The following is a 72089-nucleotide window of genomic DNA, read 5'->3' on the forward strand; positions in this document are numbered from 1 at the left end:
AAGCCAAAGAGGTCAAAGGCTAGCTTTAAACAGAGTAAAGTACAGTAACGTTAAATCATACACTGACAGAGAGGTCACAGATATCCCGACCTCAGCATATGACAACCATTGAAGATATTCACGTACCGTAGATAATCATTCCATGCCTCTTCCTTCCATAAAAACATTCCTAAAAAAAAGTGTCTCTTCTATCCGTCCCTCTCCCCTCCCCTCCCATCCACTGTCCATCTCGCTCTTTCTCCATCTCTCTCTCGTTCCAGGGTGAAGGAATGCGTGTGGGGAGTGTTATGTGTTCCAGAGATGACTGCTGCTGCTTCTCCTCACGTAGTATCAGTGTTTAGACCGTCACATACCTCTGGCTTTGACTTGGCACAGCTGGACCAGACCCCAATCTACCCTGCATGTTATAGTGCCTACATTGCATCCCTCTCACACAACGGAAGCTGACAAGACAACAAGTGGGGTATAAAATCACAGACCTTGTGTCCCTTAGAATTTAGTGTCATAGCCAAAGCTAGCTAAGTATACTTAAAAAGGGAGTGATAATGTACTGTGGCCATACTGGTTAGTTAGAGCTAATGGACCAACACCATAGAATGTGAAAGTGTGCCCTCTGCAGGAACCGAGACAAATTGTCCTAAAGAACTTCACATGGGATTCACTGGATTGTTTTTATACCAATGACATGGATATGCCACCAACTGCCAACTTTCGTTCAATAAGTCCTTTTCATACCCAGAAACGAAATGTTGACGGTAGTGTGGGGACATGTCACATCAATGGTATAGCAAAGAACGTGCCTCACTTTCCTATTACAGAGCACATTGAGGTATATCCCATGGTATTTCCAGTTGGTCCTCGGCTGTAGTTTATAGGCGTATGCTGATGAATAACATAGTGAATAATATCAAAGCTAGTAGAATCGAGATACAATCTTAAGAGACTATTATCTGGGTCTGAGCCTCTGATTGTTGCAATGCAAGACGCAGACACGAAGGCTAGCTTAAGAGGGAATTTTTAAAAATGTAATCTCCTTGGTTCTTCATGTGACGTTGACTCATAGCTAGTTTACGCAAGTCATATAGTTAATCCAGTGTGCATGGCTGGCTGTCAGATACAGTCATGTACGAGACTATGATCTATGGTGACGAGCCTGCATTCTCAGCACAATCCAGAGATGTCAAAATGGAAATATAAAGTAAATCCAACTAATGATTTACATACATGTGAAGGAGGGATCATCCATCTCTCACAAGAGAGCACTGCAGGCACTGTGCCATGCACCTGGCTCTCATTGTAGAGAGAACCAAAGGCAAATCAACAGATCATCTCTACACGTCAGAATGCAGGGGAAATTAAAACCTCTCCTCAACCTAGGTCCTAGGAAAATACAGTACAACTGGGGGAGGGGAGGGGTGGGGACATAGGCATGGAAAGCAGTACAGTGAAAAGTGCAATAGGAGCATGACATCAAAGGAAAGGGTATGATTGAAGTATAAGCCTAGTAGAGGTGAGGCTACAGTATGTGGAGGGAAGCCGCTGCGTTGCTTTGGGCCGGCTGCCACTAAAGACAATGGGGCCTGAGAGAAAATGGGGCTTCCTTGAATTGTGCACCACTTCCACTGAGTGGGTTAAACACAAGGCTACTCTGAGCCCTTTTTTTCCCCAGGAGAGGAGGGTCCGGTTCTGTGGCGGAGCTGCTGTTCCACCCGTGTGAAATAGAGTTTTTCGTCACATTAGCCTGCTAGCGACACTGGGTGTGCTAGCTATGTTGGCCACTGAATCGCACACACGTGCGCTCACAAGTACACCGGTTACGTTCTAAATGGTATGTCGTTAACACCTGTGGGAGTGTTGACTGTTATGTCCTGTATGCCAGTATGAACCAAACAGGACTAAATCATGGCAAAAATCTTTATTAGGTTGTAAGAGCGTGAGGAGAAAATATCAAAGTGCTTTTCACTGAGCAAGAAACAAAGGAAAGCAAAATGGCAAATTATTGAGAAGACAATATCATAATACAAAACAAAGACAGCAGGAAAGAAAGGAGGACGCAGGTCATTAGACACCACAGTAGAAAGAAAAGTACTTTCTCATTTCGTTGGTCCTCAAGAGTCGTCGTAATTTGAAGACGTTCTGTCGATCGCATAGATATGACATCACCTGTTTTGTTTTCCATAAAAGTGTCACTTGTGAAAACCTGCGCTCCCCATGGGTTCTCCAGGACTGTGTTGAAGAGAATCAGTTAGCCACTTGGCATAGTCAGATACTTATCCACCTGTAACAACAATGAAGAGCTGCTTCTAGTGGAAAAGAAACACTGCACACAAAGCATCATTTCTTGTAAGGTTATTGCTATTATACTGCTGCTTCGAGTTGGATGTCTGTAATCAGTCGTACATTCTAGAGAGAAAGCAACAGGCCGAATGATATGAGAACAACCCATGGTAGTTATTTTGGTAGTAGACCGAGTCGTGAATCCAAAGCTGATTTACACTCTGATGAATAAGTGACTGTAAAACATTTTTAAAAGTGTGCTGAAACAAGACTTCAACAAAATGTATCTCAATAAAACTAGAGTAGTTTCATTGAGATACAGTAGAACAAAACAGTTGCATGTCAAGTGAGAAACAGACAATATTGAGGTTATTTCCAACTGTTATTCAGATGATCGGTTGCAGTCTTGAGCGGAAATAAGCATAGTGAAAACTAAAATTAGCTCAGGACTAGGGTTCAGGACTAGGGTTGGTTGTCATCAGGAGCAGAGTTGATCTGGGCAAGAATCAGTTGCAGACTGAACCACGTTGTTTGAGGTCAAGGGAAATTACCATTATTCGCATTCTAGACCAGACTTGAATAATTTTGTCATCAGGTTGAGCTGCTCTGGGCCACATAGTCTTCTCTAGGTCATTGTCTTCTTCTTGCACTCGACAGAGCAGAAGAGCATGCCCTGTATGGCCATGAAGCGCTCTCCAATGAGACACTTAGCACAGCAGGAGCACTGGAAGCACTGGGGCTCAGCGTGCCAGTAGAACTCCCCGTAGGAGACGCGCTGGGCCTCGGGCTCCACTGGGTTCTGACAGGCTGTACATACCTGTAGAGTGAGGAGAGGATGTGTTTAAATAACACACACATATTCAACGTAGACAAGAGTATGTAGCAGAGAGTTGTATCTCATGTATACAATATACATTGTACACATTTTATACAGGGTATCACACACACACGCAGGTACACATGCATGCACACACACAATAGCCACAGCACTGCACAACGCCCTATCCCACCTGGAGAAGAGGAATACCTATTTGAGAATGCTGTTCGTTGACAACAGCTCGACTTTCAACACCATGGTGAGCCCAAGCTTATTACTAAGTTCAAGGCCCTGGTACTGAACCGCTCCCTGTGCAACTGGGTCCTAGACCCAGAGGGTGGGCGACAACACCTACACCACGCTGATCCTCAACACAGGGGCCCACAGAGGTGTGCGCTTAGCCCCTTCCTGTACTCCCTGTTCACCCATGACTGTGTGGCTACGCATCAACTCCATCATCAAGTTTGCCTGATCAGCAACAACGTTGAGACAGCCTACAGATAGGAGTGGTGCTGGGGAAATAACCTCTCTCTCAATGTCAACAAAACAAAGGAGCTGAATAGGACAACAGGAGACAGCATAGAGAGCACAAGCCCATTCACATCGATGGTGCCGCAGTGGAGGGGGTCAAACGCTTCAAGTTCCTTGGTGTTCACATCATCAAGGACCTGAAATAGTCCCACCACACCGACACCCAAGGTGAAGAAGGGACAGCAGCGCCTCTTCACCACAGGAGGCTGAAGAAATTCAGCATAGCCCCCCAAGACCTTCAAACTTTTACAGATGCACCATTGAGAGCATTCTGCTCGGACTGCATCCCCGCCTGGTAAGGCAACTGCACCACCCGCAATGGCATGGCTCTCCAGAGTGTGGTGCGGTCAGCCCAATGCATCACCGGGGGCACACTTCATAGGAAGGCCAAGAAGATGAGCAAGGACCACCGAGCCATGGCCTGTTCCCCCTGCTACCATCTAGCAGACGGAGATAGTACAGGTGTAACAAAGCCGAGACAGAGAGACTGAAAACAGCTTCTATTTCCAGGCTATCAGATTGTTGGTCAGCCATCACTAGCTGGCCAACGGCTGGTACTCTGCCCAGCACCTCAGACACTGTTCCTAGCCAGCTACCGCCAGGCAGCTTAGAGACTGCTGCCGCATGCATATAGAGACATAGAATACTGGTCACTTTAACAGTTTACAGACTATTTACCCACTTTATATGCAAATACTGTATTCTAGTCATGGCTCATCCTATACAGTATAACTACTGCTGTACACCTTTTCTATTCATATACTGTCCATGCTGTCAATACACACCACATACAGTTGAATTCAGAAGTTTACATACACCTTAGTCAAATACATTTAAACTCAGTTTTTTACAATTCCTGACATGTAATCCTAGTAAACATTCCCTGTCATAGGTCAGTTAGGATCACCACTTTGTTTAAAGACATGTCAGAATAATAGTAGAGAATTATTTATTTCAGCTTTTATTTCTTTCATCACATTCCCAGTGGGTCAAGTAGTATATGGTAGCATTGCCTTTAAATTGTTTAACTTACCCAAAACGTTTGACCCATTCCTTCTAACAGAGCTGGTGTAACTGAGTCAGGTTTGCAGGCCTCCTTGCTGGCACACGCATTTTCATTGCTGCCCACAAATATTCTATAGGATTGAGGTCAGGGCTTTGTGATGGCCACTCCAATACCTTGACGTTGTTGTCCTTAATCAATTTTGCCACAACTTTGGAGGTATGCTTGGGGTCATTGTCCATTTGGAAGACCCATTTGCGACCAAGCTTTAACTTCCTGACTGACGTCTTGAGATGTTGTTTCAATATATCCAGATAATTTTCCTTCCTCATGTTGCCATCTATTTTGTGAAGTGCACCAGGCCCTCCTGCAGCAAAGAACCCCCACAACCGTAAGCTGCCACCCCCATCCATCACGGTTGGGATGGTGTTCTTTGGCTTGCAAGCATCCCCCTGTTTCCTCCAAACATGGCCATTTTTGTTTCATCAGACCAGAGAACATTTCTCCAAAAAGTACAATCTTTGTCCCAATTTGCAGTTGCAAACCATAGTCTGGATTTTTTATGGTGGTTTTGGAGCAGTGGCTTCTTCCTTGCTGAGTGGCCTTTCAGGTTATGTCGATATAGGACTTGTTTTTACTGTGAATAGATACCTTTACACACGTTTCCTGCAGCATCTTCACATAGTCCTTTGCTGTTGTTCTGGAATGGACTTGCTCGTCTCCTTCATGAGCGGTATGACGGCTGCATGGTCCCATGGTGTTGATACTTGCGTACAGTTTTTTGTACAGGTGAACATGGTACCAAGGATCAACCAGACTTGTGGAGGTCTACATCTTGGCTGATTTCTTTTGATTTTCCCATGATATCAAACAAAGAGGTACTGAGTTTGAAGGTAGGCCTTGAAATATATCCAGGTACATCTCCAATTGACTCAACTGATGTAAATTAGCCTATCAGAAGCTTCTACAGCCATGACGTCATTTTCTGGAATTTTCCGAGCTGTTTAAGGGCACAGTCAACTTAGTGTATGTAAACCCACTGAAATTGTGATACAGTGAATTATAAGTGAAATAATCTGTCTGTAAACAATTGTTGGAAAAATGAATTGTGTCATGCACAAAGTAGATGTCCTAACCAACTTGCAAAAACTATAGATTGTTAACAAGATAACAACAATAATTTTTGGAGTGGTTGAAAAACGAGTTAATGACTCCAGCCTAAGTGTATGTAAACATCCAATTTCAACTGTATATCCACCTGTAGAACACACACACACACACACACACACACACACACACACACACACACACACACACACACACACAGCAAAAAAAGGTCCCTTTTACAGGACCCTGTCTTTCAAAGATAATTCATAAATATCCAAATAACTTCACAGATCTTCATTGTAAAGGGTTTAAACGCCATTTCCCATGCTTGTCCAATGAACCATAAACAATTAATGAACAAACAACTGTGGGACGGTTGTTAAGACACTAACAGCTTTGGTCTGGGACGGTGTGTCACAGCATCTTCGGACTGAGCTTGTTGTCATTGGAGGCAATCTCAACACTGTGCATTACAGGGAAGACATCCTCCTCCCTCATGTGGTACCCTTCCTGCAGGCTCATCCTGACATGACCCTCCAGCATGATAATGCCACCAGCCATACTGCTCGTTCTGTGCATGATTTCCTGCAAGACAGGCATGTAAGTGTTCTGCCATGGCCAGCGAAGAGCCCGGATCTCAATCCCATTAAGCATGTCTGGGACCTGCTGGATCGGATGGTGAGGGCTAGGGCCATTCCCCCCAGAAATGTCCGGGAACTTGCAGGTGCCTTGGTGGAAGAGTGGGGTAACATCTCACAGCAAGAACTGGCAAATCTGGTGCAGTCCATGAGGAAATGCACTGCAGTACTTAATGCAGCTGGTGGCCACACCAGACACTGACTGTTACTTTTGATTTTGACCCCCCCTTTGTTCAGGGGCACATTATTCCATTTCTGTTGGTCATATGCCTGTGGAAGTTGTTCAGTTTATGTCTCAGTTGTTGAATCTGGTTATGTTCAGAAAAATATTTACACATGTTAAGTTTGCTGAAAATAAATGCAGTTGACTGAGGACGTTTCTTTTTTTGCACAGACAGACAGACAGACAGACGGACAGACATTTTGGACACACCTACTCATTCAAAGGTTTTTCTTTATTTTTACTATTTTCCACATTATAGAATAATAGTGAAGACATCAAAACTATGAAATTACACATATTTTGGTTAGACGCAGAGTAGGTGAATGGATGATCTGCATGTGTGGTTCTCACCATGAAGCATGGAGGATAAGGTGTGATGGTGTGGGGGTGCTTTGCCGGTGATACTGTCAGTGATTTATTTAGAATTCAAGGCACACTTAACCAGCATGGCTACCACAGCATTCTGCAGCGATACGCCATCCCATCTGGTTTGCAGTTAGTGGGACTATCATTTGTTTTTCAACAGGACAATGACCCAAAACACACCTCCAGGCTGTGTAAGGGCTATTTGACCAAGAAAAAGAGTGATGGATTGCTACATCAGATGACCTGGCCTCCACAATCACCCGACCTCAACCCAATTGAGATGGTTTGGGATGAGTTGGACCGCAGAGTGAAGGACAAGCAGCCAACAAGTGCTCAGCATCTGTCGGAACTCCTTCAAGACTGTTGGAAAAGCATTCCTCATGAAGCTGGTTGAGAGAATGCCCAGAGTGTGCAAAGCTGTCTTCAAGGCAAAGGGTGGCTACTTTGAAGAATCTCAAATATATTTTGATTTAGTTAACACTTTTTTGGTTATGACATGATTCCATATGTGCTATATCATAGTTTTGATGTCTTCTACAATGAAGAAAATAGTAAAAATAAAGAAAAACCAAGGAATGAGTAGGTGTGTCCAAACTTTTGACTGGTACTGTATATATTTCACATATCATGAGTATACCAACCTTTAGGAACACCTTCCAGGCTTATCTCAAGGATTAAACATCCTTCTTTAACCTATCCCCTCCCATTCATCTACACTGATTGAAGTGTACTTAACAATTTACACCAATAAGGGATCATAACTTTCACCCTGATTCACCTGGTTAGTCTATGTCATGGAAAGAGCATGTCTTCTTAATGTTTTGTATACTCTGTGTGTATATTTATACTCTGGATTCTGACATAGCTCGTTCTGATATTTTTCTACTCTTTGGATTATGTGTGTATTGTTATTGTATTGCTAGATATTACTACACTGTTGGAGCTAGAAACATAAGGTCTTCGCTGCATCTGCGATATTGTCTGCAAATCTGTGTGCATGATCAATAAACTTTCATTTGATTTGACACACACTCTCCCTCTCTGTCCTTACTACTGCGTGGCTCTTCATGTAGCAGGGCTTGCAGACAGGCTTGTTGTTCTCCATAACGTAGGTCTCTCCAGCCAGAACACAGTCACAGTCGAAGCAGCAGAAGTGTTTCAGGTGCCAGTTCTGGTCCTCGGCCTGTGTGTACTCATTACTGAAGATCAGCTGTAGAGACACACACATCATGATACAGTTAATTCAACACATCGAAGAGCAATAAAGAAAACCAGAGTAATAGATTAGGGGAGAGCAAAGCAGGTTGAGCCATTTCTTTACATTCAGCATCACTCTGTGAAGGGAAATATAGTATTCTTTCAAACAAAGATATCTACATATATTTCAGGATGTTGTGTATCCCTGGAAATAAATCAGAATTCATGTAAACATTTAAAGTTTTGAAAACATAGCTTTTCCAAAAAATGGGGTATGGGTTAGGTTAAGCCGCCTACACATTTCTGTACGGAATTAAATATTACCACTGCCTTTTTAAAACCATGTCAATCTTTATTTCCCAAACACAATTCAACAGAATCAAAATAGTTTGTCTTTTAATCATTTTAAGTATATTTTGTCACAGGCTTAACCCCTAACAAAGACTTTGTACTTTAAAAAAAACACTTTTAAAATAGACCAGGCCCTGTTATTACATCATATCCCAGCGATAATGGCTTGCATTACACCTGTGAAGAAAACACTTCAATTTGCTCAACATGGTATTGGCTCAACCATTGGCTCAGCATACCCCATGGCCTTTGGCCCAACTTACCCAAAGGTAAACATTTTGACTATATTAGCCCATACAGCTACAAGGATGCACATTCACGCTAGGTTTAGAACCACATACTGAAGTTTATAGAGATGCCAATTGATGTATAGTACAATCTTAAAATGATATACATTGGTTTAGATACAAGGATCAAGCAACCTCAAACAATACATTCATTTGACTTGGTGATTTTTTTTTAAATTATTTTTTTGACCTAACTTGCTTACCATTTTTTCCATGTGGTTTCTAACTTCACAGACTCCATCAAACGATGATCTCTTCCTAAATATGTGGTCAAATTATGCATTTTGTGTATTGTTTCCTAGAAACAATGGTGGCTCAACTTACCACTTTGGTTCAATTACCCCACTCTTCCCTACAGTACATCTATTTTTGTTAGCATTGCAGTTTTTTCCTCTCTACACACCTGAATCTGCATAAAGTATGTGAATAACAATCTTACTCTCCTGTTGACCTCTCTTCCTTTAACACCCCCGTCTTCCCCATCCCTCCTCGCCTTGTCACACCTTCCCCCCGTCTCCGTAGTGACATCCGAGTGCAGCTGTCCCTTCGTCCCTCACCCCTCTTCTCCCTGCCTCCCCCCCTCACCTCTCTCCTCCCACTCAAATCCCTCACCTCGTCACAGCCTCCACAGCGGGGCTTCTCGCTGTCTCCGTAATGGCGTCCGCAGTAGAGCTGTCCCTTCTTCCAGAAGTAGATCATGTCCACCAGGAGCTCTGAGCAGGTGCAGCACACGAAGCAGGCCGGGTGCCACAGCTTGTCGTAGCCAGCACGCTCTGCGTACACCGCAGGCTCGCCCTGACGCATGGGCAGTTGGCACTGGTGGCACGACTGGAGGACGGGCAGGGGGGGGGGTGGTGTAAGAGGAACAGAGGGGAGGAAGGAGAGAGTGGGAAGGAAGGAGGAGAGGGAAGGAGAGGAGATAAAAAAAAGGAGGAAGGAGGGGAGGCGACCTTCATTAGCAATGCCCTCACAATAACAATGGCTCTGTAGCATAGACCCATCCTATTATTTTATGCTATTATACACTTAAATCATAGTCATTGTTATTATTATGCCGTTTAAGACACTGCCTGACAACGCCCATAAATCAAAATGTTCATTCAGTTTGAATAACTAATTGCATATGGGGAGAGACGGGTAAAGACAGACAGGGGTTTGCATGAGCCAAATCTCTGTTAGATGGAAAAATTGTGCATTTAAACCACGATAAACAAATCACCATGCAAAAGTGTACAAAACTTTCTGGCAAAAAGTGATTGATATTTTTACTCCTGGCTCCATCTTGTGGCCTGTTGAATTTACGTTCTATATCTAAAATACCAGATACGATTCTCTGCTGGGAATTAAGCCTGTCGCATTCTTCCCAGTAGAAACGGTTAGCGTATATATTATGATGGGATTCTTCCATGAAGTGTTTATTGTGATTCAATGGGAGACTATTTTTCATGCACATTTTTTCACTTGAGAAATACTTCACCAAACATAGATGTAAAATTGCGTAACTAAAACCTCCTTGGCAAAAAATGTAAAAAATAATGACAGATTTCTTGATTGATCTTAGATTCATTTGGACTATTTTCATAGTAGTAGTTCATTTCCCTAAGGTGACTACACAGAGTACCAGTCAAAAGTTTGGACACACCTACTCATTCAAGAGGTCCTCTTTATTTTTTTTACATTGTAGAATAATAGTGAAGACATCAAAACTATGAAATAACACATATGGAATCACATAGTAACCAAAAAAAGTGTTAGACAAATAAAAAAAGTCATATTTTAGATTCTTCAAAGAAGCCACCCTTTGCCTTGATGACAACTTTGCACACACTTGGCATTCTCTCAACCAGCTTCATGAGGTAGTCACCTGGAATGCATTTCACTTAACAGGTGTGCCTTCTCTTCTTAAAAGTTAATTTGTGGAATTTCTTTCTTCATGCGTTTAGAGTTACCAGCCTTCATGGTCGAAGATGACAGCAAAGCTGTCATTAAGGCAAAGGGTGGCTACTTTGAAGAATCTCAAATATATTTTGATTTGTTTAACACTTTTCTGGTTGCAACATTTTATATTTATTTATCCGTTATTTTACCAGGTAAGTTGACTGAGAACACGTCCTCATTTGCAGCAACGACCTGGGGAATAGTTACAGGGGAGAGGGGGATTAATGAGCCAATTGTAAAATGTGTTATTTCATAGTTTTGATGACTTGAAAAAAAATACAAAAAAAAGTACAAGTTTGAAGACACCTACTCATTCGTCTGGTACTGTACATTAATAATGATTTACTAACAACATGCACAGGGCCATTGTTATGCTGAAACATGAAAGGGCCTTCCCAAATCTAGAATGTCATTGTATGCTGCTGCAGCGTTAAGATTTCCCTCCACTGGAACTAAGGGGCCTAGCCCGAACCATGAAAAACAACCCCAGACAATTATTCCTCCTCCACCAAACTTTACTGTTGGCAATATGCATTCGTGCAGGTAGCGTTCTCTTGGCATCTGTCAAACCCAGAATTGACTGCCGCATCGTGGAGCGTGATTAATCGCTCCAGAGAATGCGTTTCCGCTGCTCCAAAGTCCAATGGCGGCGAGCTTTACATCACTCCAGCTGAAGCTTGGCATTGCAATCTTAGACTTGCGTACGGTTGCTTGGCCATGGAAACCCATTTCATGAAGCTCCCGGTGAACAGTTCTTGTGCTGACATTGCTTCCAGAGGCAGTTAGGAACTCAGTAGTGAGTTCCCAACAAGGTCAGACCATTTTTACTCACTTCAGCACTCGGCGATCCCGTTCTGTGAGCTTGTGTAGCCTACTACTTTGCAGCTGAGCCGTTGTTGCTCTTAGATGTTTCCACTTCTTTTTGGTTTTTGCCCTAGCACTACACAGCTGATTCAAATAATCAAAGCTCGATTATGAGTTAGTTATTTGAATCAGCTGTGTAGTGCTAACTCATCATCAAGCTTTGATTATTTGAATCAGCTGTGTAGTGCTTTGGCAAAAAGTTTGGGGAAACCCTGATCTAAACCACACAAAAGTGCTCTTGCCATTGTAGTGGAACTGTTGGCCTGGTTGCATGGCTGCCCTCCAGACGTTTTTTAGGACTGTAACGTTTGAGCCTAAACATGAATCTGCAAAACATGAATAATTCAGTCAAATGTTGTTAAAGACTAAGACGTATTGTAACATAATATATCCTTTGTATTTAAAAGTCATACTAGCTAATGCATTGACTTGTATTTAAAAATATACCTTCTCAGTATTTATCTTAATCTCATGTACTATGTTTCAATAAAAATGCCTTTAAATAGCTAAATGAACCTTAAACCAGTAGTCATCTCAATACTGAGCCAGCTAACGGTAGCCGCTAAGCTAATACCGTATAGGCTTGACAGGATAGCGTTAGTGTATAGAGTTAAAACAAAAAAAATACTACTCTGTAATATATGACACTTGGATGGGGAGATGTCAGGGCCTAGACCATACAAACGAGTAGAAATCAAAACTACAATATTACCTCAGAGGAGCTAAAGCTAAATCAATCAATTCAAAACAGAATATTATCTGGCTCCATTTTTTCTTATGTTATTCTATGGGCTAGCAACCACAAACCGTCATCTCTATGTCAAGATCGCTAACAGTTTTCCCTCAATTAATTTACAGATTTAAACTTTACAATTTCAACATAAAAAGGTAACTCTCACTCAGATAACCATTTTGACTAACATTTTCAGTAGACAATGTGCTTGTGTACACTACATACCTGTTTAAGAGAACAAATAAAAAAAAGAGTAGGAGAAACAGTAAAAGTTGTCACAGGCGTCTTCTTCAAGTGTTGTTGAGGGGAGTGGAGACTCAAACCGCTATGCTCCCTCACCCCCTGCTGGTGGCAACAGGCAAAACAATTCCCAATGGAAATCCTTGGGAGGACTCAGCCCAAAATAATAGTGGATTACAACAATATACAGTCACTGATTACAACAATACCTAAACCACGTGTTATGAACACAATGTGATTCCATAACCTTATGGGCAGCCACAACTATAGGGAATGAAAATAAACATTCATTCTTATAGGTTTCTGTGCGTTTTCAAAACTTGTACATCAGAAACTATAAACCTACAATAGTCTACCACATCTCAAACTAATCTCAAAATGAGATGGCAACATTTACAGTAGATACAAAGATATGACATATTAGTCACAAGGTTGCCTAACACTACAGTCATGCACAATTCTCTCTCACACTTACGTATTGTCCACAGGGCCCAGCCAGGTGAGATCCAGGGGCTCCCGGAGTGCCCATTGACCCAGCGGTAGTGGTGGCAGCAGTACCCATGTCTTCTGGTGCACCCTTTCCAGCCCCAGGGTAACCCCCAGACCCCGTCCCAGGCTGAACTGGTCCTGCTGGCCCAAGTGCACCCCCAGCCCCGGGTCTAGTCCGAAGACCAGGACCTGCAGGCCCAAAGGCTCCCCCAGCTGTTGCCATCCCTGGGTGTTCTGCCATCCCTGGTCGTCCTTGGCCTGGTGCTCCCATGCCTGGTGTTCCCATGCCTGGTGCTCCCATGCCTGGTGCTCCCATGCCTGGTGCTCTCTCCTGACCAAGACCCTGTCCCATCATCTCCTCGGGCAGCTTGATGTCTCCCACTCCCAGGGCCTCATCCTTGTACTTGCGGACAAACTGCTGCATCTGTTTCACCTCTGCGGGGGTAAGCTCGTGGCACTTGGCCGGGTCCTGGTCATGCTCCGGTAGCTGCACTGCCATCTGTTGCCGGCGGTAGGCGGCACCCTCCGTGCCCGCTATGGGACGCCTCTCTGGGGGCAGGAGCTCAATGTAGCGGACAGCCTGATGAGGGCAAAGTGGAGAGGAGAGAGAGAGGATATCAGGACTTTGTAAAGGAGAAGATGAGAGAGGGAGGGGAAGACAGTAGAAAAGAGGGAGAGAGACAGGAGAAGAGACAATGAGAGGAGTGGCAGAAAGGACATAAAAAAGGAGGAAGGAAGAGTCATAGGCACAAATAGAGAGAGTGAAAACAAAAATGATAGAGATACAGAGATAAAGAGGCAGAAAGGAACAGACTAAAATTAAACCCTGTTAATGAGCTGATGTAGTTAAGGGAGAATTGGGGAGAGGCAGCAAGCTATTAGAGAACAACTTACAACCTCTCCCTAAAGAACACTTATTTGCTTGTTGAGGGATACGAAGAGATCATGAGCACTGGTGGCAAAGAACTTCAAGTCAGTGACCTCTAGTGGACAATATCTTCCATTGCAACACACCAATGCCTTGTTTAGTGAACTGAACCAGACCAACTATAGACCCATAAGTCTATTGCGACCTCAAGATTTTAATCATATTTCATTGTACAGCACATTATGATGACTTTGCTTCTGGAATGAATAGCATCATGCCAAGGGAACAGCACCAGATTCTTTCAGATTCAGACCCGTGTTCAATACTCTTGGGATTCCTAGGTATTTGAAATCCTATGATACAGTAGTTATACCCTTACCATATACTGTTTGACCCCTGGTGGTGCCCACTCGTAGGTGACAGACTTCTCAGCATCCTTCCTGACTGGCACGGCATTGACTGACACAGCATGAGGTCTGATTGCCCCTAGGTATTTGAAATCCTATGATACAGTAGTTATACCCTTACCATATACTGTTTGACCCCTGGTGGTGCCCACTCGTAGGTGACAGACTTCTCAGCATCCTTCCTGACTGGCACGGCATTGACTGACACAGCATGAGGTCTGATTGCCCCTGGTTTGGTCATGGTAGCGGGTCCAGCACCGGCCCCAGCACCGGCACCATTCCTAGCACCAGACCCAGGTACGGCACCCGCCCCAACACCGCCCCCGACCCCACCCTCAGCACCATAGCCAGCATTGGCTGGCACAGTGTGGGGACTGTATGGTACAGAGGTGGCTGACATGGGGCTGGGGGAGATGGAGAAGGTGACCTGGTTGCCCTTGTATGTGGGGGCGCCGTCTGTCTTGAGCTTGGCGACGAGACCAGTGTACTTGGTGTCCTCAAACAGCTTGCCAACCTTCCTGTCATCCTCAGAGTTCATCTGAACATCGTGGTCCATCAGGCCACACTTACAGTTCCGGCAGATTTTTCTGTGGAGGGGAAAGTCAATAAGGAAAGGGAATGGGTTAGGTTAGAATATATTTTTGGTTGTGCCTAAGCACTCTCAAATGTATGGGTTTCCTTTATGATCATCAGACCAGGAAAAACAGTAGGCCCTTTAGCAGCGTTTTCCAAACTCGGTCCTCGGGACAATGATAATCCCTCCCAAAAGCTTGGAAGATCATAGACAAATTCAGCTCCATCTCAAGTTATAAAATAAATCTAACCAAATCTGCCCTACTGCTTCTCAAGACCCTGATAGAAGACTCCATCTCTAATTATGGAATCCGCTCAAATCAATTCAGCACAACCTCAGTAGATGGACTAGTATCCCAGTTGCTTTAACTGACAGAATATTTGTCGTCAAAAGGAATATATCGCCACGGCTGAATTTCTGCTTCCTTTGTCTCCCCCTTCTGGCTACAGGGATAAAATCCATTGTGCTGTTTCAAAAAGTATATGGCAAGGTAACGCGAGACCGGATAAAATTAACAAACTAGCATTTCATCCCATACTACATTGGTTTAGACATGATACCATTAAACAATACGAGAGAGAAATATGGTGTCTCCCATTTCCCTGGAAGAGGTGGTCTTCACTGATGTATCCCTTAAACAACGAAAATTACACTTTGGTCCTATTATTGCTCACACTATTTCTATTTGGCACAACATTGAAAAACAATGTAAATGGGAATCAAAATGACATGCCCATATTCCATAATAACACATTTCGATCTGGAGGGCTGGCTGCCTTTTAGATGGAGACATGTTGGCTGGGTGGGAGGCCCACTTCTTTGTTTTCATTTCGTGTTGATATTGAATGTATTATCACTTAAAGATGCACTATGCAGAAATCGTGCCGCCATTTCCTGGTTGCTAAAATTCTAATAATGAATAGTTACCCAATTTCAGTTTGTGTGACAAAACAAGCAAGTATAGTGTATAGCATCATTGTATCAACTAAACCGCTGTGAAATATATTTCCCACAAGCAAAAATATTGTATTTTCAGCTGTTTGAAGCTGGGGTACAAAACCAAAAGTAAGACATAAAAACGAAAACATAAGAACGGGAAGCATAGAAAGTGCACATAGAACAGATCTACTGTTTTAGACTTGCTTTCAATGAAAATGACAGATCGAAAACTCACATTTCTATGTGAATTTGGCCGGATCGCCCAAGAAGTTACATATTGCAGCTTTAAGCTCAGTATGTATTTCTTACATTTAATGTATTTGGTAGCAGCCTACATGTTTTATAAATGAATCGTGTACCTGTAACCCCCCCCCAAAAAATGTAAAAAACAAATAAATCACATCGCATAACACAGAATAGCTTTCCAGTTCCGTTCTTATTGCCACAGACATGTCTGACCATGACCAAGACCGAAGACCCTTCCCATTGGAAACATCAAGTCATTTCAATGTGGAAATTTGGGTAATATTTGGTTGAGGCATTGATCAATGAGATTTCAACCCTTATTCACCCACTCAAAAAGACACCCAGAAGTTTGTTGAATTCCCAAAATGTCATCACCATGCTCCAACAATCGAAAAGCACAATCAAATTCCAATGGAAAAACAATGTCTGACTATGTGTTATCACTGTGCATTCAAAAGAAAAGCTGCACACTCTAGGTAGGAGCTCCGACGCAATAGCGGTCTTCATCAACCATTTAAAAGCACAACAAAGTTCACATGGGAATACTATGTCAGATATTTTGTATTTATACAAGAAACTTAATGTCTTGTCACTGCGCTTCTTTCTTGATATGCCACACCCGTCAGGTGGATGGATTATCTTGGCGAAGGAGAAATGTTCACAAACAGGGCTGTATTTTGTGAACAAAATTTGAAAGAATTAAGCCTTTGTGATTAGGGAACATTTCTCTGCGATCTTTTATTTCAGCTCATGAAACATTGGACCAAGACTTTACATGTTGCGTTTATATTTTTGTTCGGTGTACATAGTGCAAGTGATCAATGCTGTTTGAGATTCTGCAGATCATTATAGCAAATGTGAAGTTCTCCACAGACCAATTAACTTTGCATGCTATCTTGAACATTTACACTTTCTATGATTACGTAAGACATTTATAGTTACAGTAACATCTACGGATGTGTATCTTTAAACACTGATTGTTTAAAGCAAAACTACCAAAACTATTGCTGATGGTGAACCCGAGTAATCAAAATAAAATCTATTGTAAGCCCTGTATAGCCAGATGAGAGGTGTGTTTCCATAAGATTATTTTTATTCCGGTAAAACACAATTTCCAACAATGCATACAGTAGATAACAATAGCCTAGCAAGTTACATAGGCTTCCATCAACGAATAAAGCCTAATATCGTTCAAGTCATTTGTCACGTCCTGACCATAGAAAGCCTTTATTTTCTATGGTGGAGTAGGTCAGGGTGTGACTGGGGGGTGTTCTAGTTTGTTATTTTTATGTGTAGTCTAGTTTTTGTATTTCTATGTTGGCCTGGTATGGTTCCCAATCAGGGGCAGCTGTCTATTGTTGTCTCTGATTGGGGATTATATTTAGGCAGCCTTTTCCCACTTGATGTTTGTGGGATCTTGTTTTTGTATAGTTGCCTTGAGCACTGCAATACTGCACGTTTTGTTATATTCTTTGTTGTAAGTTTCACTATTAAATATAATGTGGAACTCTACGCACGCTGCGCCTTGGTCCACTCATTTCAACGAACGTGACACTATTTCAGCATTTAAATGCTGAAGGTGCCGTGCAGATGTGCAAGATCAGGAACAGGCCGCCTACCTCGCGTTGGTCAGCGCATGAAGCTGGGAACAGTGTGCAGTTTGGGGATGTTCGGCATGAAAAATGCTTTGTAGATCAATGACTGTCAACACAGTTACATGCTTAGTTCCACACTGAAGGAGAGGACACATCAGTTGTCACAAAAGATGCTGTATTTTTGGAAGATTGGAGAAAAAAAATTTGTGAACCGGCAATTCGTAACGTTTGAATCGATTTTCTGACCAATGCTACATTTGGATCAGTTTGGGGTCCGCAGACCATGTTAAAAGATTTGAATCGGGGACCAATGTAACTTCAAATGTGGCCATGGATGTGTTACTCATTTTATGATTGAATAAATACTGTTACATTAGTTTGTAAGTTTGTAAGATAACTTTAGGCTATGTATTGTATTACAAAAGTGTCAATGCAATTAAATGTCAACCAAAAATCTAAGTTAAAGAATAGAGCTAAATCAAATCAAACTTTAAATGCACTTTAAATAAAGTCTGATTTGATTTAGTTATATTCTTTATTTTTGTTGAGATGGAGACATGAATCCAACATATCAATCATTCATTTGTAGACAAACTGGAATTAAAGCCAGACTAAGTCAGTGGCACAGATGGAACTATCCAAGCAGAAGTAACATCTCCTTCAAATTCAATATCACTAAATGTCCTTATATTTGAAATCAACCAGAGGTTGAACCTTAGGCCTATTATTGTATAGTGCATTTCAATTTTGATTTGATTATAGGCCTAGTCCTATTCATTAACTTAGATTTTTGGTTGAGTTGGAGACGTTAATAATGAATATGTTTGATTCACTTGAAGATTATATTTGAAATCAACCAAAGTTTGTATTCTCCATTTTTTTGTTGAACTCTGGGTTGATTTGAAACAATAGCTGTTGATGACTTCGCAAATGCTATGTAGACCTAAATATCATCATTGATGATATGACTTATAAAGTATGGTCACATTTAATTTGCTGTGTTAAACATGTAATTTGGAATGACTTCAATAGCAACTGTAAATCTATTTACTTATTGAGAAATATCTCAATCATTCTCATGATAGCACATTGGTAGGTAGTCAGTGACAAATATCAAAGCTAAGCTGGGCTTGGTTAAAACCCTGGATGGGAGACCAAATGGATAGCTGTAGATAGTTTAACTTTCCAGTAGGAGGTGCTAGCCAGCCTATGCATTTTTTATGATAGTGGATATAATGTTGAACATCTGACATTGTTTCAAATGGGTTATAGGGATGACATAATCCTGTGTTGAAATTTAACCCTCAAAACATCTGTTTTTGCAAATTCTATGTATTTTTCACGTAACAATACGTTGATAAATTAAATTGAAACAATGTTGATTCAACCAGTTTGTGCCCAGTGGTCTGTGTGGCGGTTAGGTGTTGCCATAGCGACCAGCCACTGCAGTAGGCATGAGGGCACCTGTTGTGATGTCTTCAGGAAAGCTAGCCGGGTGTGGATAATTGTCTGGGTAAACGGGAAACAGGAATGCTGGCTTAATTGGCGAGAGGGGACAGTGGGAGACAACTATTTTAATGAGTCATTGGTCCAGATAATGACTGCATCGTAAGGTTGGAATCAGACAGGAAGTCAAAGGAATGTAGGCCACTTCAGTTCTACAGTAATCCAAACATAAGAGGACGGGAAACTGTACTAAACAACAAGGATCGGTGCTGCATGCTTTTGGGGGGCCTGTGGCTTTCCCTGTTGTGTAACAAAGAGAAAGTAAGGGTTGTTTTTTGCCAAATTGGGTCTGGTTCATATTGAATTTAATATATTGAAAAGTAAGAAAAAAAACATTTTTGCATGTGCACCGAATAGATAGATATTTTTTTGCATGTGCACCTAAAAACATGCAAAAACATTTTTTACTTACTTTCCTCCTGTGTTGACCATGCTGGGTCAACAGAGTAGAGAGCAGTACAAACCTCCAGAAGTGCAGCTCGAACCCCTCGCATTTGTCCTTGCATTTCAGGCACGCGGCTCCGGCACCAATCTCGTGGCCCAGGGTCATCTGCCAACAGACATAGCACATCAATGAGATTAACATACTTATACTGTATAAGGAAATTATTTCATACAGTAGAAAGTTTCAGGCCAGGGTTTGATACACTATATATACACACAAAAGTATGTGGACACCCCTTCAAATTAGTGGATTCCGATATTTCAGCTACACCCGTTGTGGACAGATGTATAAAATCGAGCATGCAGCCATGAAATCCCCATAGACAAACATTGGCAGCAGAATGGACATACTGAAGAGCTCAGTGACATTCAACGTGGCACCGTCATAGGATGCCACCTTCCCAACAAGTAAGTTTACAAAAGTTTTGCCCTGCTAGAGCTGCCCCAGTCAACTGTAAGTGCTGTTATTGTGGAGTGGAAATGTCTAGGAGCAACAACGGCTCAGCCGCGAAGTGGTAGGCCACACAAGCTCACAGAACGGGATGATCGAGTGCTAAGATCGTATGTCCTCGGTTGCAACACTCACTACAGAGTTCCAAATAACTGTTTATCAGGAGCTTCATGAAATGGGTTCCCATGGCCGAGCAGCCTCAAAACAGCCTAAATTCATCATGCGCAATGCAAGCGTTGGCTGGAGTGGTGTAAAGCTTGGCACCATTGGACTCTGGAGCAGTGGAAAAGGGTTCTCTGGAGTGATGAATCACACTTCACCATCTGGCAGTCCGATGGACTAATCTGGGTTGGCGGATGCCAGGACAACGCTACCTGCCCCAATGCATAGTGCCAACTGTAAAGTTTGGTAGAGGAGGAATAATGTGCTGTTTTTCATGGTTCGGTCTCGGCCCCTTTGTTCCAGTGAAGGGAAATCTTAACACTACATCATACAATGACATTCTAGACTATTCTGTGCTTCTAATTTTGCGGCAACAGTTTGGGAAGGCACTTCCCTGTTTCAGCATGACAATGCCCCTGTGCACGAAGCGAGGTCCATACAGAAATGATTTGTCGAGATCGGTGTGGAAGAACTTCAATGGCCTGCACAGAGCCCTGACCTTAACCCCATTGAACACCTTTGGGATGAAATGGAATGCCGACCGTGAGCCAGACCTACAGTGGTTGCTCCACTAAAGGTTTTGTGATTATGCTGTGGGACGGTAATTTGTGGTTTAGTACAGTACCCTGCGTCACTACTTCATTGCTCCAGCACAGAGCAACACTAAGGTGCATTGCACTAATACTGGCGCTGACTAGGGAAATGTTCCTGCTGTTCTTAGTGTCAGTCTGCACGTTCAAACTCAAACATTGTAACTAATAATGGTGTGAAAAATGCCCCTTAGATTAAATATTAAAGCACTACACCGCTCACTAAAGGCGTCAAAAGTTATACTTTTAACGAAAAATGACATGAAAAGCACACATTTGTAAATCCCAAACTCTAAAAGTAATTGGAAAGGTAGATACAAATTTTGTTACAATAAAGAATGTAAACAAGATGCTATGTTTTATTTACAGTAGTGATGGACAGCTGGTGGCATTTTGAAAACAGGTTTTCAAACAATTGTAGCCAGATTAGTAGCATAATCAAAGTGAGGACAATCGGCAATATACTTATGGCCTATTGTAAGTTGAAAGTCACTCCTTTCCAGTACTCCTCACCCCGCCCCAAACTCTACCCTTAACACAGTTACCATTCAAAAACGAGCTGTTTATCTAAAAGAATATATATATGATATGGCTTCTTTCTATAGTGCTACCATTCCAGGGTTAGGACCATAACCACGGGAGGACTTGAAAATGAGCCAGAGCTGAATGAGCCAAAACTAAAAAGGCATTTTGGTTTCAGTGTATTTTCTTTAAAAAAAATGTATATAGCCTATCAATGTGTAGGCATACTGTTTAATAAAATCCATACTTAAAAGGTTAAATAAAACAAATACATTCATGTTTTTAGTACACGATTATTTGTATTGTTGCTGAGCATACAACCATGCCAACAAACATACGTGGAGATCGGTGGACAAAGGGCTGGACAACGGTCCGCACAGAAAAAAAGCGTGGTTGGGGGCTCAGGTACCATTCTGATCATCTTATGAAGGTGCACATGGATTAGATTCAAACTTTGAAGACGGACATAGAGTCCCTGAAGGCAGATCAGCAGAAAGAGAAACATTATCTGAGGGCAGAGATACGGGTGACAGCTGATGCATTGGTCCAGAGCCAGGCGGCATTGGCGGAGAGTCAGGCGGAGAATGACACGTTGAAGAGGGCCAGGCACACCTGTGAGCTCTGGAACTCCACCTCTGACAGGCAGAGTCAACATACCTGGTGGGTTCATCAGGTCGTCGGTTCACCCTGACATTTCCATTCCTCTTCTGACAACAGAACTTGACCATCTGCTCAACAGGCACAGCAAGGGCCATCCGGACCGTTATGTTCTCCTGCTGTTCCAAGGATGTGTAACCGAAGCGAGATAACACGAGTGGGCACAGAATACCAACTGAGATGGGTTACCATTAATACTGTGTCTCAGAAGTGTCTGTCCATGACTGATACAACCCGAAAAAGCCTTAAAGACAAAGTTAATGAATACTTGAGGTCACAGAGAAAGTCTGGACATGGCCTGCTCTCCCTTATGGAAGGAATTAGGCACTTTCCCATGTTTACCTGTCAGACTGCACAGTAGCCTAACAAACAAATGCAAATGGATTATATCTTCAAAATGCTTTGAATGCTTTATTATCCAAATGTAAAAGCATATACTGTACAGTACTGTATTTCTTCATCAGCATCTTTATGCTTTTGTTAATAAAATACTGTTAAAATACTCTTTCAAAATGCAGATGTTTATTTAGTTATGGATCCGAATTACTATGGGAATAAATATCACTGAATTACAGAAATATTAGAACAAAGTTGTCTAATGAAGGTAAACAAATTGTTGCTTACTGGAAAATACTCTTTCAAACACACATGGTCACATTGTACAGCGCCATTATGGCTATTAGCTGGACAATATAATTGCCTAAGAGGGTAGGGGGAGAATTCTATCGTCAAATGTATTTCTTAGTTAGGTTGGCTGTATCACAACCGGCCGTGATTGGTTGCAATTTCAGTTTAATCCACCAGAAAAGACTAAACAAATAATACGACAAACAAATATCCATTTATTATTATGTATCACACCCGACCGTGATTGGGATTCCCATAGGCCGGCGCACAACTGGCCCAGCGTTTCTCTCCCTCTAACAACAGAAATAAATGTTTTGGCCTTTACAAATTCTATATTGACCTTTATTCATATTACAAATCGCTCACTTTTTTTTCTTTATTTAACAAAATAACCTCCAAAATATCATTATATATTATCAAGTTGATGGCATGGTCATATAGCCCGGCACCTACATAAAGCTGAGTGACTCATTTATTCATGGATTTTAGATCAAAATAAATAAGTACCAACATGCTTTCTGATAGTATTTAATAAAGACATTTGGATGATATCCTGACCTTGACACCATGTATAGTATTATAATAGCCCATTATGGGCTGTTAGCAGGACAATATACCTTTACCAACACCTCTCTGTATTTTGATACTTTGTGGATGGGGCCTCTCGATTGGCAAAAGTCTAAGACACTGCATCACAGTAGGCCTACTGTAGGTGACATGAGTTTCACTAATGTTGAGTAATGTTCGGTTAAAAGTGGTGTAGATCTTATTTATTTAAAGAGCATTTTAGCAACTTTTCACGCTGCTCTGAGACAAGCATGGGGACTGGACTGGTCTTGATAAATCAATGAGATTTTTATTTTCACAGAATCACCATTTGGGTATTGTCTAGACTACAATTATACAATTAGGGTGTGGAAATGTTATGCTATTAGTACTGTAGCCTACTCCCGACCGTCACGTTGTACCGCTCCATATTTCTATTCCATCCTAATGGAAACCCTGAGGGTTTTTCATTTTTCTTGGAATAGAAACATAATATTAATCAAATTAATTAAGCCACTATTGATGCTTCTCAAAGATTCCCTCTGGTGGTCAAACTAGCACTAACTGGCTTTAATGGTTACAATGGCTGACACTTAAATAACGTGCCATAGAATTCTGCGGCACCATGCAAGCTGTACTGCAGTACGCTGCAACTTTTGAAGGACGAACCACTGTAATCGCCCAACATCAGTGTCTGACCTCACTAATGCTCTTGTGGCTGAAATGAAGAAAGTCCCCGCAGCAATGTTTGAACATCTAGTGGAAAGCTTTCCCAGTAGAGTGGAGGCTGTTATAGCAGCAAAGGGGGGACCAACTCCATATTAATGCCCATGAGTTTGGAATGAGATGTTCAACGAGGTGTTCACATACTTTTGGTCATGTAGTGTATTTACTGTAGTTCCTATGGTGGAGTCAGTACTTACTTAGGTCTAGTTGTTTTGGAGTGGCCTGTTCAAATACCCTAGTTAGCCAATTTTTTAGCAGCATTTTTTTTAGCTGTCCCAGACAGGTTTTTTAGATCAGAGACAAAATCCCCATGTCATTTCCTCAGGGCGTGTGGCCGTCACCAACATTTGTTAAATGTGAGCGGGTCAGAGATGCAATCTACCGATCCAGTCTTTGAGCAGTCCCAGACGTCCCAATATTTTCAAACATGTTTGATTTTATTGGCACAAAATCTGCAATGATCTTGTAGTGTGAGATGTGCAATGAAACATTTTGAGAAAGGTGATCAACAAAAGCCAATGAGAGCTCACCAGAGAAGAAGCCAGTGAGATGATGACGTGGTTTCACATCACCCGGAATGTGTAGACGATCGAGCAGGAGCAATGACTACTGCTAGTATGCGTTTGTACTTGCCTTTCACCAAAGCGTCAAATCGTTACAGCTCTGAATTTCACAAGCAATGTTATTCAACACAAAATGTTGGCTAGATATTTCAACTCTTTATGGCAGGTGTGAATGTCTTCATGAAAACGTCTATGAGGCTGCTTTTTTCTAGCTACGTTAACAATCTAATCACATCATTGTTTCCACGAGACAGCGTGGTGGTATGGAGAATCCTAGTAGCGGGTGACACACCGTCTCTGCCACATTGTTTAGTGTGCATACCACTATGTTGGCAAGACAAACAACTACAGGAAATATGGTTGTTTAATGCGAGAGGCTCAGAGATGTTAGGATTTTGAAAGTCGTGTCGTGTACAACCGGCATTACAGTACAGCTTGACATTTGCGTATAAACATGCCTAACAGAGATGTGAGAGGGAAAACAATATCTTACTAAATTCAAATGCACAATCTGATGTCCCATTAATCCCCTCCTCGGATATATTCCAGATGTAACGCTTCCAGCAACATATATAGCCTACTTTTCTCAACCATCTGCATACATTCTCTTCTTCTGATTCCTTTACTTCAGTGCCTATTTGGGTCAAATATAAAAGCAGCTCTAAAGTTCTGTCTTGCCACCTTTTCGAATCAAACCAGACTCACTATACTAGGTCTGCATCTCAAAATGGCACCATACTCCCTATATAGTGTACAACTTTTGACCAGGGCCCACAGGGAATAGAGTGCCATTTGGGATGCACACGGAGGCTAATTCCAGAGTTTGTAGTCACAGCCCATACTGTGGCACTCTTTCCTCCCTCCCATTCGCATCATTCAGTCCTGCCTCACTTCTCAGACGTACTTCAAACACCAGTGTTGTCCGTCTTGCCCTGTCAAGGCTGTCCGCGCCCTTATATGGTCAATTATTCCACGATGCTGAGAGCCCCTCAGGACTCCAGCACACACTGCTGTTTGGAGAAGCTGTTTTTTGGCTTAGGAGGAGCACTCAGGGAATGTGCAGCCGGCCTGTACACGGAGGAACGCAAAACTAAAGCCAGACTAGAGCATGACTCAGTAAATAATATTTACGTTAACTCTTCTTAACTCTTCTTAACTCTTCTCCACTTACCAACATTAGACGTGTTTCCAACTATATCTGTCTAGGTTTATAACGAATGGGGAGAATAGCCAGAGATGGTTTACAATGTAACGGCTTTGGTCTAGATATTGGTCTGAGCCAGCCATGAGTCTCTCCAAAGTGTCCAGCGCATTGTTTCTGTATTCCACAGAATATCCAACTGACGGTTCATCACTTCTGAAAATATAAATATTTGTGAATTGTTTCCTTAAACCACTTGGGAACACCATAGAATCCTTGCCATTTTGGGGTGGGTTGAGTCAGTGGCCATTTGTTTTGCAAACTCCATCTCATGTGCACTTCAGAAATACTGCTGACCAAACAACAGTGCTAAGTGCCTGCTCAGTTGAACTAAAGGGTAACAAAAAAAATTCACAGACCTCAAAAGTGGTCTCCTGGTGTGGTTTAACACATTGTTATTTTTCTATTAAAGTGTTATTTTGAGAGCGAAAACCTGTGAATTTATTACTCAGCTGGCAATCTCATTTATCTATTTCAATAGTAGGCCTACTATTAGTCTACTTGCACAGTACAACTCGCAGTACAGCTTGGGCTGATCTGCAGATGAAAGACCAATTTGAGATGGATCATTTTAGGTCATTCAAAGTGTGTCACTCTTTTTCATATACTTTTTCACACAGGGCAACTTTCCTTCGCCGGGCGGGCCATTTGGGAAATGTTGGGCAACATTTGAGTATGTCCACTTCTCCAGGCACCCAATTGAAGTTAAGGTTAGGTTTAAGGGTTAATTTTAGGGACATACCAAGGAACCTGGATTGCACTAACTGAGGCCAATCTCTTTGTGCAAGAGCTTGAACCTTGATGACAGCTGACAGACAGGGGCTGTCTGGAATCATAAAGCCCCCTTACACACTCCCCCCACCAGACTTGACAGCATAAATTAATCCCCTTGAGTGGAGAGGAGCTCTGTTTGTCTTAACGACAGTTATCATAGTCGTGTTATTTAAATGAGGATGCATGTGAGTGACTCAGCGTGTGGATGATGGTTTATTTCGTGTAAAAAAAATGCTGCATTGTTCTCTGCTGCAGCAGGCAGCTAATGGAGATTGTGGTATCGCGGCTGAATGAAAGCGAGTGGAAGACAGTAATTGGCATTCCGAGTCTTTTCGGTGAACCGGTTTATTTGGCTAAGTTCACTTAAGAGTCGGCTCATTTGGTTCCCAAACTGCTCTTCGTTCAAAATGTTTAAAAATCGACCTAGAACCATGTTTTTTTGTATAACAACCTAGAACCAATTTCCAATGTAAATACAAAAAGTAAGCTACCATTATGTCAGATCATGAAATATGTGTTCAAATAAATGTTTACCTGGTCAAATTATTAGCTCACCTGCAAAAAAAATAAGTGTTTATTTTTAAGCAAGGAATGAACGGGCTCTCCCCACTAAGTATTGTTTCCGTAGTGAGGATTCAAGCTCTTAGAGAATTCGTTTGTAATTTATCTGCAGATAATCGTTGTTTTGAACGCAAAAAGCAGTAGTAGCGGTATGCAAATCAGGCAGCCAAATGAACGGCTCTTTCACCGATACTAAAGATCCGTTCAAAAAGAGCCGTTCGTTCGCGAACGACCCATCACTAGTGTGAGACAGGACGGAACGTCAGTCCTCCTTCAAACATGAAAATATTGTGAAAAAGGTACTCTACCAACGAAGCGAAAAATGTCAATGCATATTAAGACAACCCCGGGTTTGTTATTTTTGTATTTCATGACTAAAACAAAGAAAGATGTGAAAGGTTATACAGCTCATACTAATCTATTTTTTAAAGTATCAAAAGCAGTCTGTAGCTGGCTACACATTGACAGGACTAGGCAGGCACCTTCCTTGCGGACTTTACTACCTGGTAGGATACACCTTTTAGGGCGTTGCCATGTCTCATCTGGAACTATACAAGCATGAAGATTTACCTTCTTTATTTCCTTTTCTACCTCCATTTTCAATTCCCCTCCGTATGTTGTTTGAGTCCCGCCGTAACTTGCAAATAAACACCAAAAACTTGGATTGACTTTACGTTGAAACTAATCTTTAGAAACAAAACCGAGAGTTGATCGATTTTACTCGCCCATCACTTCTTCAAGCACCGCTGTCCCGTTCATTGCATTGGGAAAGATTCGTATAATCCGGCCCGGGTAGGCGTTTTTGCACCGGGTGAAAATTGATCACGTTCCTTTTGGAACAGGGCTGCAGTTGCAACCTGGTCTCATATCATTTCGTATTATTCTGTACATAACTCCGAATCACTCCATTTAGTATGATATGTTACGTTTGGTATGGTTAAATACAGCTCATTAGGAAGGTATTCAGACCACTTCCCTTTCCCACATTTTGTTACGTTACAGCCTTATTAAAAAAAAAATGGTTAAATAACAATACTCAATCTACACACAATACCCTATACTGACAAAGCAAAAACTATGTCAGGGAAAAAACCAAGCCATGAGGTCGAAGGAATTGTCCGTAGAGCACCGAGGCAGGATTGTGTCGAGGCACAGATATGGGGAAGGGTACCAAAAAATGTCTGCAGAATTGAAGGTCACCAAGAACACAGTGGCCTCCATCATTCTTAAGTGGAATAAGTTTGGAACCACCAAGACTCTTCCTAGAGCTGGCCGCCTGGCCAAACTGAGCAATCGGGGGAGAAGGGCCTTGGTCAGGGAGATGACCAAGAACCCAATGGTCACTCTGACAGAGCTTCCTCTGTGGAGATGGGAGAACATTCCAGAAGGACAACCATCTCTGCAGCACTCCACCTATCAGTCCTTTGTTGTAGAATGGCCAGATGGAAGCCACTCCTAAATAAAAGAAACATGACAGCCCGCTTGGAGTTTGCGAAAAGGCACCTAAAGGACTCAGACCATGAGAAACAAGATTCTCTGGTCTGATAAACAAGATTGAACTCTTTGGCCAAGCGTCACATCTGGAGGAAACCTGGCACCATGTTTTTCAGTGGCAGGGACTGAGAGACTAGTCAGGATCGAGGGAAAGAACTGCGCAAAGTACAGAGAGATCCTTGATGAAAAGCGCTCTGGAACAGGTTAGGACTTCAGACTGGGGTGAAGGTTCACCTTCCAGCAGAATAATGACCCGAGGCACACTGCCAATGCAAGAATTTAATGTCCTTGATTGGCGACGCCAGAGCCCGTACTTGAACCCTATCGAACATCTCTGGAGAGACCTGAAAATAGCTATGCAGCGACGCTCCATATCCAACCTGACAGCGTTTGAGGATCTGCAGAGAAGAATAGAAGAAACTCCCCAAATACAGGTGTGCCAAGCTTTTTGTGTACGACCCAAGAACACTTGGCTGTAAATGCTGCCAAAGGTGCTATAACAAAGTACTGAGTAAAGGGTCTGAATATTTATGTAAATGTGATATTTCTATTTCCATTTTAAGTTTAATACATTTCTGAACTTGTTTTTTGCTTTGTCATTATGGGGTATTGTGTGTAGATTGAGGGGGGGGGGGTGATTTAATACATTTTAGAATAAGACTAACGTAACTAAATGTGGAAAGTCAATGGGTTTGAGTACTTCCCGACTGCACTGTAAGACCGATGGTTACTTGGCAAAAAAAAACAAGGTGGTTTGTCAGGGTGGGTAGCTGGATGGGCATATAACGCAAACATCTAAAAACCCAAAGGTTGTGAGTTTGAATGTCGTCATGGGCAACTTATTTTACCTAATTAGCAACAACGTACTACTTTTTAGCTACTTTGCAACTATTTAGCATGTTAGCTAACTCTTCCCCTAACCTTAACCCTTTAACCTAACTCCTTACCCTAACCCCAGCTAACATTAGAGAGCTAGATAACATTAGCCACCTAGCTAGAATGTGGCACATCAAACATTTAGCAAATTCTTAACTTATTGTAAGTTTTGAAAAATCTTAACATATCATACGAAAAGAGTGGACATCCACAAATTAATACATACCATATGAAATGTAACATCATACTATTGAGTGTCTCAGATTTCAGTACAAAAAAATACTAAATGCTCTGAGACCAGGTTGGCCTCCCAGGTGTGAGCCAGGTTCCCAGTTCAAATCCCACTGCAAAGTCGGTTTAAAACAAGTGACACAATTAGTGGTGGAAAAAGTACCTAATTGTTATACTTGAGTAAAAGTAAAGATACGTTAAATTAGAAAATTACTCAAGTGAAAGTCGCCCAGTAAAATGCTACTTGAGTAAAAGTCAAAAACTATTTGGTTTGAAATATACTTGTCACGATCGTTGTATAAATAAATAGACCAAGGCGCAGCGTGAGTAGAGTTCCACATTTTAATGATATTAGCGCTTACAAAAATAAGGATATAACGGTCGTGGCACTCAAACAAAGCAATATCCCACATCGCAGGTGGGGAAAAAGGACAAACTAAGTATGATCCCCAATTAGAGGCAACGATTATCAGCTGCCTCCAATTGGGAACCATACCCACACACCAACATAGAAACACAATATCTAGAACCCCTCCTAGTCACGCCCTGACCAAGAACACCATAGAGAACCCCAAGGGCTCTCTATGGTCAGGTCGTGACTGTACTTAAGTATCAAAAGTAAATGTAATTGATCAAATGTACTTAACTAACAAAAGTAAAAGTATAAATAATTTCTAAATCCTTATATTAAGCAAACCAGACGTCACCATTTTCTTGTTTTTTAAATTTACGGATAGGCACTCAGACATAATTTACAAATGAAGCATTTGTGTTTAGTAATTCTGCCAGATCAAAGGCAGTAGGCTGACCAGGGATGTTGTCTTGATAAGTGCATGAATTGGACCATTGTTCTGTCCTGCGAAGCATTCAAAATGTAACAAGTACATTTAGGTGTCAGGGAAAATGTATGGAGTATATAGTACATTATTTTCTTTAGGAATGTAGTGAAGTAAAAGTAGTCAAAAATAGTAAAGTACAGATACCAAACAAAACTACTTAATTAGTACTTGAAAGTATTTTTACTTTAGTACTTTGCACACTTAAGCATGTGGAGTAATGTGTAGGATTCTGTTTTCACATGCAAAAGTGATTACTTTTGATAAAAATGCTTAATCTGCCTTCCCAATGAAAACTAGTTTGAAAATTAAATAAAATATTTTTTATGGAAACAAAATTTATGTTTCTGGACGATGCACCATGCTGCCTTGTTGACAAAATGACTGAGCGGTTCAGATTAGCCAACTGTTTGATTTGAGAAGTGCATTTCTCCCTCACCGCTCAGACCAGTGCAACACGGTTCAGCGTAATCAAATCTGCCCACTGGTACTATGAAATTCTTATTTACTATGACAGCCTACCCCAGCCAAACCCTAACCCGGATGACGCTTGGCCAATTGTGCGCCACCCTATGGGACTCCCAATCATGGCTGGTTGTGATATAGCCTTGAATCAAACTAGGGTCTGTCGTGATGCCTCTAGCACTGAGATGCAGTGCCTTAGGACTCTGCGCCACTCGGGAGTCAACAGTTCCCCAACTCTGGATCAATAGGAATTGAGTGAGCAACCATTAAAGTACCGGACAGCCAATCACCATTTAGCAAAGTGGGCCTCCTCAACATTGAAAATAAAATGAATGAACCTGTAAATTACAGTACACCGTTTAACATTGAGAACATTTCAATATTTTTTGTTGGTTGTGGCTGCATTATCTATGAGTTTCTGGTGTGGTGAAGCAAATATTATAGGCAGTGTTTACAGTCAATTTACATATGTTGAATCAAATGTCCTTTTATAGGCTTAAATAAATAGACAAAAAGATTAGACAATAAATATTGACGATAATATTCATATTTTGTATGGGATATCATCATATGCCAGACAGAGGAGCAGCAACTTCTTGGCATATCAAATTGATTAAATGTATCTGTCATGTGCAACACATTTCACGTTTGCTATGGAGATGAACAATATGTCTGCCACACAGCTGATTCATAGAGCCTCTTGGTCTGATTGGGTGAGTCTTGATGCGGTCATGTACAGCTGTATTTACTATATGTCCTCCGTTCCCTATCTAAAGTCCACACATACTGCAACTTGTTTTCATTATCATGCAGATGCAGGAAGCGTGTCGTAATAATGTGGTTCGAGACTTCCTGCCTGTGCATCTGCTTCACTGTCCTTTTCAAGGGAAGCATTGGGTGTTTCACAAAACTTGCGAACTTGTGTGACTGTGTTACAGACAAACAGCAAGCGGGTAACTGTATCAAAAAACAGTTAACAGTAATCACCATTTGAGGATTTTTAGCTTATGACTTTGGTGACCCTGAGTGAATTCAGTGATACATGTAGAATGTTGCAAATAGAGCAAACACAACATAGTAAAGTTTTGTGCTCTGTGCTGTAGATATGTGGTAGTAGAGTAGGGGCCTGAGGGCACCTTTTGCTGGACTCCAGGAAGAGTAGCTGCTTGGGGAGCCATAATAAATACACATACAACATAGAGTTGCAAATTCAGTTCCCTATTCTTTAAGACAGACTGTATATACTGTTATATCTGGGGGGGAAAAAACATTTTTCTTTACTCTGTCATTGTTGTTATCAGCTTGATTGCATAAGACAAACTGCAGTCACCCTTTTTTTATAACATGCACCATGTAGACTGGAAGTACATACCAATTTAATTTCAAGTTACCTGGGGCCTCATTTATAACTGTTGCGTAAATGTCACTCTAAATATCTGCGTGCGCTATTTCTGAAGAGACTGGGCACTTACAAAAATATTGATATTTATAAACTTAGCGTACGCCATACATACCCATGTGTCCCCTGTATAAATCAGATCCGTCCTGAAACTGTGCGAGCGTGAACGAGCATTAAAACTCACCCCGAGAAACACCCAACATTCACTTTTTACGGTGACAATAGTGCCCTTATCTGCTGTATACTTTGGATGCATTCGAATTAGGCCGAGGCAGTGTCCTAAAGGAAATAGCAATAGGGAACTTGATCAAATGTCTTCGTAGGTGATGGCAGAATGTTAAACTTTTGCAGTGACATTTGCCAGAGGCCTAGGCTATCTGACAGACAAAATGTTTATAAAAGACAACAACAATTGCAAATTGCTGTGGACCTGTAAAAATACAGTTTGAATTTAAAGAGGCCTTTACTTTTTCTCGAACATATGCCTCACTGCCTGAATTCTGAAACATTGTCTACTTACAGTGATAGCCATACACTCTTCAATGCAAAAAGTAATATGTCTGTTCACCTAAATAGGAATGGCACAGTTTAGATCACACAAGATCAAGCACACACAAAGTAAATGTCCTGTTTTTAAAAATGTTTTTCATGGACAAGCTATAAGTCAATTATTGATGAGAAGAGCTGGAAACACATCAGATGGCTTGTTACATCTGCTCCTGCCACGCCCTCTACTTCTCATCTTGTGTCTCCCTAACCCTCTACTTCTCATCTTGTGTCTCCCTAACCTACCGCCACTCCCCCATTGCTCTGTCTCTGTGTGTGTGTGCATTTGATTGTGTGAGTGGAGACAGGTGTGCTGGAGGCAGAGCAGATCCCCACCAGCTGCAACCTGTTCCACAATCAAGCCCTCTACAAATACTCAGCCCTGCCACTTCCATGCTGCCAGTTCTCTGCTCATTCCGTCCGCACTGATTCTGGTCCCTGTCTCCAGTCCCTTGTCTCATCAGTCCTGCTTCCCAGCCCTGGACCCCGCTCTACTGCTTCCTTGGATTCTGCTCCAGACCTGCTTACCCCACCGCTACACTTTTGTTTCAGTTCCTGGTTCCTTGCTACACGCCCGAGCTTCCTCTGGCCTGCACCACATTCCCCTCCCACACACTTTTCAATAAATACCCTAGTTACCTTATCCCTGTCTCCTCGTCTGGGTCTGCACTTGGGTTCACCTGCTCCGCCCAGCATAACAGTATGAACTGGCCATAGATATGAACGCAGCAGACTTAGATCCTCTCCACCAAACCCTCGCCGGCCAAGGCGCCCTGCTCGAGCAACATGACCAAGCCCCGAAAACCCTTCTGGAGCACGTCAAGCAGTTTCATGAAAACTTTCTAACCTGCAGGGCCAAACCTTCGCCCAGAGCTTTCAACCAGCCCCTAGTGCTTGTCCTCCGCCCCGTGAGCCGTTTGTTTCGGGCTCCTGACCGTTATGATAGTAACCTCGGAGCTTGCAGAGCTTTTGTAGTACAATGTTCACTAGTATTCAAGTAACAGCCCTACTCTTATGCTAGCGAACGAGCCAAGATTTCCTTCCTGATTGCAGCGCTTTCCTGGGCCACAGTGTCATGGGAGAAACCAGTCCCCCATCTTCTTCTCCTACTCCATCTTCACAGAGGAGATGGAGAGTCTTCGACCACCCTGTCTGTGGTAAGGATGCCGCAAAATGACTCCTGTCCCTCCATCATGGCTCCCATAGTGTTGCTGAAATTGCGATCGAGTTTCTCAACCTCGCCGCTGAGAGCGACTGGAATGAGGAGGCTCTTCAGGGAGCATTCCAAAACGCTCTCGCTGAGTCCATCTAGGATTAGTTGGTGTGCAGGGATGAGCCTGATGGACTCGATGAGTTCATCTCTCTTGCCATCCTCATCGACAACCGTCTCCGTGAGCGTTGGAGGGAGAGGGCAGGTAAGGTTGTATGCCCCATAAAAACATCTGCTTCCTTGCCTTGTTCCCCTTCCCTGACTGCCTCCCTTCTCAAGTCTCTTCCTGAACCTGAACCCATGCAGCTCAACCGGGCCCATCTCTCTCCAGAGGAAAGTCAATGGTGAATCAGCACTAGGAGCTGCCTATACTGTGGCCATGTTGGTCACTTTGTCTCCACTTGTTCCCTGCGTCCAGCAAAAGAGGTGGCTCAGCAGCAGTTGTGGATATACTGTGGATCCAAATCGCCTGCTCATCTCCCTCCAGACTCCTGCTTGACGGCAACCTCGTGTGGCAGAGCTAGGCTTTTCCTCTACCTGCTCTCATCAACTCGGGCGTCGACGAGTGTTTTCCTGGACTGTGGTGTCGTTACCCAGTTGGTCCTGGACATTGTTCCACTCGATTCACCCCTCGATGCCAACGATCTCAACGGACAGCTCCTCGCCCGTGTCTGTTAGAGAACCGTCCCTGTCGTCCTGCGTCTCTCTGGAAACCACCAGGAAAGGATCAGTTTCCTCATAATTCACTGCCCTCCCTCTCCCCTGGTTCTTGGCCATCCATAGTTAAAGCTGCACAACCCACAGATCGACTGGACTGCCGTAAAGGTAACCACTTGGAGTTAATTTTGTCCCTCAGATTGTCTACATTCTGCCCTTGCCCCTGCCTTGTCTGTGCCCCATTCCATTACAGATTCTCTGGACCTGTCATCAGTTCCTCTCAAGTATCACGATCTAGCTCCTGTGTTCAGCAAGCACCACGCCCTGTCTCTGCCGCCTGATAGGCAGTACGACTGCGCCACTGTCCTCCAGCCTGGAGCTCCTCTCCCCCGTAGCCAGTTGTATAACCTCTCTCGCCCCGAGCTCGAGGCTATGGAGAGGTACATCCAGGATTCCCTGGCCGCAGAACTTATTTGGCCTTGTTCCTCTCCAGTGGCTGCTGTTTTTTACATTGTGAATAAAAATGATGGGTCACTGAGGCCGTGCATAGACTTCCGTGGGCTGAAATATATCACAGTGAAGAACAAATGTCCCTTGCCATTCATTCGTTCTGCTTTTGCCCCTCTATGGTGACACGTGTTCACCAAACTCGACCTCCGGAATACCTACCACCATGTCCGTATCAGAGAGGGGGACGAGTGGAAAACTGCGATCCACACACCACTTGGCCACTTTGAGTATTTGGTCATGCCTTTTGGTCTTACTAACGCCCCTGCTGTTTTCCAGAACCTAGTCAATGATGGGCTGAGGCATTTGACTGGACGCTTAGTTTTTGTCTATTTCCATTTTTTCTAAGGACCCTGAGGCTCACCAGCAACACATTCTCCAACAGCTTTGGGAGAATAAGCTTTTTGTTAAAGCTGAGAAATGTGAGTTTCATGCTTCCTCTGTCTTTCCTGGGTTATATTATTGCATGTTACGTATGTACCCCGCCAAAGTCATGGCAGTCACAGAGTTGGCTGCACCCTATAACCTGAAGCAGCTACAGTGTTTCCTGGGGTTTGCCAATTTTTACAGATGTTTCATCCGCAACTACAGCCATCTGAAAGCACCTCTCACCACTCTCACCTCCACTCTGTTCCACTGGACCCCTGAGACTGAGGCAGTATTCCTGGAACTCAAGTGCCGCTTCACTTCCGGTCCTCACTCAGCCAGACTCAGAACTCAAGTTCTCCGTGGAGGTGGACGCCTCCGACACCAGGGTAGGTGCTGTTCTGTCTCAACGTTCCCCCTCTGATCAGAAACTTCACCCATGTGCATTATTTTCTCGTAAACTCTCACCTGCAGAGAAAAATGTTGACATAGGAAACCGGAAACTCCTGGCAGTTAAGCTGGCTCTTGAGGAATGATTTAACTGGCTGGGAGGTTTTGCAGAAATGTGGATCAAATTTAGCTCAAACACAGGTCAAATCAAAACTGTGCCTACTATGTAAGATGTTTGTTATTTAGTGAAAACAATGTATAAAATTAACTTCTTGACTTTCTGGGCTGTGAATCCATAATGTCATAGGCCAACAAATAACACATCCTTATCATCTGGAGTTTTCGCTTTCACCACATATCAACGTTGTTCAAGATTCATATAGTTTTCACTTCTCCACACTATGAGTCAGAGCCATCTTGAAATGGGCTCGTGGGAGTTACCTGCCCTTTTATGGCCGCATGCCCAGCTCATTTAATCCCTACCATTGTGTCACTTTTGCTTTAGCAAAAGTACATAATCTAGGGGCACAGGAAAACACAAGTAACCTAATTTATGTCCCTCTTACTGCCCTGAATGCCTCTACTGATCCTACAGCTATTGTATGCAGTAATCATGTGCCTATAAAACAGAGTTATACTGTTAGCACTGAGACAGTGTGCCCTAGCAGGAAGTCCACCGTGTGCAGCTCACCCTGAACACACATAAATAACCGGAGCATGTCTACCTCTGCTAAGCCTCCCAGTAAAGCAATAAAAACAATCAGGCATCACAGAAAAGTGCTAAAAAAAATAGCCCACGTTCACATATGTAGCTTAAGAAACAAGCTTCATGAAATCAATAATTTGCTAGTAACGGATGACATTCATATTCTGACAATCTCTGAAACTCACTTAGATTATACCTTTGATGATACAATGGTAACAATACATGGTTACAAGATCTACAGACAATACAGAAATGCCAAATGTGGAGGTGTGGCCGTTTTATATTCAGAACCACAATCCCGTAAAGCTTAGAGAGGATCTCATGTTAATACTGCTGAAGTAATAGGGCTGCTGCTATAGACCACCAGGGGCTAAATGTCAGTAAATGGATAACGTGTGAAATGCTTGATAATGTATGCGATATCAACAGAGATGTATTTTTTGGGTGATTTAAATATTGACTGGCTTTCATCATGCTGCCACTCAAGATGAAGCTTCAAACTGTAACTAGTGCCTGCAACCTGGTTCAGGTTATCAATCAATCTACCAGGATAGTCCAAGAGGTAAAGAGTGGCAGACAGGCTCGATGTCATGGCAGGCAGAGGGGTCAGGCAGGCGGGTACGGAGTCCAGAAAAACAGGCAAGGGTCAAAACCAGGAAGACTAGAAAAAGAGAATCGAAAACAGGAGCACAGTAAAAACCACGCTGGTTGACTTGAAAACATACAAGACGAACTGGCACAGGGATAAATACACTGGGGAAAATAAGCGACACCTGGAGGGGGTGGAGACAATCACAAGAACATGTGAAACAGATCAGAGTGTGACGCCTGTCTGGTGGATGTGTTATCTTGGCAAAAGAGAAATGCTCACTAACAGGGATATAAACTAATTTGTGCACAACTTCTGAGATAAATGTTTTTTTGTGCACATAGAACACTTCTGGGATCTTTTATATCAGCTCATGAAACATCAGACCAACACTTTACATGCCCTGCATATCTCCTTTAAAGACATTCATGTCAGAGATTATTTGCAGTTTCTCAAACCATTTTACTAATTCAAACCAACATACGTGTACATTAATCCAGGTGAAATGATCCAATGGGTTTATCACACCCATTACCCCTCTAAACCACATGCCCAGGGTAACCTTGCTGAACCTCTTTAGACATGTGTTAGGCCACAAACCTTGAAGACAGAGAAACACCAAAACTGCTAGACATATTTGTCAGGTCCATATTTCCCACACCCACAGGGGACTTCTTTTCATTTTGAAGACATTTTAAAACATGTTTTTAAGTTTTCTTATGTTACTAAAGTCCTTTATTTTTGACACACAAGTTCAAATATGTTTTTTCATATACATTTTGTACCTCTCCACGAGAGATTACTTCAACCATTACAACCTTTCTCTCTGCTTCATTTTGACATCACCTAAAAGAGCTTGGCAAAGTGTTAAAAATGAAATAGACAAAATCAGGTATAACAGTTTATATTTATTGATCTCTTTCTGGCCTGAAAGAACCATGGTAGACTTAATGGTACATCTAGGCTTTTCCTATATATGTACAACAGTACAATGACACAGTGTCCTGTAGGTTGTCGTGGTGACCCATCTAGTTGGTGTTGTCCTTGGTATGCTCCATGATGGCCATCAGAGCCAGCCAAGTCTCCTTGGCAGTAGGAAGGATCTGGTTATCTGGCAGGATGAAACCATAGCGACCGGTGTCTCTCAGCTCAAAGGTGTAGGAGTACTTGACGCCCTGGTTGTAGGTCCAATCAATGGTACCACCACTAGCCTGATCTGGAATTGACCAGAAAAAAGGGAAATGGCCTGGTCAAGGCTCTCCAGTGGTGATTATCATGTCACACACCTGGATATATCCCATCTCAGACAGATCCTTCAGAAGAGTGAGCTGGACCTCATCCCTCGCAGTGATACGAAGTACCTGGTCCCTACAAAGACAGGATAACCACTCAGCTTTCAACAACTATGCTTGGAGTTGAGAAAGAGAGTGAGAAAAAAGTTACCCAACAAGGACTGTGGCTAAATGCCTGCTTACAGCATCACTTAAATTCTTTGTCAACATTAACCATAAGCTTTGCTTCCTCTTTAAAGTTGCTTCGTCTTTAAATCATTGAAGATATTATCTGTCCTTTCCCCCCATGAGTAGTCATTTCTAATGATTCAGTTGATTCAAGTGAGGATTGAAAAGTAATAAACCCTGACTGTCGTTCAGTCTAAAGAAGCAACTCATGTCTCCAGAATCAAATCAAATCAAATGTATTTATATAGCCCTTCGTACATCAGCTGATATCTCAAAATGCTGTACAGAAACCCAGCCTAAAACCCCAAACAGCAAGCAATGCAGGTGTAGAAGCACGGTGGCTAGGAAAAACTCCCTAGAAAGGCCAAAACCTAGACAGAAACCTATAGAGGAACCAGGCTATGAGAGGTGGCCAGGTCCTCTTCTGGCTGTGCCAGGTGGAGATTATAACAGAACATGGCCAAGATGTTCAAATGTTCATAAATGACCAGCATGGTCAAATAATAATAATCACAGTAGTTGTCGAAGGGTGCAGCAAGTCAGCACCTCAGAAGTAAATGTCAGTTGGCTTTTCATAGCCGATCATTAAGAGTATCTCTACCACTCCTGCTGTCTCTAGAGAGTTGAAAACATCAGGTCTGGGACAGGTAGCACGTCAGGTGAACAGGTCAAGATTCCATAGCCGCTGGCAGAACAATCACGGGGGCAAGCATGACATGTGGCATTATTACCCTTCCTATGGTTCTTCAATCTTTACATAGCAACTACTGGTGATATATCAAACATGACACCAAATAGAATTGGGCAGTTTTACAAACAATTTGTGCCATTGGTGTGTCCACTCACCCCTCAAAAGTCTCCTTGACGAAAACGGCCACAAACAGCGCAGTCAAAATGAGCAGCCCCTTCATCGTGTAGACCACCAACTGCTAACAGTCAGTATCTGGATAACGTGTGAAATGCTTGATAATGTATGTGATATCAACAGAGAGATTTATCTTCTGGGTGATTTAAATATTGACTGACTTTCATCATGCTGCCCACTCAAGAGGAAGCTTCAAACTGTAACTAGTGCCTGCAACCTGGTTCAGGTTATCAATCAACCTACCAGGGTAGCTACAAACAGCACAGAAATGAAATCATCAACATGTATTGATCACATCTTTAGTAATATTGATCACATCTTTACTAATGCTGCAGACAGGAGCTTGAAAGCAGTATCCAAATCCATTAGATGTAGTGATGACAATATAGTAGTCATATCTAGGAAAACCAAAGATCCAAAGGCTGGGCCTAATTAAACAACCGGTGCAGACTAACAGTGAAATGCTTACTTACGGGTCATTTTCCATCAAAGCAGAGTTAACGATGAGGTAAAAAGAAACAGTAACACTAGGAATAAATACACAGTGAATAACTAATAAAAATACACATTTGAAATAACATGGCTATATATAGGGAGTACCAATAACGAGTCGATGTGCAGGGGTACGAAGTACAGTTGAAGTCGGAAGTTTACATACACCTTAGTCAAATACATATTATCTCAGTTTTTCACAATTCCTGACATTTATTCCAAGTACACATTCCCTGTTTTAGGTCAGTTAGGATCACCACTTTATTGAAAGAATGTGAAATGTCAGAATAATAGTAGAGAGAATGATTTATTTCAGCTTTTATTTCTTTCATCACATTTCCAGTGGGTCAGAAGTTTACATACACTCAATTAGTATTTGGTAGCATTGCTTTTAAATTGTTTAACTTGTGTCAAACGTTTCAGGCAGCCTTCCACAAGCTTCCCACAATAAGTTTGGTGAATTTTAGCCCACTCCTCCTGACAGAGCTGGTGTAACCGAGTCAGGTTTGGCTCGCACACGCTGTTTCAGTTCTGCCCACATATTTTCTATAGGATTGAGGTCAGTGTTTTGTGATGGCCACTCCAATACCTTGACTATGTTGTCCTTAACCATTTTGCCACAACTTTGGAAGTATGTTTGGGGTCAATGTCCAATTTGAACACCCATTTGTGACCAAGCTTTAACTTCCTGACTAATGTCTTGAAATGTTACTTCAAAATATCCACATATTTTTCCGACCTAATGATGCCATCTATTTTGTGATGTGCATCAGTCCCTCCTGCAGCAAAGCACACCCACAACATGATGCTGCTACCCCCGTGCTTCACGGTTGCGATGGTGTTCTTCGGCTTGCAAGCCTCCTCCTTTTTCCTCTGAACATAAAGATGGTCATTATGTCCCCATGTGCAGTTGCAAAACGTAGTCTGGCTTTTTTATGGCCTTTTAGTAGCAGTGGGTTCTTCCTTGCTGAGCGGCCTTTCCGCTTATGTCGATATAGGACACGTTTTGCTGTGGATATAAATACTTTTGAAGCTGTTTCCTTTAGCATCTTTACAAGGTCCTTTGCTGTTGTTCTGGGATTGATTTGCACTTTTCGCACCAAAGTGCGTTCATCTCTAGGAGACAGAACGCATCTCCTTCCTGAGCGGTATGAAGACTGCGTGGTCGCATGGTGTTTATACTTGCGTTTGTACAGATAAACGTGGTACCTTCAGGCATTTGGAAATTACTCCCAAGGATAAACCAGACTTGTGGAGGTCTACAATTGTTTTTCTGAGGTCTTGGCTGATTTCTTTTGATTTTCCCATGATGTCAAGCAACGAGACACTGAGTTTGAAGGTGGGCCTTGAAATACATCCACAGGTACACCTCCAATTGACTCAAATGATGTCAATTAGCCTATCAGAAGCTTCTAAAGCCATAACATCATTTTCTGGAATTTTCCAAGCTGTTTAAAGGCTCAGTCAATTTAGTGTATGTAAACTTCTGACCCACTGGAATTGTGATACAGTGAATTTTAAATGAAATGATCTGTCTGTAAACAATCGTTGGAAAAATTACTTGTGTCATGCACAAAGTAGATGTCCTAACCTTCTTGCCAAAACTATTGTTAGTTTAAAAAGACATTTGTGGAGTGGTTGACAAATGTGTTTTAATGACTCCAACCTAAGTGTATGTAAACTTCCGACTTCAACTGTAGGTATGTACAACACATATAGGTAAGGGTAAAGTGACTAGGCAACAGGTTAGATAATAGTTGCAGCAGTGTGTGTGTGTGTGTGTGTGTGTGTGTGTGTGTGTGTGTGTGTGTGTGTGTCCACACACATCCAGCTGGCATAGAAGAGAGGAGAGGAACATGCAAATCAACTCAAAGAAAAACAAGGGAAAGAGAAAACGGAGTGAACATTTATTATGAGACGAGGAATAAGTGAACTCAATGACTTACATCGAATTGCATTTACATATTCTTTATCCCTTTACACTTGTGTGTGTGTATAAGGTCGTAGTTGTGGAATTGTTAGATTAGATTACTCGTTGGTTATTACTGCATTGTCGGAACTAGAATGCACAAGCATTTCGCTACACTCGCATTAACATCTGCTAACCATGTGTATGTGACAAATAACATTTGATTCGATTTGTTTTGGTTGATTGTGTTTATATACTGAACAAAAATATAAATGCAACATGCAACAATTTTCAAGATTTTAAAGAGTTACAGTTCATATAAGATAATCAGTACATTTAAATAAATGAGGCCCAAATCTATGGATTTCACATGACTGGAAAGGCACAGCCTTGGAGGGCATAGGCCCACCCACTTGGGAGCCAGGTCCAGCCAATCAGAATGAGTTTTTCTCCACAAAAGGGCTTTAATTACAGACAGAAATACTTTTGTTTCATCAGCTGTCCGGGTGGCTGGTTTCAGATGATCCTGCAGATGAAGAAGCCGGAAGAGGAAGTCCTTGGCTGTTGTGGTTATATGCGATCTGCGGTTGTGAGGGCAGTTGGACATACTGCAAAATTCTCTAAAACGACATTGGAGGTGGCTTATGGTAGAGAAATTAACATTAAATTATCTGCCAACAGCTTTGGTGCTCATTAGTCTTGTCAGCATATACATTTGACACTCCCTCAAAACCTGATAGCAGTGGCATTGTGCTGTGTGACCTTTTATTGTCCCCAGCACAAGGTGCACCTGATCTGGCTGTTTAATCATCTTCTTGATATGCCACCCCTATAAGGGCACAGGGTTAGACCCAGATGCAGACACAGGAGGCAGATGGTTAGAGTCTTTGTTTATTAATATCCAAAAGGAGCATGAAAGAGAAAGGTCGTGGACAGGCAAAAGGTCAAAACCAGATTCTTGGTCCAAGAGGTAAAGAGTGGCAGACAGGCTCGATGTCATGGCAGGCAGAAGGGTCAGGCAGGCGGGTACGGAGTCCAGAAAAATGGGCAAGGGTCAAAACCAGGAAGACTAGAAAAAGAATAGAAACAGGAGCATGGTAAAAACCACACTGGTTTGACTTGAAAACATACAAGACGAACTGGCACAGAGTGACCGGAAACACAGGGATAAATACACTGGAGAAAATAAGCGACACCTGGAGGGGGTGGAGACAATCAAAAGAACAGGTGAAACAGATCAGAGTGTGACGCCTGTCTGGTGGATGTGTTATCTTGGCAAAAGAGAAATGCCCACTAACAGTAATGTTAACTAATTTTGTGCACAACATTTGAGAGAAATATGTTTTTCTTGTGCATATAGAACACTTCTGGGATCTTTTATATCAGCTCATGAAACATCGGCCCACCACTTTACATGCCCTGCATATCTCCTTTAAAGACATTCATGTCAGAGATTATTTGCAGTTTCTCAAACAATCTAACTAATTCAAACCAACATACGTGTACATTAAACCAGGTGAAATGATCCAATGGGTTTATCACACCCATTACCCTTCTAAACCACATGCCCAGGGTAACCTTGCTGAACCTCTTTAGACATGTGTTAGGCCACAAACCTTGAAGACAGAGAAACACCAAAACTGCTTTAGAAGCCACATCACTCCCTAGACATATTTGTCAGGTCCATATTTCCCACACCCACAGTGGACTTCTTTTCATTTTGAAGACATTTTAAAACAACATGTTTTTTCTTATGTTACTAAAGTCCTTTATTTTTGACACACAAGTTCAAATATGTTTTTTCATATACAGTCTGTACCTCTCCCCGAGAGATTACTTCAACCATTACAACCTTTCTCTCTGCTTTATTTTCACATCACCTAAAAGAGCTTGGCAAAGTGTTAAAAATGAAATAGACAAAATCAGGTATAACAGTTGATATTTATTGATCTCTTTCTGGCCTGGAAAGAACCATGGTAGACTTAATGGGTACATCTAGGCTTTTCCTATATATGTACAACAGTACAATGACACAGTGTCCTGTAGGTTGTCGTGGTGACCCATCTAGTTGGTGTTGTCCTTGGTATGCTCCATGATGGCCATCAGAGCCAGCCAAGTCTCCTTGGCAGTAGGAAGGATCTGGTTAGCTGGCAGGATGAAACCATAGCGACCGGTGTCTCTCAGCTCAAAGGTGTAGGAGTACTTGATGCCCTGGTTGTAGGTCCAATCAATGGTACCACCACTAGCCTGATCTGGAATTGACAAGAAAAATGGGAATTGACAATAGTTTCTGTCTTAATGTCACAGAGTATATAACAGCATTGTTTATATTATTCAGGTGGAGTGTGCTCATGTTGATAGACTGTGGTGGACTAGAGTGGACTGGAATGGCATGCGATGGGATCCATTTAAAGCAATGAATAGGTTAAGCCGGTGTTTGACACTTACAGATGGTGTTGATTATGCTGCCGTATCTGTAGGAGGTTCCATACAGGGAAGCCAGATCAGTGATAGCCTTCCTGGCCAGGTTGTGCTGTGGGCAGATAATAAAAGTAACCTAATGTTAAAGTACCCTGTTGGAGCCTCCCTTCCTCTGGTGAGGCCACATGTAGTGGAGAATGCAGGCAGCGTGCCGCCTATAGGCACGGATGCCACAAGTTGTTACCAAACATGTCAAAGACAACTAGTTGATGTACGCTGAACTCACCAGTTCGCTCTCGTCCTTGCAGGGGGTCCTGGTGTAACCATAGGGGTAGAGGAGCATCTGGGAATAGGAATGGATGGACACGAAAGCCTGCAGGTTGCCATGAGACTTGACAAAGTCCACGATGGACTTGACCTCAGACTCAGAGTGAGCCTTGGGTCCACGGTAAGTCTCAGAGCAGGGGCTGTCACTGGCACCGGGACCTTCCAAAGATAACAGAGGAGATAGACAAAAGGATAAAAGAGATTAGTGCCAGACTAAAAAATAACAATGCACATTTTCCACAGTAAAATACTGCCTCACCAGGTGCAAGGAGATACCTCTTTTTGACAAAAAATGTAGATTTGGTCTCTTATTGAGTTTGTGACATCTGAATCTTTTGTATTTGAGTGAACATTTAAGTGAACTGGAAAATATACCTCCAAAACCAGCATCCCAGTTTCTGTTGGGGTCAGTTCCAATGCAGGAAGAGCCAGGGTTGGGCTTCCTGGTCTTACGCCACATACGGTTCTGTGGAACATGAAAGGTTGATGAAGTCAAATGACAAAACAGGATACAACACTGAGATTTGGGAAAGGTAGATTCGATAGTTGATATTCGGTACAGATGTAGGATCTTAATTTGATCACCCTGTAGAAGGAGAACTTTTAAAATGTGCAGTGTATTTGAGGTTTGAAAATACTTCTGAGGTTTAATTTCCACTTTGACATTTCAGATTTTATTTGCGATTGCAAAAAATGTATCAACCCTTACAAAATTGTCCATTAATTATAATCCACATTATAAATCAAATGTCTTGTTTCTGCAGGATTATTTTCATGCTGTAGCAAACTGGCCCAAATTAAGATCTCACATATGTACAAGAGATTCAGATCACACACGTGCAACATGGAGTTAATAATCAAAGAGGTGGAGCGATATAACGTGATGTAAACGCAATGTAACATTTAGTAATCATAGCGATCAAGTACGGAACACTAACCTAAAATGTACTGTAAATGACACATTTTCTGTTGTGAGCGACTCACGCTAGTGTGGGTGTAGTAGTAGCCATCAGGGTTGGTCACAATCTCCAGGAAGATGTCCATCTTGTCCAGGATGGCGGTGAGGGCGGCGTCACGTCCGTAGTCGGTCACAATCTGGACATGGAAACAGAAAGATTATATCATAAATCTTACATGATGACTGCCCATACATAGTGAGTAATAGTGGGAGTGATACAGTGCTTTGGTGAACAGATGCGTAGATGAAGAGAGGGGAAAGGTTTAAAGACTGTCAGGGAGTTAGCGCCGATGCACCTTCTTGGCGAACCAGGTGCCGCTAGCCTGTGTCACCCATTCCCTGGAGTGGATTCCAGTGTCAAGCCAGATACCAGGTTTGTTGGTTCCACCAGTGCTAAACTAGAAAATAGAGAAGGGGGGGGGGGTGTAATGAACATCTACCGTAATCCTCTAATACTGTAAACTTGAGACATTTAACATACAACCAAGCACTTAATTAACATGTTCCAAAAAATGGTGTCTCATCCAGGATCAGGCAAAAACTAGGCTTGTATGTCTCTATTAGATTTATATTTCACGTGTAAAGAGTACTCGTTAGTTATATGACAAGGCCCACTGTGGTCAGGAACTTACCTTGAGCACATTCAGGGGGCGTCCCTGGTAGCTCTGGCCAATCACAATCTTGCTAACCAGGTTGGGATTCTCAGCCACCAGCATGTCCTGGAAAGCGTAGATCTGGAGAGAGAGAAAGAGAGATGTTACAGTCAACTCCAACAATACTCTAGGTGTCATGTCAGACCATGTCACTGTCATGTCACTCTTATGTGGATCTTATGATAACAGTCTTAAAATAGTGTCTGCCTGAATGTGTGCTGCTCTGAGTGGTCATGTGAAATGGGCTGTCCCATTTCTCCTTGCCGCTTGCGTTTCGGGATACAGAACTTACGTCGGCTATGGTGTGGTAGTTGGAGTAGTCATAGTCATCACTGGTTCTGGGGGCAGTGGCGCGGGCAGAACTCAGCATCTGCTCCTTCTCCTCATCCAGCATAACCTGTGGGCAAAAGGGAGGTCAAAAGTCACTACAAGGCTTATTCAACCATCGTATTTATTTACTGTAAGTCATGACATGGATTTACACGTTTCAAGATCAGCCAAGGCGAAGTAAGACGGAAGTAATCACCCTGACCTCAGTCACTTTCTCCCTGACACAGAAAGCAGTCCTACCTGCAGGTCCTTGATCATGATGAAGTACTCAATGTCCTCGGTCTCCAGGAAGGCTTTGACGGTCTGCAGGCTGGTGAAGGGAACTCTGATGTCCACAGAAGTGGGGAGGTCAGTGGTCTCCATCCACACATCCAACTGGGACATAGGAGAGGAATGGCACGTTAGGTCAACAAACCAACACAATGGGCCGGTCTCCCAGACACAGATTAAGCCATTAAAATGTTTGCCGATATGAGTGTTTTGAGCAGCTATAGTGAAAGGGAAATGGCCTGGTCAAGGCTCTACAGTGGTGATTATCATATCACATACCTGGAGATATTCCATCTCAGAAAGATCCTTCAGAAGAGTGAGCTGGACCTCATCCCTCGCAGTGATACGAAGGACCTGGTCCCTACAAAGACAGGAGAACCACTCAGCTTTCAACAACTATGCTTGGAGTTGAGAAAGGGAGACAAAAAAGTTACCCAACAAAGACTGTGGCTAAATGCCTGCTTACAGCATCACCTACAGTTTTTGTCACCATTAACCATAAGCTTTGCTTCCTCTTTACAGTGATCATTGAAGATATTATCTTTCCGTCCCCCCCCCCCCCCCCCCCATGAGTAGTCATTTCTAACGATTCAGTTGAAGTGAAGATTGAAAAGTAATAAAGCCTGACTGTCGTTCAGTCTAAAGAAGCAACTCATGTCTCCAGAATCACAGGGGCAAGCATGACATATGGCATTATTACCCTTCCTATGGTTCCTCAATCTTTACATAGCAACTACTGGTGATATATCAAACATGACATCAAATAGAATTGGACAGTTTTACAAAAATTTGTACCATTGGTGTGTCCACTCACCCCTCAAAAGTCTCCTTGCCGAAAACGGCCACAAACAGCGCAGTCAAAACGAGCAGCCCCTTCATCGTTGCCTATGGAGTAGAGCCACAGGCAGTAGCCTCCACCTTTTATGCTACGCGCCAGATCACATGACCAAACCACGACCTTGCTTAAGGGTACTTATGTGTTATGCCTGCTGCTTTGCTTCCCACGCTACCTCTGAGATATTTGGAAGTACCCCCCCCCCCCCCAAATGTATATATACAGTGAGCTCCAAAAGTATTGGGAGAGTGACAACTGTTTTATTTATTTTGGCTCTGTACTCCAGATACAATGACAATGTGGTTTAAAGTGCACTGTCAGCTTTCATTTTAAGGTATTTTCATCCATATCATGTGAACAGTTTAGAAATTGCAGCACATTTTATACATAGTCTCCACATTTTAGGGGAGCAAAAGTTTTGGGACAAATTTCCTTCTACTTAAGTTTTTTACTAGGCAAGTCAGTCACAAATTCTTATTTACATTGACGGCCAACCCCAGCGACACTGGGCCAATTGTGTGCCACCCTATAGGACTTCCAATCACAGCCAGTTGTAATGCAGCCTGGATTTGAACCAGGGACTGCTGTGACCTCTCTTACACTGAGATGCAGTGCCTTAGGTCACTGCGCCACTCGGGAGCCAAACTGTGTACAGTATGTGTATTCATGTGTAGTATAAAGTAAAGTATGTGGGCCCATATTCATAGCACACAATGACCACAACAAGCTTGTGACTCCACAAACTTGTTGGATGCATTTTCTGTTTGTTTTGGTTGTTTCAGATTATGTTGTGCCAAATACAAATGTATGATAAATAATGTATGGTGTCATTTTGAAGTCACTTTTATTGTAAATAAGAATAGAATATGTTTCTGAACACTTCTTCATTAATGTGGATGCTAACATGATTACAGAGAATCCTGAATTAATCGTGAATAATGATTGAGAAAGTTAGACACAGAAATATCATAACCCCCCAGGACAATGCTAACCTCCCCTTTTATTTTTTTGTAATGGTGAACTTTAGCAAGTCTTCGATGCATGATATTTGTGTGTCTGTAATGAGAAGGGCAGGCTTTAAGTTGATACGGCTGCTCTGATTGACACTGTCTCCGTCCACTAGCTTCATATTTCACCCGATCACTTCTGAGCTCATGTTTCAGTCTGATCATATAAAATAACTCACTAACAGTAACTTTTGAACCCTTCAAGCTAGAGACACCAAACCAACTTTAACAAGTTAAGGCTATACTAACGTCAAGTTCTTGAACATTTTTAGCAACTGTAAGTATACACATACATTTGCAAACATTTGCATAAAATAACTCAACAACAATAACTCTTGAACCGTTCAAGCTAAATACACCAAGCCAACTTTCAAATGTTCAGGTTCAAATTGTCCAACTTCAATAATGTCCAACTTCAAATTGTTTCAAACTTTTATAAACTATAGCAAAACAACTATTGCACAAAATACTAGGAACATCTTCCTAATATTGAGTTGCCCACACTTTTATTCTCAGAACAGCTTCAATTCATCGGGGCATGAACTCTATAAGGTGTCAAAAGTGTTCCACAGGGATGCTGGCTTATGTTGACTCCAATGCTTCCCATAGTTGTGTCATGTTGGCTGGATGTCCTTTGGGTGGTGAACCATTCTTGATACACACGGGAAACTGTTGAGTGTGAAAAACCCAGCAGCTTTGCAGTTCTTGACGCACTCTAACAGGTGTGCTTGGGACCTACCACCATACCCCGTTCAAAGGCACTTAAATATTTTGTCTTGCCCATTCACCCACTGAATGGCACATATAAACAATCCATGTCTTAATTGTCTTAATTGAGGCTTGTTAAATCCACTTCAAATGTTACAGCTGTTTAAGTAACCGCATTAACAAAACGTTCTCTAACTTTATAAACAACTGACATTTGGACCACTTTCCCAACAAGTCAGACAAAAAGTGAGATTGTATGACATACTTCTCTATTATTCAAATCTGAAGTTGAAAAAAAATGTCCTACCAATCAAACGTTACAGCTGTTTTATTAACTTCTTATGGCTGCAGAGGCAGTATTGAGTAGCTTGGATGAACGTTTCCCAGAGGTGCCCAGAGTAAACGGCCTGCTCCTCAGTCCCAGTTGCTAATATATGCATATTATTATTAGTATTGGATAGAAACCACCCTGAAGTTGTTTCTAAAACTGTTTGAATGATGTCTGTGAGTATAACAGAACTCATATGGCAGGCAAAAACCTGAGAAGAAATCCAAACAGGAAGTGGGAAATCTGAGGTTGGTCGATTTTCAACCCAGCCCCTATTGAATACACAGTGGGATATTGATTATGTTGCACTTCCTAAGGCTTCCACTAGATGTCAACCGTTTTTAGAAACTTGTTTGAGGATTCTACTATGAAGTGGGGGCTCATAAGGGCTGTTTGAGCCAGGTGTCTAGCAGATTGCCACAGGCTCTGAGGCGCGGTCACGAGAGAGTTAGCTCTCGTTCCATTGCTTTTCTACAGACGTAGGAATTCTCCGGTTGGAACATTCTTGACGTTTTATGTTAAAAACATCCTAAAGATTGATTCCATACACCGTTTGACATGTTTCTACGGACAGTAACGGAACTTTTTGACATTTTGTCTGCAACTAGGGAACGCGCTTCATGACTTTGGATTTGTTTACCAAACGTGCAAAAAAATTGCTCTTTGGACATAAATGATGGACATTATCGAACTAAATCAAACATTTAATGTGGAACTGGGATTCCTGGGAGTGCATTCTGATGAAGATCATCAAAGGTAAGTGAATATTTATAATGCTATTTCTGACTTCTGTTGACTCCACAACATGGCGGGTATCTGTATGGCTTGTTTTGGCGCTGTACTCAGTTTATTGCATGGTGTGCTTTTTACGTAAAGCTTTTTTGATATCTGACACAGCAGTTGCATTAAGGGAAAGTATATCTTTAATTCCATGTATAACACTTGTATTTTCATCAACATTTATGATGAGTATTTCTGTAAATTGATGTGGCTCTCTGCAAAATCACCAGATGTTTTGGAAGCAAAACATTACTGAACATAACGCGCCAATGTAAACTGAGATTTTTGGATATAAGTATGAACTTTATCGAACAAAACATACATGTATTGTGTAACATGAAGTCCTCTGAGTGTCATCTGATGAAGGTGGGATTAACAACAAGTTTATCTTTAAAATGATGTATAATACTTGTATGATTGAGGAATTTTTATTATGAGATTTCTGTTGTTTGAATTTGGCGCCCTGCACTTTCACTGGCTGTTGTCAAATCGATCCCGTTAACGGGATTTCAGCCATAAGTAGTTTTAAGATATTAATACATTAACATGTGTGACATGAATTATCAACAGAATTGAGTAGCCAGCCAGGGGTTAGAACTGATTCAGGGAACAAAACCAAAAACCCGGAAAATAACATATTTCAAAGGAACAGAATCAGAACCGCAAATGAAAGTTATCTTTACTGTTCCGGAACATAACCGTTATTTTTAAAGCATGGGTACCGGTTAATAACGCTCTTTCTTTCCAGTTCCACAAAAGAAAACGCAACAAAGCGCCAATGCAAAGTGCTCACTCTGCCTGGCTGCCAGCTGAAAACCTGCCCCTCCCCCAACACATCGTCTATGGATTTGGCTAGTTTAGCTGCAACCGTTGCTAACAGGTGTATAAAATCGAGCACACAGCCATGCAATCTCCATAGACAAAAACATTGGCAGTAGAATGGCCACCTAGGATGCCACCTTTGCAACAAGTCAGTTCGTCAAATTTCTTCCCTGCTAGAGCTGCTAAGTGCTGTTATTGTGAAGTGGAAATGTCTAGGAGCAACAATGGCTCAGCCACAAAGTGGTAAGCCACACAAGATCACTGAAGTCCGATGGACAAATCTAGGTTTGGCAGATGCCAGGAGAACGCCATCTGCCCAAATGCAGAGTGCCAACTGTAAAGTTTGGTGGAAATGGACTAATGGTCTGAGGTTGTTTTTCATGGTTCGGGCTAGGCCCCTTAGTTCCAGTGAAGGGAAATCTCAACACTACAGCACACAATTACATTCTAGACGATTCTTGCTTCCAACTTTGTGGCAACAGTTTGGGGAAGGCCTTTTCCTGTTTCAGCATGACAATGCCCCCGTGCACAAAGCGAGGTCCATACAGAAAGGGTTTGTCGAGATCCGTGTGGAAGAATTTGACTGGTCTGCACAGAGTTCTGACCTCAACCCCATTGAAAATCTCTGGGATGAATTGGAACGCCAACTGCGAGCCAGGCCTAATTGCCCAACATCAGTGCTTGACCTCACTAATGCTCTTGTGGCTGAATGGAAGCAAGTCCCTGCAGAAATGTTCCAACATCTAGTGGAAAGCCTTCCTAGAAGAGTGCAGGCTGTTATAGCTGCAAAGGGGGGACCAACTCTATATTAATGCCCATGATTTTGGAATGAGATATTCGACGAACAGGTGTCCATATACTTTTGGTCATATAGTGAATGTTAAATTGTATGTCAAAACTAAAGGACTTTAGTAACATCACAAAATTCAAAAACATGTTGTTTTAAAATGTCTTCCAAATGAAAAGAAGTGCCCTGTGGGTGTGGGAAATATTAACATGGCAAATATTTCTAGGGAGTGATATGGCTTCTAAAGCAGTTTTGGTGTCTCTCTGTCTCGAAGGCTTTTGGCTTGACCTGGTTGAATGCACAGGTATGGTGATTTGAATGAGTTAGATTGTTAGATAAACTGCAAATAATCTCTGACAGATGAACGTCTTTAATGGAGACATATAGGACATGTGGGGCATGTAAAAATATAAATGAAATGAAACACAATCATTCTTAAACAATACATAACAAAATTATGTTTGATGTAAGTCATTGATTTCACTTATTCCTTGTCTCTAATTTTTCAAATGTGAGTACCGTAATAGTCAAAAGGACTCTGAGTCAGTCCTCAAAAATGGTTGCGACAACCCTTGGGGCCATATCTTTTACAGTACAGAATACAAACACAGGCAAACTAAGCAAATGGAACAGTAAGGGAAAAAACAGAAAATCTGGTCCATTCTCATTGTCCTTCTCGGTATCTGCTCCAGAAATACTCACCATTAGAGTTACATCAGAGTTGGTGTGGGAAACAGAACAGCAGGAGAAAACACCTGAAGAAAACATCAACTTACTGTAACTAACCAAGGTCAAAGGTGGTGGGCAAGGTGTGTGGCTACACTCTTATTAATTACGATGAAAGGGGCTGCTCATCTTGACTATGCTGTTTGTGGCCGTTATCGACAAGGAGACATTTGAGGGGTGAGTGATCATCATCAAGTACGGAAAATAAAGCACTTTGTGACAACTGCGGATGTAAGAAGGGCTTTAATGCAGTCATAGGACTGCATAATAACTTTGCAGAAACGATCTCTCTTGCACTGACTCTATGCACACACACTGGACTCTACCCACACACACATACTTACATTGACACCCCAACACACACACACACACACACACACACTTTCACACTCACCACGTATGCTGCTGCAACTATTATCTATCCTGATGCCTAGTCACTTTACCCGTACTTATATGTACAGTACATAGCTACCTCAATGAACTCGTACCCCTGCACATTGACTCGATACTGGTACTCCCTGTATATAGCCATCTTATTTTCTATTCCTTGTATATAGCCATCTTATTTGTATTTGTTATTCACTGTGTATTTACTCCTAGTGCCACTATTTCTATTTTTCATGATTTATTTTATCTTTAACTCTGCATCGTTGGAAAATGACCAGTAAATAAGCATTTCACTGTTAGTCTACACATGTTGTTTTCGAAGCATGTGACAAACAGCATTTAATTTAATTTGATAACTCTGTCATGAGATTGAATACCAACACTGTCATAACAATGTTATTAGGCCTGTGTTAAAACTCCAGTCCTCAGATCTCTTTGATTCTAATTTGAGATTCTCTTACTAGCTCTATCGCATTAGATCTACAGTTTCCAGGACATGAACCCCAACCTGGTGAGCAAGATTGTGATTGGCCAGAGCTTTGAGGGCCGCCCTCTGAATGTACTCTAAGTCATGTCAGTTCTAAAATACATTTTTTGGGGTGTTTGAAGATTACCAGGATTTTATTTGCACCTGTATTAATGTAAATACTCCACTTCTGTCTCTCATAGTTCAGCACTGAAGGTACCAACCGTCTTGGCATATTGATCATAACTGAAATCCACTCCAGAGAATGGGTCACTCAGGTTAGCAGCACCTGGTTCGCCAAGAGGTGATTAACTTCTAGTCTCTTTCCTACCAGTCAGAGCCCCTGTTTTGAATTTCTCCACATGCTCATGAGTCACAATGCAAACTCCAGTTTGCTGCTAGGAATATAAAAAATGGCATAATGAAGGCAGTAAGGTCATTACAGTCTATTTGCTGTGATAACATAGTATTAATGTTATTGTTATTAAGGGAGTTAAGTCTCTTTGTAGTAAGGCAATTCCAGTTCTGAATACCCACAGGGACGTTCCGACACCTACAGATTGCCGCATTGATGTAAAAAGTGAGATGGCGCCCTCATGAGGCCAGGTTCTCTCTATTCAGTATGATAATGTGCAGACATCTTTCTGTTCCAATGACCACCAGATTGTGACAGACTACATGCGTTTATTAGCCTACAAAATTACGTTTGTGATAGGACTTCAATTGAAAGGTTTCACTAATTATAGCTTACAGTTCACAATAAAAGGAAAAAATACATTTCATCACTGAAATAAAATTAGGAGATAGTAAACTTTCAGGATGACACTTCGTTTAATCTTCGAAGTGTTGGCTAATGGTTTACTGAAACATAAGGAAGCGATCCAATTTTCACGACCAATTATTTTGATAAAGCAAAGCAAAACATATTGATTTAAAAGCATCCTCAAGAAGGAGCGCTTGAGAGGGAGAACCATGCGTAATGGATGGATTTGGCGGATGGGTAGCAAAATAAATAATCGCATTGCGGTGATCAACTTGCTGTGGCAGTTTTCTAGCCTCATGCAGTAGGATCAGTAACATTAATAAACTACCTTAATCACCTGCGCAGGTTGATGCAGACCGATTAGGCTACTTCAAACACTTTAAACTACCTGGGCAAACAATGGCAGAGGTGCACACAGATTATTTGGACAATAATATTGTGTGGAATCATTTTTATTAGGTTGGATAAAGTTTAACTAATGTCTAATTGTGTGGTCTTTGGTAGACAAAAGTGTCACAATACACAACGGCATATTATTCAATTAGGGCATTTGAAACCGAGCAGAGATCTTCACGCCTTGTACAAACCTGGCCTGATATTGCAAAGAAGATTTGGCTGGTCCCTTTGGAGATTTAGATAATTAAACAGTATTTTAGGGACTTCAGATTACCGGCGTGTAGCTGTTTTTACACATCCGTAATCTGTGTTCTCTTTTGGTGAATTCACCATTGTGCATGCCCTCCTCAGTCTGTTAAATTACAGCCAAAAGCTGTTTTAAGGGGTTTGTAGTGAGTCTCATTCTCCTGGCAGAGGCAACCAGGTCTTTGGCTAAAATGTCCTGGTACTTGGTTAAATTCATGATTAGGGCTGTGGCACATTAAATGTTTTTCAACCGGTGATTATTAAGCAAATAACTGCAGGTCTCACAGTAATGGACCGTTAATTAACATAAACACGTAGCAACTCCTGGCTTCCAGCCATAGCCTACCAGCCACTGATGAAGACCTTCGAACATCTACATTTTAAGTCTAAAAATCCATGTAATATAGCCGACACCATCAAAATAAATCCATTATTTATTTTAGACCGGTCTAAAGAAACATGATATGAAGAAAATGTAATCTATTTCAGAAGAACAGAATAGCATACTCTGAGTTTTCATTATGTTAGGCTCTGATCTGGCTATGCCATATGGCTGTAGGCTACACTAGTTCATTTAGCAGACAAGATTTGCTTATAATTCTGTGGGTCTAATCCTGAATGCTGATTGGTTAAAACCGCATTCCAGCTGGTGTCTTTTCCACAATTTATCACCGGCTAACTCTATGACATTAAAATGCCTATTTACTGTGTTCCATCTGACTGTGCAATCCACTGTCTCATCAGCCCAGCCAGGCAATTTATGAATTCCATTATAAAAAGCATGTAGACATTCTCACATTTATTTTAGACTAACATTTCGTTTTCAACAGCAGAGATTTGTATAAACCTCGCTGCTGTTTCTCCGACATTTGTAACATTGTTTCAATATTCAAATTCAATCTCCAGCTGTCCCATAGTAATTAATGTGTCGGGAGTTGGGACGAGACAGTCGAAATCATGAATCAGCTGGCATAATTTTTATGCTTCAGTCTTTTTGTTCTTTATCTATGGACACAATGCAGTCGTTTGTTCTAAATGTTCCATTGCCATACTAGCTGGCAACGTTCTTATGCCTTGCTTGCTAGCTAGCCAACTACCGCTAATTTACAGTCACGTCATACAGTGCAGCCAGAATAACAACAAAGTAGCTGCATTTGCATTTGTTTAAGCAGTTTTCTTATTTGGATACATCCATAACAATGAGCTAATGATAGGTGAAAAAACTGTGCTCTCTCTCGATAGCTAGCCAACAACACAGCTAACACAATCACTTCAAACTAGCTGCACTTTGTTTAATTTGACCTGTTTTCTATTGATAGTTCTTTGTATATATCCATAAAAATAAAGCTGAATCATGATTTCGACTGGCTGTCTCGTCCCGACTCCCGACACTTTCATTACTATGGGACAGCTGGAGATCGAATTTGAATATTGAAACAATGTTGCAAATGTCAGAGGGACAGACCGCAAGGTTTATCCAAATCTCCACTGTTGAAAACTAAATTTTAGTCTAAAAGAAATGTGAAACAATGTCTAGTGGATATCAAGTTAATAAATTGCCTGGCTGGGCTGATGAGACAGTGGATTGCTCAGTCAAATGGAACAGAGTAAATAGGCCTTTTAAAGTCATAGATTAAGCCAGTGGCAACTTGTGGAATAGACACCGGCTGGAATGTGGTTTTAACCAATCAGCATTCAGGATTTGACCCACCCATTGTATAATAGCAGGAAAACAGCATTCTCAAAAGTGACCACAAATGTGATTATGCATGTAATGCTTTTATTATAAAAGGTGCATTTTTATGATGAAAATTATCTTCCCTAAACTTGAAACTCACGTGCTGTGTATGTATGTCAGTTAGGCTCTACACCCATTGTAAAGCGAATTTAAACTTCTTCGGGATCGGTGTCCCTTCCACGGGACGGTTGAGCTAACGTAGGCTAATGCGATTAGCATGAGGTTGTAAGTAACAAGATAATTTCCCAGGATATAGACGTATCTGAAATTGGCAGAAAGGTTAAATTCTTGTTCATCTAACTGCACTGTCCAATTTACAGTAGCTGTTACAGTGAAATAATACCATGCTATTGTTTGAGGATTAGTGCACAATTTTGAACGTGACTATGATTGCAAAAAGTTGAAAAAAAGGCATGCACTGTTTTTTGCCTTAAACTGGGCATCATTCACAAGTGATGATATATAATTCAAAAGCGATAGATTAATATTGTCACCCATCAATCAAATTGAATCAAATTGATTTATAAATCCCTTCTTCCGTCAACAGAAACCCAGCCTAAAGCCACAAACAGCAAACAGCAAGCAATGCAAACTCCCTAGAAAGGCCAGAACCTAGGAAGAAACCTAGAGAGGAACCAGGCTATGAGGAGTGGCCAGTCCTCTTCTGGCTGTGCCGGGTGGAGATTATCCCAGAACATGGCCAAGATGTTCAAATGTTCATAGATGATCAGCAGGGTAATAATCAGACTATTCTTGAATTGAATCGTGTCTTTACATATACAAAATAATATATGTGTGAAACGTATTTTGATTTAGAATGAACCATTCTTGAAACAGGGGCAGGGGAAACAATTGCATGTCATCTATGCACTTATAAGGCTAGGCGTCCCACTTCCCACTCGTTCAACATGCAGACAAAGGAGTCCAAAAAGCTATCGCTAAACTTTGTTTAAACAAGACAAACTACGTTTCTATTTAATCAGGTATCCTAAAATGTAAATAAACTATAATATTTAATACGGAAAGAAGTATGTTCAATAGAAATGTAAAATTAGCAGGCGTGCCTCCTCTTCGTCGCACGCCGACAGACTGATTTTGAACTGGGACTCTGTACAAAAACTCAAGATTCTTTGTTGTTTTTGAAGAAACAAGCCTGAAACAATGAACAAAGACTGTTGAGATCTGGTGGAAGCCATAGGAATTGCAATCTTGGAGCTGGAATTACATGGAACCTTGGAGCTAAAAAAAACTACATTCCGGTTGGTTTTTCTTTTAATTTTTGCCTGCCATATCAATTGTGTTATAGTCTCATACATTATTTTAATATTTCGACAAACCTCTAAGTGTTTTCTATCCAATGCTACCAAGTATATGCATATCCTGGCTTCTGGGCCGGTGTAACAGGCAATTTACTTTGGGCACGTCAGTCAGGCGGTAATTCAGGAAAATAGACCCTAGCCCTAAGAATTAAACACTTTTCCCGAGGTAATTATCATGCCAGCCAGGTAGACTATACTCATGTTGTTAAGAGAAGCAATGTGCTTAATTGTAGGAAAGTTAAGAAAAAAATATATTAGGCCTAGAAAACTGATGGGATCCTTCTCTTTTTAATAGTGGCCATCAATCTGTTTTCTCACGCAATTACATAGCCTTTTGAAATGTCGCGCAACATGAGCTCATGGGCTCTCATTAAGTGTTTGATTTGATTTTGGATGACATTTGCATTGATGTCAGAGTGTTTAGAGAGACAATAGAGTGCTGAGTACCAGGCAGTTAGCAAGTTTGGTAGGCTACTAATGACCATCAGAGGCATCAGAGCTGGGAGAAGCCCAGTTACCGTGACCCTTGGAACTTGACTGCTGATGTGGCGGTAATATGGTCACCATAACAGCCCTGTTCATGATGCCTTTGTCCTTAACAAGAGCCTCAGGACCAGTGGAAGCAAAATAGGCCCACAACATCAAAGATCCACCACCATTTTTTACCATAGGTATGAGTTACTTTTTTGTATATGCTTCTGTTTTTCAACGCCAAACCCACCACTGGTGTATGTGGCCAAAGAGCTCTATTTTCATGTAATTTGACCATAGCACTCGTTCCAATCCAAGTGCAAATGCCGTTTATCATACTTTAGGAGGTCCTATGGTCAGATGACATGAATATATAGCTCTTTGGCCGTAAGATGCCGTATGGAGGAATGGTCTAAGATCCCTCCCAATGTGTTCTCCAATCTCATACAACATTTTAGAAAAAGGCTGCCTTCGTTATCCTTGCAAAGGGTAGGGTGCTGGAGTACTGAAAATAGGGGTATCAATCATTTTTAACCTTATCTTTTAGTTTTTTTGGATTACTTGTTAACCAAATTTCTTTCTATGAGAAACCCTTTTTTGAGCATGCAATATAGCTCAGTAATTGTATTATTTAATTTATATGGTATTTTTTTGCTCAACTTTTGTCAAGGGTGCCAATACTTATGGACCTGACTGTACCTCTATGATACTGTCATGTAACACTACAATATTCTAAACAAGAAAAGGCAGTTCCCTTAGACAGAGAACCATATACATCTGTAGTTATATCATATAAAAATGTGCATATTATTTTACAAGTTAAAATGATGTGCTTCGTGCCAATCTGTTTAGATACTTTCAATATGTATATGTGTGTACAATTATTCAATGTGTATAATACATTATCCCATATTGTCACGCCTGCTCCCGCTCTTCCCCCCTTGCGCTCGAGGGCGCCGGGCTCCCCAGCATTATGCACACCTGCTTCCTTCGTTATGCATATCAGCGATAATTTGGACTCACCTGGATTCAATCACCTGTGTTATTTCCATTCCTCTATCTGTCTGTCCCATAGCTCTGTTCCCTGCTTCCGCATTAATGCTCGCATGATGTTTTGTTACCCATGTGATGACGCTGTTCCTGTCTTGTTCCTTGTCTGTCATTAAAAGTTTGACTCCCCGTACCTGCTTCTCGACTCCAGCGTCGGTCCTTACACAAATAGTATTCAAATAATATTTTCAAATAATATTTAAGTCATCATTGGTGGTTATTTTGAAGAGCGTATGAGGCTAAATGAGGAAGCTACATACAGTGCCTTGCGAAAGTATTCGGCCCCCTTGAACTTTGCGACCTTTTGCCACATTTCAGGCTTCAAACATAAAGATATAAAACTGTATTTTTTTGTGAAGAATCAACAACAAGTGGGACACAATCATGAAGTGGAACGACATTTATTGGATATTTCAAACTTTTTTAACAAATCAAAAACTGAAAAATTGGGCGTGCAAAATGATTCAGCCCCCTTAAGTTAATACTTTGTAGCGTCACCTTTTGCTGCGATTACAGCTGTAAGTCGCTTGGGGTATGTCTCTATCAGTTTTGCACATCGAGAGACTGAAATTCTTTCCCATTCCTCCTTGCAAAACAGCTCGAGCTCAGTGAGGTTGGACGGAGAGCATTTGTGAACAGCAGTTTTCAGTTCTTCCCACAGATTCTCGATTGGATTCAGGTCTGGACTTTGACTTGGCCATTCTAACACCTGGATATGTTTATTTTTGAACCATTCCATTGTAGATTTTGCTTTATGTTTTGGATCATTGTCTTGTTGGAAGACAAATCTCTGTCCCAGTCTCAGGTCTTTTGCAGACTCCATCAGGTTTTCTTCCAGAATGGTCCTGTATTTGGCTCCAACCATCTTCCCATCAATTTTAACCATCTTCCCTGTCCCTGCTGAAGAGAAACAGGCCCAAACCATGATGCTGCCACCACCATGTTTGACAGTGGGGATGGTGTGTTCATGGTGATGAGCTGTGTTGCTTTTACGCCAAACATAACGTTTTGCATTGTTGCCAAAAAGTTCAATTTTGGTTTCATCTGACCAGAGCACCTTCTTCCACATGTTTGGTGTGTCTCCCAGGTGGCTTGTGGCAAACTTTAAACAACACTTTTTATGGATAGCTTTAAGAAATGGCTTTCTTCTTGCCACTCTTCCATAAAGGCCAGATTTGTGCAATATACGACTGATTGTTGTCCTATGGACAGAGTCTCCCACCTCAGCTGTAGATCTCTGCAGTTCATCCAGAGTGATCATGGGCCTCTTGGCTGCATCTCTGATCAGTCTTCTCCTTGTATGAGCTGAAAGTTTAGAGGGACGGCCAGGTCTTGGTAGATTTGCAGTGGTCTGATACTCCTTCCATTTCAATATTATCGCTTGCACAGTGCTCCTTGGGATGTTTAAAGCTTGGGAAATCTTTTTGTATCCAAATCCGGCTTTAAACTTCTTCACAACAGTATCTCGGACCTGCCTGGTGTGTTCCTTGTTCTTCATGATGCTCTCTGCGCTTTTAACGGACCTCTGAGACTATCACAGTGCAGGTGCATTTATACGGAGACTTGATTACACACAGGTGGATTGTATTTATCATCATTAGTCATTTAGGTCAACATTGGATCATTCAGAGATCCTCACTGAACTTCTGGAGAGAGTTTGCTGCACTGAAAGTAAAGGGGCTGAATAATTTTGCACACCCAAATACGAGTTAATAATAATTCAGTGCAAACTGCAAAGCAAATCAATCAATTCCTACTTCACGTTCCCGCATGACATCTTCCACATTCACTGTGCGATGATGAGATCTGGCTAAACTTGGGATATTGTTAATTATCAGGTATCCTATTGAAATATTGAGTGCTATAGTCTAAGCCTAGGGTCTACACCAGAAGTTAATGGTTACCTGTAGGAGGAATGTATGGTGGAGACAATTAAGCTCGGAATGTAATGAGTAAAGTAAGGGTAATCACATGTGGCAGGCCCTGATAAAGATGGAGAGATGTGGTTTAGTGAGGAAGGGGGTCGAGGTCAGGTCATATTAAGGGAGAAGGAACATTTTATTGCCAGTGCCACTTAACTTCCTGCCTAGTAATAAAGATGTAATGTTTAGAGAGAAGGAGACTCCACCCAAATTGAGATATGTATGCAGTTGAAGTTTGAAGTTTACATACACTTAGGTTGGAGTCATTAAAACTCGATTTTCAACCACTCCACAAATTTCTTGTTAACAAACTATAGTTTTGGTAAGTCGGTTAGGACATCTACTTTGTGCATGACACAAGTAATTTTTCCCACAATTGTTTACAGACAGATTATTTCATTTATAATTCACTGTATCACAAATCCAGTGGGTCAGACGTTTACATACACTGAGTTGACTGTGACTTTAAACAGCTTGGAAAATTCCAGAAAATTATGTCATGGCGTCAGAAGCTTCTGTTAGGCTAATTGACATAGTTTGAGTCAATTGGAGGTGTACCTGGGGATGTATTTCAAGGCCTACCTTCAAACTCAATGCCTTTTTCCTTGACATCATGGGAAAATCAAAAGAAATTGTAGACTTCCACATCAGTCTGGTTAATCCTTGTGAGCAATTTCCAAACACTTGATTGTACCACGTTCATCTGTACAAACAATAGTACGCAAGAATAAACATCATGGGACGCATCCATCCTACCGCTCAGGAAGCAGACGCATTCTGTCTCCTAGAGATGAACGTACTTTGGTGAGTAAAGTGCAAATCAATCCCAAAATAACAGCAAAGGACCCTGTGAAGATGCTGGAGGAAACAGGTACAGGTATCTATATCCACAGTAAAATTAGTCCTATATCGACATAACCTGAAAGGCCGCTAAGCAAGGAAGAAGCCACTGCTCCAAAACAGCCATAAAATAGCCAGACTACGGTTTGCAACTGCACATGGGGACAAGATCGTACCTTTTGGAGAAATGTCCTCTGGTCTGATGAAACAAAAATAGAACTGTTTGGCCACAATGATCATCGTTATGTTTGGAGGAAAAAGGGGGAGGCTTGCAAGCCAAAGAACACCATCAGAACCGTGAAGCACGGGGGTGGCAGCATTATGTTGTGAGGGTGCTTTGCTGAAGGAGGGACTGGTGCACTTCACAAAATAGATGGCATCATGAGGTAGGACAATTATGTGGATGTATTGAAGCAACATCTCAAGACATCAGTCAGGAAGATTAAGCTTGGTCGCAAATGGGTCTTCCAAATGGACAATGACCCTAAGCATGCTTCCAAAGTTGTGGCAAAATGGCTTAAGGACAACAAAGTGAAGGTATTGGAGTGGCCATCACAAAGCCCTGACCTCAATTCTATAGAACATTTGTGGGCAGAACTGAAAAAGCATGTGCCAGCAAGGAGGCCTACAAACCTGACTCAGTTACACCAGCTCTGTCAGGAGGAATGGGCCAAAATTCACCCAACTTATTGTGGGAAGCTTGTGGAATGCTACCTGAAACATTTGACCCAAGTTAAACAATTTAAAGGCAATGCTACCAAATACTAATTGAGTGTATGTAAACTTCTGACCTGCTGGGAATGTGATGAAAGAAATAAAATCTGATATAAATCATTCTCTCTACTATTATTCTGACATATCACGTTCTTATAATAAAGTGGTGATCCTAACTGACCTAAAACAGGGAATTTTTACTTGGATTAAATGTCAGGAATTGTGGAAAACTGAGTTTAAATGTATTTGTATGTAAACTTCTGACTTCAACTGTATACTACCACTTGTGAAAATGTGTTTGTCTGTTCAACTCTTCGATCCTTTGGGTGAATAAGCTTGGTTGGAGCTTTCATAGTGTCCATCAATTTCTTACTCTGATATTTAGAACCTAACAGTGACAAAGTCAAATCAACTAAAAAACAACTGATTGGTAGAAATTACATTAAAATCGACCTCCAAAAAAGCCATTCTACAGCAGAGCCTTTTACTGGCCCAACGGCAATGGACAAGGGTGAACAACTCCGTCCTTGGGGGGCCGAACTAGACCTGGGAGACTAGGTATGTGCACTGGGCTACTAAGGGAATTGTGTTGACTATCAATCAATCAATCAATGAGCAGGATTTGGGCCCTTGAAGACAGGATTTGAATATCCCTGGCATTAAGGGGTAGGTGGTTCCCCCTTTCACAAAGCGGTACAGGGGCCGTGGTAATGAAATAGGTCGACTTTAATGGAGTTGGGGGGTGAATAAGGCTGAGGGTTATCTCCATGGTCGGCTGCTCTGGGATCTGTCACTTTTAGAGCCGGCCAGGGATGATTCCTGTCGACTCGTCCGAGCAGTGGATGCTTTGGAGTGGGCACTGCTGGTGGACATGCGGCTGCTGAATCGTCCTGGGAAAGAAAGAAACACACAATCTCACATCAATGATAAGTAATGTGCAGGATCCCTGCTCTGTTTGTTCTACATGTTATTGCCATCTACTGGTAAGTTGTTAGTTACTACACAATGCAACAGAAGGGCTAATTCTCCCCAGTTTTATCAACTTTTCTATATCCATCTACTCTCATCCTCATCATACACAATGATGTTCTTACCCGAGCCATTTTTTCTGCACACGATTAGGGTTAAGGGATCCCATTAATTACATCACAGTGAGGCAAAAAAAATTATGATCAAACATGTCTGTGGATATTTTACTAGGGTATAGAAGTCAGGAAATAATACTATGATGTTAGTTGTTTCAGTGGAAGGATACATAATCCACGTTGTCAGTGAAAAATACTGTCCGCTGCAACTGTGATAAAGCCGGTGTGTGTACAAGTGTATATTTTGCAGTTGTGAAATTATTTTGATGCGATATGAAAGTAAATTACTTTATGTTTATTCAATCGTATCACAATTGAGAATCTATGGAGTATTTGGATGTTTTGCCTGCCAGAGCCAGTTTACCTCTAAAAATAACATAAGGTCCTTGGACATAGCTAGCTATAGGTAACTGGTGCAACATCAACAGCCAGCAAGAACGAAATCCCTGGCATAGTTAACGTTACACACTCAGCAGAGGGTTTTTTACTAACGTTAGTGCTCAAACGAAACATGACTGACTTGGCAATGTGACATCCAGCCTTGCCACCTGGGCTGTTAGGTAATTATATGTGTTATACCTGAGCTGTTTAGATAGCTACATTTAAAACTCAATACTTTGAAGTAGCTAATCATGTTATAATTTACCTCCATGTTGCCGATACTCTTGGTCGACTCTTGTTTTCAAACAGAACCAGAAGTTACTCTTGGTCGACTCTTGGCCGACTCTTGTTTTCAAACAGAACCAGAAGTTTAACCAACTTGGCGATATTGATCCAAGGGCAACCATTGCCCAATCATAGTTTGATGAAGTTGCTTAGCAGCAGACAACGATTCACGCTAGATATCCCTCTAGTGGCGTGGGGGTTGTGCTTTGGCAAAGTGGGTGGGGTTATAACCTTCCTGTTTGGCCCTGTCCGGGGGTATCATTGGATGGGGCCACAGTGTCTCCTGACCCCTCCTGTTTCAGCCTCCAGTATTTATGCTGCAGTAGTTTATGTGTCGGGGGGCTAGGGTCAGTTTGTTATATCTGGAGTACTTCTCCTGTCTTATCCGGTGTCCTGTGTGAATTTAAGTATGCTCTCTCTAATTCTCTCTTTCTCTCTTTCTTTCTCTCTCTCGGAGGACCTGAGCCCTAGGACCATGCCTCAGGACTACCTGGCATGATGACTCCTTGCTGTCCCCATTCCACCTGGCCGTGCTGCTGCTCCAGTTTCAACTGTTCTGCCTGCGGATATGGAATCCTGACCTGTTCACTGGACGTGCTATCTGTTCCATACCTATTATTTGACCATGCTGGGCATTTATGAACATTTGAACATCTTGGCCATGTTCTGTTATAATCTCCACCCGGCACAGCCAGAAGAGGACTGGCCACCACTCAGCCTTGTTCCTCTCTAGGTTTCTTCCTAGATTTTGGCCTTTCTAGGGAGTTTTTCCTAGCCAACGTGCTTCAACACCTGCATTGCTTGCTGTTTGGGGTTTTAGGCTGGGTTTCTGTACAGCACCTTGAGATATCAGCTGATTTACGAAGGGCTATATAAATACATTTGATTTGATTTGCTTAACTCCTCCCTATGGAATGCCGTTTGGGTTTTTGTGTGTCAAAAAAGATAGATGTCAATTAACACTATTTGATGCATCAAATAAGCTTTTTATTTGACCAGCCAAATAACAAAATTATATTATAGAATGTTTTGTGTGCTGAATTTGCACGTGCAAGCCAAGCGCCACCATTACCATCTGTCACGGTCGTCCTCCTCTTCATTTGAAGAGGAGAGGCAAGAAGGATCAGAGGACCAAAATGCGGCGTGGTATGTGTTCATCATGAATTTTAATAAAGAAAACACTGAACACTGAAACACTATACAAAAACAATAAACGAAATAACAACCGTGAAGCTAATGAGAACTGTGCTGAAACAAGCTATCAACATAGACAATCACCCACAAACAAACAATGCAACCCAGGCTACCTAAGTATGATTCTCAATCAGAGACAAATAATGACACCTGCCTCTGATTGAGAACCATACTTGGTCGAAACATAGAAATTCCCAAATCATAGAAAATCAAACAGACTGCCCACCCCAACTCACGCCCTGACCATACTAAATAATGAATACAAAACAAAGGAAATAAAGGTCAGAACGTGACACCATCACTGTCAAAGCTGTACAATAATACCGCGTTGGTAGGGGTGAAATGGTACATGTATTCGTATACAGGTTCCACGGTGCAAGGTTTGGTACGCACTGCGAACCGAACAATACATTAGTCATATACACTGCTCAAAAAAATTAAGGGAACACTAAAATCCTAGATCTGAATGAATTAAATATTCTTATTAAATACTTTTTTCTTTACATAGTTGAATGTGCTGACAACAAAATCACACAAAAATGATCAATGGAAATCAAATTGATCAACCCATGGAGGTCTGGATTTGGAGTCACATTCAAAATTAAAGTGGAAAACCACACTACAGGCTGATCCAACTTTGATGTAATGTCCTTAAAACAAGTCAAAATGAGGCTCAGTAGTGTTTGTAGCCTCCACGTGCCTGTATGACCTCCCTACAACGCCTGGGCATGCTCCTGATGAGGTGGCTGATGGTCTCCTGAGGGATCTCCTCCCAGACCTAGACGAAAGCATCCGCCAACTCCTGGACAGTCTGTGGTGCAACGTGGTGTTGGTGGATGATGTCCCAGATGTGCTCAATTGGATTCAGGTCTGGAGAACGGGCGGGCCAGTCCATGGCATCAATGCCTTCCTCTTGCAGGAACTGCTGACACACTTCAGCCACATGAGGTCTAGCATTGTCTTGCATTAGGAGGAACCCAGGGCCAACCGCACCAGCATATGGTCTCACAAGGGGTCTGAGGATCTCATCTCGGTACCTAATGGCAGTCAGACTACCTCTGGCGAGCACATGGAGGGCTGTGCGGCACCCCAAAGAAATGCCACCCCACACCATGACTGACCCACCGCCAAACCGGTCATGCTGGAGGATGTTGCAGGAAGCAGAACGTTCTCCACGGCGTCTCCAGACTCTGTCACGTCTGTCACATGTGCTCAGTGTGAACCTGCTTTCATCTTTGAAGAGCACAGGGCGCCAGTGGTGAATTTGCCAATCTTGGTGTTCTCTGGCAAATGCCAAACGTCCTGCACGGTGTTGGGCTGTAAGCACAACCCCCACCTGTGGACGTCATACCACCCTCATGGAGTCTGTTTCTGACCGTTTGAGCAGACACATGCACATTTGTGGCCTGCTGGAGGTCATTTTGTAGGGCTCTGGCAGTCCTCCTCCTGCTCCTCCTTGCACAAAGGCGGAGGTAGCGGTCCTGCTGCTGGGTTGTTGCCCTCCTACGGCCTCCTCCACGTCTCTTGATGTACTGGCCTGTCTCCTGGTAGCGCCTCCATGCTCTGGACACTACGCTGACAGACACAGCAAACCTTCTTGCGACAGCTCGCATTGATGTGCCATCCTGGATGAGCTGCACTACCTGAGCCACTTGTGTGGGTTGTAGACTCCGTCTCATGCTACCACTAGAGTGAAAGCACCGCCAGCATTCAAAAGTGACCAAAACATCCGCCAGGAAACATAGGTACTGAGAAGTGGTCTGTGGTCACCACCTGCAGAACCACTCCTTTTTTGGGGGTGTCTTGCTAATTGTCTATAATTTCCACCTGTTGTCTATTCCATTTGCACAACAGCATGTGAAATTTATTGTCAATCAGTGTTGCTTCCGAAGTGGACAGTTTGATTTCACAGAAGTGTGATTGACTTGGAGTTACATTGTGTTGTTTAAGTGTTCCCTTTATTTTTTGAGCAGTGTATTATAGCTAAGAAAATATATATAAATTGTATTACATAAACCGATGGCGTATAAATTATCGTGGGAAAAATATCCACATAGTAGTAAAGTTGCCTTTAAAAATAAAAAGTTGTTTCGTCTCGTAGCTGTATGCAGCTCCGCTCATTAGTTATTTCACTCCAGCGAGAACAGAGCTGAGAGACCATCGTGGAGGCAATTAGCTTTTTGAAGGAATGAGCAGTTAGCTAAATGTAAAGGAGCAACATGGCATGCATTGGCGAGCAAGAATTAGTAGACTCCCCAGTATCATTCAGCTCTGGCGTCTGGGAACATTTTGGTTTCCCTTTAAACTATGATAATGGGGATATTTCCAACGAGTGGTGGAGAAAACTTATGCAACATGTAGGCTCTGCTCATTGGCGATAGCCTATTCGAGTGGCAATACGAGTAACTTGACTACTTCATTTGCGCCAATTGTTAGATTTGTGTCAATTCTAATCTGGTATCAGGATAAATATGACAATGAGTCACCGATTGTATACTATGTATTTTTGATTAGCTAAGCAATAAGTGGTAAATGCAATTTTCGTATATATGGGCTCTCTGTCCCACCTCGCAGGGCAAAACAGAGAACTGACTTGTTCTTGACAAAGATATTATAAATATACCCTGACAGAAAAAGTTCCTGCTTCCGAGCCGGCCTGTCAGAGTAGAGACTGGGTGTGGTTTAGACTCACCCAGCCTATCGTTGATTGTTGTCGTACGAGCTGGTACCAGCCCCCGGGCGCTCCAGTTGATAGATGTAACTTGCTGTGTCGAGTATCTATGCGCTCATTCCCTAGATACCGTTATCACATATCTGGTTTCTGTTATTGTTAAGTTTGAGTTCTAATAAAAACAGTCTGTGGTTTGCTACACTACGTTCTCTATGTGTCCGTTTTTATGTTATTCTGTGTTTTTCCATCATGAGAAAGGCCCATGGCCCTGAAACTGTTAACAATGTTTCAAGTCAGCTATGTTGCATAACACCTACATACATCCACACAAGCCAACAGCAGATAATATTCAATCACATATATGGTAACGGGCTATAGTGCATAACACAGAATCCTCATACGATATCACCCCAAAGTGCCAACTAGGCGAAAAAATGAAACGGAAACCACTTCTCCCCACAGCCTTCAGGCAACAATATGCGGCTGACTCCGGTAGGGCTAAAGAAATCAACACAGCGATAGAAGAATTCATAGTGGCGATATGAGACCCTTCTCTCTGGTAGAGAATGGGGGGGAGGTTCAGAAACATGTTTAAAGTGGTCGAGCCGCGCTTCACTATTCCTTCCCGTACACATTTTTCCCAGACATTAATACCTGCCTTATACAAAATAACAACTTGAGAGCAAGTTGTCGGAAACACGGTCTGTCGCTCTAACAGATAGTAGGACGTCTAGAGCTACTTAGAGCTACCTTACTGTGGCGGCTCATTTCTTTATGGCAGAGTGGGAGATAAACAGCCATGTCCTTCAAACACGTCCCCTTGAGAGTAGTCACACCAGTGTAAACTTGGGGGAAGAGCTAAGGGAAGTAGTTGCAGTGTGGAAGTTGTGTAACGTAACGATTCCTGTGACCACTGACAATGCTAGAAATATTTTAAATGCAGTTGCACTAGCTGGATTGGGGCCACAGATAGGATGCATTGCTCACATCATTAATCAAGCATCTCAAAAAGCAATGTCAGCGAATCCAATCTCTCACCTAGCACCTGTATTTATTTTGTTAATGTGACATTTATTATTTTATTAATTAGTGTTTTATCAATGAATTACAACGTCATACTTGTAATTGTCATAATAGTGTCTGATATACACTGCTCAAAAAAATAAAGGGAACACTTAAACAACACAATGTAACTCCAAGTCAATCACACTTCTGTGAAATCAAACTGTCCACTTAGGAAGCAATACTGATTGACAATAAATTTCACATGCTGTTGTGCAAATGGAATAGACAACAGGTGGAAATTATAGGCAATTAGCAAGACACCCCCAATAAAGGAGTGGTTCTGCAGGTGGTGACCACAGACCACTTCTCAGTTCCTATGCTTTCTGGCTGATGTTTTGGTCACTTTTGAATGCTGGCGGTGCTTTCACTCTAGTGGTAGCATGAGACGGAGTCTACAACCCACACAAGTGGCTCAGGTGGTGCAGTTCATCCAGGATGGTACATCAATGTGAGCTGTGGCAAGAAGGTTTGCTGTGTCTGTCAGCATAGTGTCCAGAGCATGGAGGAGCTACCAGGAGACAGGCCAGTACATCAGGAGACTTGCAGGAGGCCATAGGAGGGCAACAACCCAGCAGCAGGACCGCTACCTCCGCCTTTGTTCAAGGAGGAGCAGGAGGAGCACTGCCAGAGCCCTGCAAAATGACCTCCAGCAGGCCACAAATGTGCATGTGTCTGCTCAAACGGTCATGAGGGTGGTATGAGGGCCCGACGTTCACAGGTGGGGGTTGTGCTTACAGCCCAACACCGTGCAGGAAGTTTGGCATTTGCCAGAGAACACCAAGATTGGCAAATTCGCCACTGGCTCTGTGTGCTCTTCACAGATGAAAGCAGGTTTACACTGACCACATGTGACAGACGTGACAGAGTCTGGAGATGCCGTGGAGAACGTTCTGCTGCCTGCAACATCCTCCAGCATGACCGGTTTGGCGGTGGATCAGTCATGGTGTGGGGTGGCATTTCTTTGGGGAGCCGCACAGCCCTCCATGTGCTCGCCAGAGGTAGCCTGACTGCCATTAGGTACCGAGATGAGATCCTCAGACCCATTGTGAGACCATATGCTGGTGCAGTTGGCCCTGGGTTCCTCCTTAAGCCAGACAATGCTAGACCTCATGTGGCTGGAGTGTGTCAGCAGTTCCTGCAAGAGGAAGGCATTGATGCTATGGACTGGCCCGCCCGTTCCCCAGACCTGAATCCAACTGAGCACATCTGGGACATCATGTCTCGCTCCATCCACCAACGCCACGTTGCACCACAGACTGTCCAGGAGTTGGCGGATGCTTTAGTCCAGGTCTGGGAGGAGATCCCTCAGGAGACCATCCGCCACCTCATCAGGAGCATGCCCATGCGTTGTAGGGAGGTCATATACAGGCATGTGGAGGCCACACACACTACTGAGCCTCATTTTTACTTGTTTTAAGGACCTTACATCAAAGTTGGATCAGCCTGTAGTGTGGTTTTCCACTTTAATTTCGAGTTTGACTCCAAATCCAGACCTCCGTGGGTTGATACATTTGATTTCCATTGATAATTTTTGTGTGATTTTGTTGTCAGCACATTCAACTATGTAAAGACAAAAGTATTTAATAAAAATATTTCATTCATTCAGATCTAGGATGTGTTATTTTAGTGTTCCCTTTATTTTTTGAGCAGTGTATATTTCTAACAACAAATCATATTTTTAAAGCCGCTTCAGAGAAAGGATTTTTCACCTAATTTAATTCTGCAGGGTCAAGCCACAGATACCACAGGAGCCAACCCCTCTCCAGAGACTGCAGATGACAGGGGTTCTCCTCCAGAAAAGAAGTCTGTCATGGCTGAACTTTTTGGGGAGTTGTTCACGACCCAGGAAAAGGGAACCAAGTCAAAGGTCAAGGTCATAGAGGAGTAGGTGACCTCATACAGGGAAGTGGACTGTATTCCCCTGGATGCTGATCCACTTACATGGTGGAAGACCAAAGTGTTAATAAACCTTCATGTTGCCATGTTAGCAAAGCGATACCTGGCTGTGCCTGGGACCTCTGTCCCTAGAGAGAGGGTATTCTCCACAGAGGCTGACATTGTCACAGCAAGCCGATCTGTGCTCACTGCAGATAATGTGGATAGACTAATCTTAAAGAAAACCTTGA

The 72089-nt window shown here is 42.2% G+C and overlaps 2 protein-coding genes across 4 annotated transcripts; both read right to left on the minus strand.

Annotated features, from left to right (window-relative positions):
• Window positions 1–1896: 1896 nt before the first annotated feature.
• Window positions 1897–29729, minus strand: LOC109889628 (testin). 3 transcript variants are annotated; one of them, XM_020481198.2, is made up of 8 exons: window positions 27591–27843; window positions 19661–19746; window positions 14519–14923; window positions 14309–14369; window positions 13048–13641; window positions 9410–9625; window positions 8014–8172; window positions 1897–3094 (listed from the first exon to the last, which is right to left on the minus strand). In XM_020481198.2, exons 1-8 carry the CDS (start codon window positions 27615–27617, stop codon window positions 2903–2905), a joined length of 1740 nt encoding a protein of 579 aa, XP_020336787.1. In that variant the 5' UTR covers window positions 27618–27843; the 3' UTR covers window positions 1897–2902. The 3 variants fall into 3 exon arrangements, with proteins under 3 accessions (XP_020336787.1, XP_031678994.1, XP_020336788.1); XM_031823134.1 differs by lacking the exons at window positions 14309–14369; window positions 27591–27843 and adding an exon at window positions 29617–29729 and having other exon boundaries at window positions 14458–14923; XM_020481199.2 differs by lacking the exon at window positions 14309–14369 and having other exon boundaries at window positions 14458–14923.
• Window positions 29730–43940: 14211 nt separating this feature from the next.
• On the minus strand, window positions 43941–48000 carry LOC109889629 (carboxypeptidase A1). The gene is made up of 11 exons (XM_020481200.2): window positions 47792–48000; window positions 47257–47338; window positions 46948–47082; window positions 46670–46774; window positions 46357–46458; window positions 46021–46122; window positions 45751–45861; window positions 45142–45232; window positions 44726–44925; window positions 44467–44551; window positions 43941–44270 (listed from the first exon to the last, which is right to left on the minus strand). Exons 1-11 carry the CDS (start codon window positions 47854–47856, stop codon window positions 44083–44085), a joined length of 1266 nt encoding a protein of 421 aa, XP_020336789.1. The 5' UTR covers window positions 47857–48000; the 3' UTR covers window positions 43941–44082.
• Window positions 48001–72089: the final 24089 nt, after the last annotated feature.

The sequence above is a fragment of the Oncorhynchus kisutch genome, linkage group LG4, assembly GCF_002021735.2.
Source record: "Oncorhynchus kisutch isolate 150728-3 linkage group LG4, Okis_V2, whole genome shotgun sequence".
NCBI classification, from domain to species: domain Eukaryota; kingdom Metazoa; phylum Chordata; class Actinopteri; order Salmoniformes; family Salmonidae; genus Oncorhynchus; species Oncorhynchus kisutch.

What these genes read in the sequence shown, in the direction of transcription:
- LOC109889628 (XM_020481198.2), bottom strand. Translation starts at nt 27,617, where the DNA reads ATGGAGGTAGAAAAGGAAATAAAGAAG. An exon ending in TTCGAGCTGCACTTCTGGAG is followed by an intron (nt 14,924 to 19,660) that starts GTTTGTACTGCT and finishes TCCCCTCCACAG; the next exon opens with AAAAATCTGCCGGAACTGTA. An exon ending in GTCAATGCCGTGCCAGTCAG is followed by an intron (nt 14,370 to 14,518) that starts GAAGGATGCTGA and finishes CGTGCCAGTCAG; the next exon opens with GAAGGATGCTGAGAAGTCTG.
- LOC109889629 (XM_020481200.2), bottom strand. Translation starts at nt 47,856, where the DNA reads ATGAAGGGGCTGCTCGTTTTGACTGCGCTGTTTGTGGCCGTTTTCGGC. An exon ending in GCCCCCTGAATGTGCTCAAG is followed by an intron (nt 46,123 to 46,356) that starts GTAAGTTCCTGA and finishes TCTATTTTCTAG; the next exon opens with TTTAGCACTGGTGGAACCAA. An exon ending in GCACCTGGTTCGCCAAGAAG is followed by an intron (nt 45,862 to 46,020) that starts GTGCATCGGCGC and finishes TTCCATGTCCAG; the next exon opens with ATTGTGACCGACTACGGACG.